The sequence below is a fragment of the Phyllostomus hastatus genome, unplaced genomic scaffold (assembly GCF_019186645.2).
Source record: "Phyllostomus hastatus isolate PE091 unplaced genomic scaffold, TTU_PhHast_1.1 phas_scaffold_317, whole genome shotgun sequence".
In the NCBI taxonomy this organism is placed as follows: Eukaryota; Metazoa; Chordata; class Mammalia; order Chiroptera; family Phyllostomidae; genus Phyllostomus; species Phyllostomus hastatus.
The window spans coordinates 3157538-3228926 of NW_025334023.1; the positions used below are offsets into that span (position 1 = coordinate 3157538).

Below are 71389 nucleotides of genomic sequence, written 5' to 3' on the forward strand. Positions count from 1 at the left end.
CGGGGGACTAAATGGTAATGGAAAAAATATAATAAAGATTAAATTAAAAAATAAAAGTAAAAATACTATTTATAAAAATGACTTAGAGGAGAGTAGTAAGGGCTTGCTTTTATAAGAGAAAACTAGAGAAGGGTTTAGTAAAGGGCAGGGGCAGTTCTCTCTTCTTTGCTTTGGTAACATTGGGGGTTCCTGTGTGGATGGAATGTATATACTCTCAGGTCTTTTAGGACCAGCTGACAGGGGGAACTGTTTTCCTTCCCGGACCATCTGCACCTCTATATAAAGATAGAACAGAGTCACATTTCAGTGCCCTGGACGTCTTGATCATGAAACCAGCTCTACTGTGGAGAAAGCCACGTTCCCACACTCTAGTGCCTATGCCGTGGTGTGCTGCGTTATAAGTTATCCCATGCACGTTACATTACATTATGTTATATTATTCCTGGGCTAACTGGACATGTTTTTCATCTCACACCCCCTCTCTGTCATGCCTCTCTGCAGGATCTAACAAGATTATTTTAAGGGAGCTGCTAGAATCTTAGGCTGTTTCAAATGGAATAACTTTAAAAAGTGTCTGTCCTAGCTCTACAGATTACAGCCAAGGCGCACAGGCCCAGAGGGGCACTGAGGGATGAAGGTCAGCCAGGGAGTTAGAGGCCAAGCTTAGGTATCACGCGCCTTGTTCTTTCCACCGCTGGCACTCTCTCTTTTGCCAGGTTTAGGTTGGGATGGGTTTTGGCAAGGTTCTGAAAACCCTGCTGTCTTGTCTCTCTAGCTACAAATCCTTCTTTCCCAGTTCCTTCACCCAGGTACAAATCCTTCTTCCCCAGTTCCTTCATCTTCCCTCCTTTCTCTCTCTCAAAATTTGACTCTGATCCAGGAGCCACAACAGGTGTTGGGCCTGCTTCTCAGCAAATTCTGGATTTTGGCTGGCAGGGTCCTGCGGGGTGGAGCATGCCCTTGTGCCATCCAGTTGGCTGGCAGATCAGTTTCAAGGTCTCTCTGGTTACCTCCAAGGCCAGTTCATCTAAAAGGTTCCTTCTTCCTTGTAACATCCAGTGATTGGCATGAAGAAAATCTTCAAAAGTCTCCTCTGATCTCTCCAACTAGAAAGGAATATTTTATTATGGACTCATCTTAAGCTCCCTAAGGATTGCTCTCTTTTGCACTAGGCTTGACACAGTATTAATACACAACAAAGGCTGTTAAAACATGCCTATTGTTGACACTAATGGTAATAAAAACTCACCTGATTATCTGAAACCTCAGACTCAGCCACTCCACTGAAGACCATAGAGCTGCTGTAGTGCCAAGTGCAATACCTTTTATAAGTTCCATAAATATGCAAAATAGGCCTCAATTTTAGCTTAAACTATGCCCACTTCTTGAATTCACACAGGTGTGGGCATACTCAGTGTGGCAGGCATGGGGAGTGCACTGCTCAGCTCTCCCACACAGACAGCCTGCTGGGAGGAGTGGAGCTAGCAGGCTGAAGCACCTTAGGAATCTGCTGCAGTGTTTACAGCACAGACATGCCCTCCCTGTCCTTCTCCCCGTCAATGACTGAGCACTGTAGACACGCCAGAGCCAAGTCATTTCTGCCCAGCGTTCTTCTAACAGGCAGTCTTTGCTCTGCTGCTCCCCGTTAGCCGGGTGAGACTTCCTCAGAGACTGCGCTGCTGTCGGAGGTTCCTCCTTCTGAATCCTCCTTCCTTCCCTCTCCTTTCACAGGTGTCAGAACTGCACTGCAGTCTGAGGCTCCCCCACCTTGTCTTGTTCCCACTTCCTTGTATCCTTCACTCTAAGGGAGTATTTCCTTCAATAACTCCCTTGCCTTTCTTAACTTTCTCTTGGCATCTGCTTCCTGGAAGACCCAAACAGACACTTCCAACCTAGTAGGCCCAACTCACCAAAATTCTGTTTATTTTTCATGAAGTCTTCAGGTCTCTCCTGAGGGGAAACTTATCCTAAAGAAAGTGAGAAAATAGGCAATGTAAAAGAATCTTCAAAATTAAAGAGGAGTGAATCTCAGTTCAACATTAGGTTTATCATGTAGATTTGTTTCCTGGCCTTGCTGCAGCCCTACCCATAACCCGCACCATGGGCTCATGCTTAGCAATTAATGGAAGTGGGGGGGGAGGTAAGGAGAAATCAGGAAAATATAGAAGAGCTGCTTTACTAACACTCCTGAGTCAAAAGGCATAAATAATAGCTACTGAAAGCCCACGTGAGAAAGTAAAACAGGATTGGGGAGAAAGTATCCTCCCCTTTGCATGATCCACATAATGGGCGTTGTGTACTGGGAACTCCAGCAAGGTGGGTGTTACTGGGCATCTCAACAACACAGCGTGAGAATCATTCTCTGAGCCTCTCAGAAATTAAGAAGAGCATTTCTCGAGGAGCTGGGGTCCTTTATTAACCTGGAGGCAGGAGCTTGCAAAACTAGATGGAAATCTGAATCACAGGCTATCAGAGCTGAAAGGAACTATAAAGATCAGCTAGTCTACTGGTTCTCAAGCTACGTTCCATAGAGATTCTCAAGGGTCTTGAGGGTGGAGAGCTGCAGATGAAACAGAAACATCTCATAGTTCAAATAGGGGAGAGGTTAATTTGATGCAAGAGGATTTTCAGTAAAAGTAAAGGGATGAGCAGGTGAATTAACCAGCCTAGGTTGAATGGCTAATAAGCAGAGGAGCTAAGATGAGAATCATGACTTGCTGGCTTCTTGTGTGCCTTCATACGTATGGGACTTTAGTTGCTACTTTGATAATGTGGTAGCTGGAAGCAAGTTACTCAGGATGGAAAGAATTTGGAGGTCATGGTTATATTCCTAGTCCTGGGAGACGGGCAGATAGTATCTGCCTTTTAGATGCAACTGGGTGACTCTAAACAAGTATGTTTTTCCTGTAGTCTGGTTTTTATTATTTTTCATCCTCAGGCTCACAAGTCAACCAGGGCAGAGATTCTGACCAAAAAAAAAAACAAAACAAAAAACCCCCCAAAAAACGCCTAATGGAAGGAATATGTTTCTAATTTAGAATAAGAACAACCACACCCCACAGATCAAAACCCATGGAAACTTCCACTGCCTTGCAGCTGTACAGAGCAGCATTTCTGAGCGAGTTCTCAGAGATACTTAATATGCTCCCAAGAAAGGATTCCATATTCCTACTCTGAGGGATGTTCCATATTATATCCTTGTCTTGGAAGTTCATGTTGCACATTGGAAAGTCTCTGAAGAGCTCTGCAAAAGATGTCTGTTTAATTTTAGTCCAATGTTTTGCAAACTTGCTTGTTTATGGAAACTTTTATTCATGGAATATCTGTTAGCATCCTACAGAAAACACTTGGGAAATGCTGAGGTAAAGACGTTAACTGGGAACAGAGGAGTCTGCGTTGTGGTCCTGGCTCTGCCGCTAACTTGCATTTTTCTCTCCCCGTTGGACCTTGTTTTTTGTTTTTAGTTTTTGTTTTTGTTTTTTTTTTTAATGCAAAAAGGGGTTGAAATCAGTGACCTAATGAGAAAAAAGGACTACCACTGACTGCGCACTGACTCTGCCAGGTGCTGGTATGCCATCAGCACCTCACATTTAAAAGGGCCCCATGCTTGGTTTAATCCTCTGCTGTCACCATCTTGAAATTTTAAATACTGTTTAAACAAGGACCCCTGGATTTTCATTTTGTACTGGAACCCGCAGATTATGTAGCTTATCTTGTGTAGATAGATAGATAAATGGTAGATAGATAGTGGATAGATATTACCTCTAACATTATGTATAATCTTCACATCAGTCTAATGGGAGTGTGTGCGCATCACTATTTGTGATACTCAATGTGGAAGCCGAGAATAAAAGAGGTTGTGTAAATTGCTCAAGGTCACACAGGCAGTGAACAACAGGGGCAGTATTCCAACCCAGTCCATTTGGCTCTAAAGCTTTTGCTCTCATTAGACCAGCTGCCAGTGCAAACATTCTATGATTCTAAGATTATTTGGTTCTTCAAACTACTACTAGATCTATCTCACAGTTCAAAAAATGTGTGGATCCCATTCACTGCCTGAGTATTTGCCTAATGAATTAGTGAGTGATGGACTAAATGCCAGTGAATGAATGGTTATAGAAGTTACACATGGAGTCCAACAAACCTGGTTCTCACATTTACTAGCCACGTGGCCTGAGGCAACCCAGTTGGCCTCTCTGTCTCTGTCTGCGTCATAGGTGTGTTGTGAGGATTACATGAAACAATATATTGCCTAATACATGATAATCCCTCAAAACATTATTACTCTTCTTTTAGTAATGTGCCCAGGTTAGATCTCCTATTGATATCAGAGCTTCAAGTGTTGGAACCATTGGATTTGTTCAACAAGTACCAGAATATCTTTACTATTTTTCTAAATCAAAGCAAGTTTAATTTAACTCTACTCCCACTTGCCAGGTTGCTGGGATATCCAATTTCAGAACGTTTGTAGGGATGCAAAAACTGCAAGGTGTACCTAATTTAGAAAATCTGGGGAACTGTCGTCAGTCCATGGTAGTTGTGGCTCATTGCCCAAGGAGGTGTGTTCCAGTCAGATGTGTGTGGCCCAGATACTTAAGGCATTTACTCCTTCCATTCTAAATCTGGCCACTAACAGTTACCATATAGCCCCCAAAGCCAAGGTGTCCTAGGTGTCTTTGTAGTTCATCACTGCTAGAGAGACTGAGAGAGAGATAAGTAGGATTCCAACCACCCTGCCATTCTCCTGGTTTTATGAGTTCAACTCTGCTCCCCTTTAGTCTTCAGTGCTTTACCCTCTCAAGTAATCCAGCTCTGTCCCATCAAGAATGTGTGTGTTAGATGCCCTGGCTGGTGTGGCTCAGTGGCTTGAGTGCCGGCCTGAGAACTGAAAGGTTGCCAGCTTGATTCCTAGTCAGGGCACATGTCTGGGCTGTGGGCTAAGTCCCCAGTTGGGGGAATGCAAGAGGCAACTGATCGATGTATCTCTCACACATCGATGTTTCTCTCCCTCTCTTTCTCCCTCCCTTCCCATCTCTCTAAAGGTAAATAAATAAAATCTTTTTGAAAAAATGTACATGTTGTAAATAGAGACCTCTAAATGTTTATCCCTTGAGGTAAAGAAAGCCTTCCAACCTACAAAAACTAGCTGTCCTTACAAAAGGGTACACCAAAAATTTTTATTTAAGTCTTTTTACCAAGTGTATAGCAGAGAAATCTTAATTGATTTAATTCATTCAATTATACAACATTCTGAAACTTTTCCATCTTCTGTGAAGACTCCCATGACACCTTGCTCCCTTGGCCACTATAGTTCCCATCTAAACCTGTGTGTCTTATCTTTAGTACAAACTAGGCAGCGAAGGGGCGTGGGCAAATTGACAGGACTAGACAGATTATATTACTGATTCTCTCCCTTTCAGGTGAGAATCATCACAACCAACTGTTTGGAATTCCACATTTCATCCCATTCCTCTGTCATCACTGACACCAACTAATGCAGACAGTTACTCCGGGTGTCTGCTGGGTGAAGGGCAAAATGAGAATTCTGCTGGGAAGTAGCAGCAGAGCTGTGGATCTGTAGCGCTGGGCCCTCTAGTGGCTGCTTCTCATTCAACGGCCAAAACGGGCTGTTTTCTGCATGGCCAGTCTCTGTTACTGCCACATGGTCTTCTTTTTGGCTTTGCTAAAACCACTAACTGCCTCCATCCATATTCTATCATCCCATTCCTCTATCATCACTGACACCAACTTTGAAACAGGCTCGGAGGTAGGGCACAATTCTTGAGCAATCGATTCCTTTGAAAACACTAAAAAGGAGAGTTGCATGCAAGTTTTGTGGGGGAGTGCGCTTGGGAAATACACCAGTTAGGAAGTGAGGAAGTAGAAGTGGGCTGAGGAAGAAGCTAACTCACAATACGGTTGTAACTGAAACCTTGGCTGATCCTATGGGGAGTTCTGGAGCTGAGATGGCCCTCGGAGTTTTCCCAACTTGAGGCTGTGCAACCAGACCTTTGTATCCCTGCTTCAGTCTGCCATTGTGAGCCGTTTTCTGGAGGGGGTGTAACGTTGGGCGAAGTAGTTCCCTGTGGCCCAGGGCAATACGCAATGAGGGATGCAACTGGAAGCTGCCAGCAGCTCAGGTTCTCCGCAGCCGGGTCATGGATGCAATAGGCCCAAGTGTCTGTGCAGAACACCACTATATCCACTCCTGGGAGTCTGTGATCACTTCGTGGACTCATAGAATGCTTTTTAATATCTATCTTTTGTTAGTTTTCCCTTGATGCAAGGAGGAAAGGTCCAGAAATGGATGTCAGGAGACATAGATTCTAGCGGACTGCTGCTGCATGGCATTAAGCATACATCACCTAAATTATCTGGGCCTCAGGTTTAACAAGAGAGTTCAATCACAATCCTTCACCATTTATATTTTACCAAATGCTCTCCCATCCACTTTTAACTGGACCAAACTCTCTAAATCAAATGAGATAATGAAGATGGAAATATTTTGAAGGGTTGAAAACACAACACATATATGAGAGATGATGGTGATTCATTCCACTGATACTATGTAATTAAGCATTCACTTTGGGCCAAGCCTTGTGCTACTGGATGGGGGCGTAGAGATACATTAGACATGGTCTGTGCCTGCACCCTCGCCCTGTTTCTAGGAAAGGTACAATATGATAAAAATTATCATAAAGAGTACAATGTGATAAAAATTATCATAAAATTATAAACAGGGCAGTAGGTTGAGTAAAAGAAGCCTCTTTCGCTTAGAGAGGGACTGAGGGGAAGTAGGTGGGGCAAAGTAAAATTTCATAGAAACTGAAGAAAAATTTTTAAGTTTTTTTCGTTCTTTCTCTATCTTTAGAGAGAGGGTAAGGGAGAGAGAAAGTGAGGGAGAGAAACATCAATGTGTGGTTGCCTCTTGTGTGCCCCACACTGGGGACCTGGCCCACAACCTGGGCATGTGCCCTGACTGGGAATAGAACTGGCGACTTTTTGCTTCACAAGCCTGTGCTCAATCCACCGAGCCACACCAGCCAGGGCAGAAGTTGAAAATTTTTGGAAGAAAAACTGAAAACGGTAAGGTAATTCTTGCCCCATGATGGTAGGGACTGTGCCCATTTTTTCTTCCATGTTCTTAGAGCCAAAGCCATTGCCTGACATCTAAGCATTTAATAAGTATCTGTTGAATGAATGAATGATAAATCGAAAGCAGAACTGTGAAGCCTGCAGCTATCCCACAGAGCTGTTTTGAGATGAATTTAAATCTTTTCCTTTCCCCAACTGCAGGAGATGCACCAATAAATAACTCACATTAGATCCCCTCTAGAGATTAAACCTCCCCATCTCCCAGTCAGTTCTGTGGCTGGTGTCTCTGTTGCCTTTGTTCCCAGTTTTGAGAGTCAGTGCTGAGGGAAATCAGGGACCCTCATGCAAGAGGTGTGCCAATTAGTTTTATTGTTCACTCCCATATTCTTTGCGATAATGCTCTTTTTTTTTTTTTCCCCAAAGGTACTTGGCTGGGGATCAAAGGAGCTAAGCAAGGATGAGATTCTGACTACCCTACTTGATCCCTGAAGGGGAACAGAGAGGCCAGCCACAAGGTCTGCTGGGAGAAAGGATCTGATGTGACTCAAAACTCTACTGCGGAACCCTGGCCAGCGTGGCTCAGTTGCTTGGAGCATCGTCTCACAAACTGAAAGTTCATGGATTTCATTCCTGGTCAGGCTGTGGGTACGGTAGGGCAACTAACTGATGTTTCTCTCTCACACTGATGTTTCTCTCCCCCTCTCTTTCCCTCGCTCTAAGATCAATATGCATGTCTTCAGATGAAGAAAAAAAAAAAGAAAAAGCTCTAGCTGGGAGAACATGGGCTTTCAATTAAGGCAAGTTTGTGTTAAAATCTAGACAACTCTGCATATTAAGTGAATGTTAAACAAGCTGTTTCACTCCTGAGCTTCTGTTTCTTCATCTATGAAACAAGGATCAAAAAAATTACCTCAAGAGTTTTTAAAAGGGTGAAATAAGGTAACATGCAAATTCTCAGCACAGTGCTTGGCAGAGATTAATTGCTCATCAAATATTAGTTCTTCATTTTTTTCTTTCCTGTTCGTTAATTTCTGATCTCCTGCTCCCAGGAGCTCATTCTCTGTCACAGTTTAACCACTGCCACAGGTGGGTTCTCTGATTTCAGGAAGGCAGATTACGTTCTTGGGTTTCTTAGTGGCACCTGCAAGAGGATTCTTCTTCCCATACAAGGTTGACTGAAAGCCTTGATTGGTTTATTTCCCCCAGGCCTAGACCCAAGGCTTAGACGATTACCATTCCAATGAGAGGAGAGACCAGTGCCAGAAAAAAAAGTAAAAGTCACACTCCCAGGACTGGTTTAGTTATACCCACAGGCTCCCACCCTAACCCCAGAAAACATGATCAAATGCCAGTAGCAGTGCTTCTTCCTTCTTGGCAAGGCTGTGCATTTCTTGATGATGGTAGGGACTTCCTTGGGGGAAGGGTGGGAAGGGTGGGCGAAGACTACTAGCTGTCCACCCAAATCCATGTGTTTCTGCCATAGTAATAGAGCCTCAGCTGGAACATGGCTGCCCGGATGGGACCTCACTTGCCAGGGCCCCTCGCAGTCAGCTGTGGCCTTGCCACTCCCATCCATGGATGAGAGCAGCGGGCTTGTATGCAGCTTTTGCCTTGCTTAAGAGTAAGTCTCTGGCCCAGGATTTCTGTTCTTTCTCTCTCCTCACTAATTAGAAATGCTTTCGCCATAGCAAACTTGGAAGCTACATGTTGAGGATGGTGATCATTGTCCTGGGTCCCTGGATGACTGAATAGGACAGAGCTACACAAGTATTCGTAACACCACCTCGGACCCCACTACACACATGTCGAGGATAGTAATTACTGTCCTGTACCGTGTGGCTCAGTTGTTCAGGAGTCATCCTATAGAGCAAAAGGTTGTGGGTTCCATTCCCAGTCAAGGCATGTATGAGAGGCAACCTGTCGATGTTTCTCTTCCTCTCTTTCTCCCTCCCATTCCCTCTCTAAAAATAAATAAAATCTTTTTTTTAAAGTGAGTTAATGTAAAATGCTTACACAGCTTCCTGATATGTAGAAAATGCTTTTAACTATTAAGGCAGAGGTTTCTTTTATCTTTTTTCTTTACTTACCTATTTTGTGCCTAAATGAGTGCTTGGCACACAGTGGGTATTCAATGAATACCTGGAATGAGTGAACACTGAAGTTTGGCTTTGAGGGCTCAAGGCCATATGCTGTATCCGGCCAGCAGAGGGCAGACCCAGTGCAGGCAAAAGAACCTGTGGCTGAGAGGTGGACAGCACTCCCAGACAATGGGGGTGGGGTAGGCAGGGGAGTACCTGTATCATAGAATATTAGAGTGTTTAAATTATACCACCTTAAAAGCCTAGAATTTTATTTAGTCCAACTCCACGTGTGTGAGATATACTGAGCCCCTACTCTGAATTCAGACAGGTAAGTAGTTCCAGGCCCCAAGATCCCGGGAGTTGTCCTGCTGTCTGCCACTCCTCTGGAGCTCATGACTACCCCATATTCCTCTCAACAAGTCTTCTTTCCTGCTCATGCTTCTGTGTGTGTGTGTGGGGGGGGGGCTGCATCTCACAAGCGAAACAAGTTGTAATGTTTTATTATTAACCCCTGGGAGTATGAGGGCTGTGTGAAGGGGTGCCTCCTCCCTGGATGGCACACTGAAATCCAGAGTGGCCACGCTGGGCCTGCCTTCTCTCTTCAGGATGGTGTTGCCTCATTTCTGTCTCCAAGCTCCCTGTGTCTTGTTCCCTTCACTCACTCTGCCCATTCAGATCTGCCCTTTCAAAGTCCAGTTCAAATGCTACCTCTCTCTGACTCCTAGATTTGCTCAATCTTGTTTCTCAAAACTCTTTAAGCGTCCATCACCTGCCCACTCATTCTTACATTTGACTTCATTCCATATTTTATTTGGGATTTGGGATTGGTGGCTTCTGAAGTCCCATCCAGCTGCAGATGCCTGATTCTGCTGTCTTCCCATGGGTCACATCTTAAGCAGGTCTCCACTTTCTCCCTCAAGGAGTGGTAAGGAAAGTCTTGAGCACACACAGGCTTTGCAGATTTGCAGGGGGTGAATGTAACTCCTCATGGGAGCACGTGTTCTGTGACCCTCCATTCAAGAAATACATGGACATTTATTTTTATTTTTTCAAAGTGGAAGTAGCTCTCTGCCCCTCTCTCCCATCCTGTATTATACAGGTAACATACTTATGGTCAAATAAACCAAAAAGTATATAAAAATTTAAAGTAGAAAGGGAACATCACCCGTAATCTTTCTCCTCAAAGATAACTGACATCAAAATATTTTTTCAGAGTTTTTGCTATACATAAAAATGTACGTTTTGATAGGGCCTTTTGGAGACCCCGCGGAGCTTTCTTAAATAGAAATCAAACCGAACAAGTGGGAGGCCCCAGCCTGGGATTTGAGCTAGTGAAGTATCCACCTGCCATGCTAGACTGCACAGACTAGACTGACCCATATCAAATACTGATATTCAGCTGTTTTTGACCCACAAACAGTAATTTTATATGGTTCAACCTACTGTACATGGAGCCTATAATGTCAGAACTGGTAGCACTCTTAGAGACTTTAAGTCTGACTATTTCACTCTGCTGTGGAGGGAGGAGATCAGAGAGGGGAGTGTTCAGCCAGTGTCACAGCTCACATCAGTGGTAGAATCAGGACTGGTTCCCTTTCCATGGAGCCAGGTACCTGCCTTGCACACTCAGCTTCTTTTCATATGGTAACCTTCCAGGTGTGATGATAATCTTACGGAAGCAGATTGAAACTTGGTATCAGAAAGTTTCTCCCAGAACTCAGTCAAAACAGAAGAGGCTATACATTTGAGGTAGTGAAGATCCCATGGCAGGGGTTGTGTCTGGGAAGGGCACTGTGACAACTGTGACCTGGCTGGAGGCACAGGAACCTTGGAGCTAAGGAGGCTTGGCATTCAGAGCCCTGCACAGGCACGACTCCTTCTTAAGGTTTTAGGAGAGGCCCCGGAAGTGTCAAATGGTAATATATTTTTGTAATAGGTACCTAAGTAGGAGTTTTTTGAAGGAGGGCTCCCAGAATTGTCTGCCTTTTAGGCCTGGGTTGACCCTGTGTGTCAGAGTCTTAAAAAGCACTGGGCACAGAGACTTCCAGTCATGGCACAGCTCTAGCCCAGGTGGGTGGAATGGCACTTGCCCTGCTTCCCTCCCGGGGGGAAATCATGAGAAACATCAAGTGTGAACAAATATAAATAAGTAACGCTATACCTCTCTGTCACATGGGATAATCATTGCTGCTTCTCACAGTCAGTGAAGATAACACACACACACACACACACACACACACACACGTGTCCTCCACACACCTTCTCGTCTAGTTTCCCTCTGCCACGACTTCCCTTTCTCCTTCCTCAAGTCCCTGGCCCATGATACTCCAGCCATTAGACCAGTCATTAGTTATTATCTTTTGCTACTTGTATGTATTTGTTCATAGTTCCCACTGTCTATCATGTATATCAAGTCTTTTGCTGGAAAAAAGTCCTTTTTTCCCCACAAGGCCTAGGTCTGCCCTTCTCTCCCCAGCCCAGTAATGACATCCCTTAGCACTGTGTCTCGTTGACCTTGTACATAGGAACACTGAGGCCTGACGGGAGCCATGGCTGAGTTCTGGAGGTCTCAGAAGTCAATCAACGCTCAGGTGTCTTGATCTTCAGCATCCTGGGTTTCTCGCATCAGATCATAGACACCCGGTTCTTGATGTACACGTGGTAGGGGTCACTGCGCTTGTCCACTTTGCGGGAGCGGGTGTATCCCAGGATGAGGCTGCCCACGGTGGCAGCAAATAGGAACATGACAAAGAGAATGTACATGTAGGAGTTGTCATCACGGCCGGGTAGGCTGGCCTGCCGCTCCTGAGTCAGGTTGTCTGGTCCTGGCCGGCAGAGCAAGTTGCTGTGAAGAGTGGCATTTAGAGCCTTCAGAACAGCATGCAGACTCTCATACCAGACTTCAGTCCCATTGGTGGTCTCCATAGCAACAGGGATTCAGGCAGGGAAGAATCGGAGGACACTCTGGTGGCAACAGAAAAGAGAAAGGGTGGCTTTCATGACCTGCAGCTTGAATGACCTCCTCACTCCTTCAGACCCCAGCTAAAACCCCAACATCACAGTTCATTCTGCTTTGTTTCCTTGTCTGTCTTCTCCATAAGACTGCAAGCGCCATGAAGGCAGGGACTATGTCTGTGTTACTCACTGCTATATACAACCACTCAAGGCAGCACTCAACAGATGCTCAGCAGGTACCTGTGGAATAAGCTTTCCTCGACCATTGTAATCCATGTTGATCTGTCCTTTCTTTGGATTCTGTAAATCATTGAGCTTTCAGTTACAAGGAACTTGGGGATTATTTAATCTAACTCCTTCTGTTTTACATACGGGGAAGCAGAGGCCCAGAGAGAACACATGGCTTAACCGTGATCCCAGAGAACATTTAGAGGTAGAGTTCAGACAGAGTCCAGCCTTTTGTTGGCCAGCTCAGAGTTCCTCAACTTTCATGCCAGCTCTTGGTAGGACTGTGTTGCATTATTGGAAGATACTCCTCAGAATTCTCCTTTAGCACAATTCCTTCTTATACTCCACATACACCATTTAGATGTTTGGGGATGGCTTAGATTTCACCCTAGCTGGAACCAGGGGTGGGGATCATTGACCTCTCAAGCATCCTATGTCCCAAGCACTCAATATTCCTAGTTATTTAGGATTTTTTTTGGAAGGATTCCATTGGGAATACTTCTGGAAAGGAGGTGGCTGGGGAGGCAGGGAGAGGCTGATAACCACTTCAGGCACTGGCAAAGAGGACAGGGTCGGGCCTGAGGGTGGGGAGCGACGGGGCACTCAGTCTGGTTTGGGGTTTCACCTTCCACAGAGAGACAAGACACAGCACCTCAACTATTCTGCTTTCTGACACAGTCACCATGTTACCTGGCAAATAATAGGTGATAATAAATATTCCTTTTCCTCCTCAGACATCCTTAGTCTATAATACAGAAAAACATCCAAAGACAGCCTTGCATCCTGGTCTCTAAAAAACCACATGCCATTCCCTTTAAACCAGGCTCCACATCCACTTCCTTCTGTAAACCTTCACTGAGTGCTCCCTACCCCTCGACCACACTCCACAAGGTTTATCATCTCAGCCTTCCCTTTGGCCCTGCACTTACATATAAGGCAATGTGTGGCTGTTGTCTTGTTACTGATAAGGGTATCAGCAGACCACGTGCTCATTGTCAGCAGAGCTGTGTCTGTCCCCCAAGCCTAGGGGGTCTATCCTGAGACTGACTGGGACTTCTCCTTCCCTGGAGGTCTACCCCGTCTCTGGCTGGGTGTTCTCCTTTCCTCAACAGTCTCCAGTAAAGGTGGCCACTTTAGGGACTTCTCCATGGTCCCAGAGCCCTGAGTTCACTGACTAGTTCCAAACCCTCCATTATCTAGGCAGAGCTGCCAGCCAACCAAAGTTAAGAATCCTGATTATTAACCATAAGGTCTCTTTCCCAGAAAAGATGACAGTTAGTTATGACCATGATAAATATTCATGAACAGCTCTAAGAATGCAGAAGCTGGGGGGGCGGGGGGAGAATCTAAACGATACAGCAATCACCTAGGACTGGCCCACATTTCCTGCAAGGCTTCTGGGGCCCCATGTTCTAGAGCACTTGGGCTACCTTATGTGAATGAAGGAGGGAAAGAGAATGAGCACTTGCTGAGTTAAGATCCAGGAGGCATAGGTCTCATCCACTACCCCACTTGTCAGGCATGAAATGTGTGCCTTCTTTTGTCGTTTTGTGGGCCAATGGAAAGCAGGAGCAGCACAATGAAATTATTGGTTCAGCTAATCATTCAGCCAGTCATGGTTTTTGGAGGCCTACTTTTGAGCGGACTCAGACCCAGTCCCCACCGCACTCAGGGGCACATTGCCAGCTCTTCCATAATTCAGGGGACATGCCAGAGTCTGCTGGGGCTTAAAGGAAGAAGGGATGAATTTTGATCAGGGCTCAGAGAGTGTTCACAGTGATGGAGGCATTTCAGTGGACCTTGGAGGGTTTTTAGGAAGCAGAAAAGGCAAGAAAAGGAAACAGATGAGCAAAGGCATGACAACTGGAAAGCGCATAAAATGTTCTGAAGAATGGAAAGTAGCATAAAGAGATTAGCATGTAGGATGCGTGAGAGGATGCCGCAGGATGTGGGGTGGAGATACGGGCCTGAACCAGATCACGCAGGGCTTTGAGTGCCACGGTGCAGAGCTGGAACTTTATCCTGCAGGTGGGGAAGTGTTATGAAACAGTATTTGAAAAGGGGACAGAAAGATCAGATCTGTGTTTGGATACGACACTGGCTGTTATGTGGACTCAACTGAGGGCAAGACTTGAGGCAGAAAGCCCAGTGACAAGGGTCTTGAAATAGTTCATCTGGAAGACACCGAGTCCTGAGCAGGGACCTAGGGAATGGCAAGGTGGGGGCAGGGACAGGCATGAGAGGCAGTTGCGGGAGGGAATGGCTAATGCAAGGGTTTGGGGAGGAAGGGGTCTCTGCCAGTTTTACAGGTCGACAGCAGACAGATGGTGTAAGCAGCTGGAGGAGCCTGCTTTGAGAGAAATAAATTTCTCACCCTCTTTGGGCTTCAGTTTCCTTATTTATCAAAAAAGATTAACATAAGGTGGTGTAGTTCAGTGGATAGAAAGTGTCAGTTTTGCAAGATGAAAAAGTTCTAGAAAACTATTGCACAACAGTGTAAATGTAGTTAACGCTACTGAGCTGTACACTTAAAACAGTTAACATGGTCAATTCTAAGCTATATGTCTTATTTTTTACCACAATTAAAAAAAAAAGATGATCACCCCTGCCTTGCCTCCCTCTGGGCTTTCTTGACCATATACTTTCACTGTGGTGAAGATTTTAAAAATGTATATTTGAATGTAAACATGATTTCCCATTAAAGTGGAAATCTGTATTTTATTTTTGAGTAGTAAATATGTATACACAGGACATACACAGTGCAGGTGAAGTCTCCCTGCTCCCAGCAGCCCAGGGCACTTCCCCAGGGCAGTCACTGCTACCAGTTTTTTTCTCTCTCTTACAGGGGGTAGCACTGACAGGGTAGAGGGAGGGCCACGCTGGTCTGGAAGACTCACCAAGTAGCAGGCAAATTCTCTGGCTCTGAGTTGGCTTTGGGAATCTCCTTCTGGGTGCCCCAAGGCTCCTTAGCTCCTCAACCTCTTCAGAATGTCTCTGGACACATCGGGGGTCTTAGTATTCACTTCAGCAGTGGGGAAGACCCAGAACTGGGAAGCAGGAGGGGGAGCAGAAAAGGAAGGAACCAGACACAGAACGAACTTCAAAACCAGGGCAGATCACCCAAGGCTGGGCTCCAAGGGTTGTGCAATAGCCTTGCTATTGGCTCTGACACCCTCCTGCTTCCCCTCCCCTTCCTGCAGCAGCTGGGCCAGGTCAGCCTGGGGTTAGAGTTACAGGAATTGTACAGTGGCCGAGGGACATCTGATTGCTGTCCCCTAACTCCAGGCCCACAGGGTCTCAATTGAGGAAGCTTCATGGAGGAAGCTCAGTGTAACACACGGACTCCTTCTCAGGGACCAGCTAATAGTGCAGCCTAAGGCATTCCCTTTCCCAACAGTGTTGGTGCCTTAGCAGGAAGGAGCCTCTGAAAGGCTGAAAGGGCCTGAGAGTCAAGTGAATGATGTAAATGGCAGAACGGCAGCTGGCAGTTGGGTCAATGCTTTACATAGGAACAGTGATATTCCCAATTAGCTATTTGGATAGACTAGGTATAATCGTGGTCATGGCATCAACACTACCTGTAGCATAGCTCGTTGTGAAAATTAGAGAAGAAAAATACGCAGTGCCTAGCACTAGACACCCCACAAACACAGCGGCGGTTTTCTTTTTGTAGAACAGAGGTTGGTGGGGCCTTCAGAGCCCGTCCAGTCTAACTGCCCTCATTTCACAGTGAAGCAAATGGAAACTCAAGGAGTGGTCTTGGTTCAGCTGTTACTTATGTGACTTTGGGCACGTGACTTCCCTTTGCTGGGCCCCAGCTCCTGTCTGCATCTGTGACAGAAGGGGGTTTGCTGTACGGTTTTAGTCAGCTCTAATGTCACATGAGGACATTAGAGGACATTGTGACATGAGTCACAAAACCACACTGAGAGATCAGAGCAGACTGGGTAGACTGTTGGGACAGGCATTCCAGGAACATTCTAGAGCCTCTCAAATCATGAGACAGGCTGCAGACTTTTTCCCTCACAAGTTAGGATTCTGAGCCCTGGAATGGAGCTACACTTAATATTCCAACCTAGATAATCTGAAAACTGAATTGCTTGAATTGTTATTTTTCCTCTTAACAGCTTACCTGGCATGGTGATCTAGCCTGGGGAGGAGACAGAATCTGTGCAGAAAGTGGGGGTATGGGGACAGTGTGGGGGGACCTTCAGACCCTCCTTCCAGGACCTCTCTGAGCAGGCCTGGATGCTTGTGGTCCGATGGGAGAAGGGAAGAAGCCATAGTTACTTATCTTTAGGGGCTGGGTTGGGGTGGGAGAGAGGCCGGGGGCAAGGGCGTCCTGTCCTGTTGGGTCAGGAGAGGCAGAGAGGTGATAAAGGGACAGGTTGGTTCTCTACAACCTGCCTCTGGGTCCCAAGTTGGGGACCTGGCAGTTGGAACATTGGAATTTTGTTCCTCTTTCTGTGCTCCTTGGCTTCCCCCTTCGAGATAGTCACTGATTATGAAGTTCATAATGACGAGGGAAACAGCTCTTGCCCTACACGCCCTTCACTTGAAACAGAAGAGACCAATTAGGAAGGATCTGGCCAAGCTGAAAGAGATTTTTAAAGCTCATTTAGCATCTGGATTCTAGGCCACCCCCCGTTCTGTAGATTGGAAAACTGAAGCTCAGAAGGCGAAGGCTACAAACAGCCGAGCGCAGACTACAACACAGGCCTGCGGGAGTGCTGCGCGGGAGCTCATTTCACTACTAATGGCGACACTCCTTAACATTTGAGCAGCATATCACACCAAACACAGCCTCCTTGTGTCCTGGGCATCATCCCCTCTAACTCCATGACGACGGTTTCTTCCTGCACTGCAGATCCTTACCAATCTTAATTGAGGATCCAGTAAGGGGTGAAGGAGGTAAGTTTTGGAGAAGGAATTAGTCTTCCTTTCGTCTCCTCTCCCATGGCCCTTTCTGTTCCAGACCTACCCTGGTGTGCTGGACAAGCCGGGCACACTCTTTTCCTCCACATTCTATTGCTACTATTCCCTCCACATTGACAGATTCTCCCTAAATGTTCTTGGCTTGAACTCACCTGACCTCTGACCTGGGGATAGAGGTGTACAACTGTGATCTGAAGACTGACCTGGATATCTTAGTGAGATATTATGTCAGGTTTCTCTGGGGAAAAGTGAAACACTGCCATTGGTTTTCTGGTTCACCCATTGCTCTGTTGCAGCTACTCTTACAAAGGAGTGTCGTAAGTGCCCAGAAATGTGGTAGAGAGAGGCAGGGTGCGCGGGGAGTCACAAAAAAAGCATGCAGGGAATACAAAGGTAACTCCTAAGATGCACAATTTTGCTGCTGGTCCCTCTGGAGGTCTTGTCACCACCATGGACTGGGAGGCCAAAGGATGGGAGAAGAGTTGCAGGAATGGACATTAACATATAGTTGGAAGGAGACACAGGAATAGAATCTGAGCTGATTACCCCTTAAATAATCATGTCATTGGTACAACCCCCTCATTCAGCCAGTGGGAAAAGAGAGGACCCCCCAGTGAGGAAATCACTTGCTCAAGGTCTCATAGCGAGGAGGGGTAAAGCTGGGATGACAGGCATCCAGTCCACAGATCCTTCCACTATAAGTTCTCCGTTGCCCGTAGGACAGTTTAACCTTCTGAATATCATTCAAAGTCCTTCGGATGTGACCCTGCCTCTAGTCCCATCTCACCACAGCGTTCTCCAGTGTCCTGTGCCCCATGACACTGAGCTACAGGCCATTCTCAAAACATTCCTTGCACTTGCACACCTCTTGCCTTTGCTCATACTGTTTTCTTGCGCAGGAACACCCTTCTTCTTTCCATCCGCACAGTGAACTCCTGCAGCCTTCAGGATGCAGCTCCGATGTCTCCTCTGTAGACCCTGTCCTGAGACACCACTTCCCCACTCACTAGCTAGTTAGTCCCTCCCTCTTGTCCATTCCTAAAGTGGTTTGCATAAACCCCTGTTAGAGCACCGTGCTGTAATGGAATTATATGTGCGTATCTATATAGAATCTCTCTATATAGTCAGGTGTGAGGGCAGGGACCTGCCATACCTTTCTTTATTCCCTGGGCCTGAGCACATAGCAGGCACTGAAGAATAAATCAATCAATTTCTCTACTTATTAGACCATTCCCCCTCAGCAACACATACACATTCATGAAAACAGCTTATATTACTTAAAAACAACTTCAAGGACAGGCCAAAACAGATTCCATTTGGTTTGGAAAAGAGGAGACTCAGAGAAAAGAAACTGCCTCAGCCAGGTGGGGAAGTAAGTCAGGGCAGGAAGAACTCTAAGCCTCCTTTGGAAACCCAGACATTCCCTAACCTGAACCCCATTCAATCAAAGGGCAAACATTCTTGGCCCCAAAATACTGGCAGTGGCTTTGCAACCTACTTCCCTGTGTACCGACCTAGGGTGTGGCCACACACACCCACCCACTGCACACACACAACTCCCAGTCACCCAGACTGTGATCTTGCCTTTCAAGTGTTCCTTTCATGGTTCTAATCTTGGCTGTGTGCTCGGCTATGTGACCTTGAGCACTGTACTAATGTTCTCTGCAACTCATCTATGAGATGGGATAATTACCCCTGATTACCTCACAGGGGACCTGGGGGAGACTCTAAGGGGAAGGTATTCTAGAAAGTGCGAAGTATTATATAAACATAAGAGATCATTATTGGGCAGCCTGGCCCCCTTGGTGTCCTCCCCACCCAGCCACCCCAGGGTTTCCAAGAACAGCCATCCCTATGTCCCCTCTCCCCACCCTTGGCACTGCTACCTTCAGAAGAAGCCAGTTTCATATTATCCTTCTTGATTCTTCAGAAGCCTTCCTTGTCTTCCATCCTGTCTGATCAGTTCTGTAGTCTCTTTCCATTCAGGGGTGCCCTTCCATAGTCCTGTTGTCACTGGAGAACACACCAGAGTGGTAATCAAGAGACCTGACCCTATTTTACCAATGTGTCTAGTCATGCATCTTGGTTAAGTTGCTTCTCCACTCTGGGCCTCTTTTTCCCCAACAGTAAGATGGGGTTTCTTGTCTCTTAGCAGGTGTTTTTCAGTTTGTGGATAGAAATGTGTTTGAGATGTGGGGAGTGAGTGAGGATGAAGGAGGCTGTTGATGTCTCGAGGAGTCAAGAAAAGGTGAAAGGTCTGGCACTGGGTCTCCTTCATTCGGAGGGACAGAGGGACAGAGCAGCTGGGTGCACGCTGGAGCTCTCGCGTGTACAACGCATCTCTGCAGGTGAAGTGCACAAAGTCCTGTTTAGGGGTGAGGAGACTTCGGCTCTTTTCCGTTCCCTAGTGTGATCTTGGGCAAGTCCTCTCCCGCTGGAGTAGGTTGGGAGAATAGGAGATACTCTACACAAGGCCTCAACACAAGGGTGAAAACAGATTCCCAGGTGTAGACCGCTTTTCCCTCCTGTCCCAGGGAGCGCACTGGCAACAGGCCCAGAGGCTCGTTTTATGCGCGGTGATTCAAGAAAAGCAGCACAAGGCACAAAGCGGGCGGGTGACCGGCACAGGTTTACAACCTTTAAACGAACTCATCTCCTGATTCCCAGCCTAGACCTATGTTATTAGCAGCAGGAGATGTTTTGGGGAGTCCTCAGGCTTTCCCCAGGGCTGAGGCGCATACAGGCAGTAGCCAATGGGCACATCGACTCTGCAGAGCAAGCGGCTCCCGTCAGGTATGAAAACCGGCTGAGTCCCGGAGAGCCTTTGTGCACTCCCTGCTCACCCACAGGTGCTCGCTTGCATATCTGTGGATATGCAAGAAGCTTTCGTGCCGCCCTCCAGAACTCCCACCGTCTCCAGGCAGGGCGGGCCTGGAGCCCAGCTCCGCACTCCTGCGAACGGCCCCAGGAACCCCGCTGCTCTGTCCTGGGGAGGATCAGCTTCGTATCTGAACGCCCCCTCCTCGGCTCTACGGTCTCAAGGGAGGCGACAATATACCTCATTTCTAACTCCCCGCAACAGCTCAGCTTTCCCAACCCTGCGGGTACGCTTTACCTGCCTCTCCGCAAGGCTCAGAGGGGCGCCTGCTCGTGGGGCATGGCGCCCTGTGCAGGAGGGTGCACTGCACTGCACCCTTCGATCCGTCGTCTCGGCTGCTGTCTCGGCTGTGAGCAGCCGGTGCCCAGCACTGCCCCGCGCCCCCTCGGTTCTGCCTACAGACCTTTGCTTTGCTCCCTTTTACTCTCCCTAGGGCGTCCCCTCCCCCGGCCCCGCCCGCCCCCCAGCACACCCGCTTCTCCTCTGGCTGCCTTCGGACGTCTCCGCCCAGCTGCACCGCCTCACCCCGCTGTGGGTTCTGACTCTTCCGTCCCCTGCAGCGTCTGCTTCCTGGACCTGATATCGCTTCGCATCAGCTTATCTAGCCTCCAGAAAGTGAGGCTGAACGTTGGTTGCTGGTGGAATCAGTCTTTGCTCCTTGTGGCTGCGTGGTGGTGAGCAAGTCACTGCTCCTCACTGGGTCTTGTCTTCCTTGCAATAAAATAGGTAGAATTCCTGCATACATCCCACACAGGATGATGGTTAGGGTCAGATAAGATCTCAGAATCCAAAGCATTAAAGCCGAGTGGTCCCTGGAGATATCGGATCCTAACACAGGCCCAGGTTGGGAAGGGAATTGACCAGGCTCACCAAGGACGTTAGTGGAAGAGCTTACGTCCCCTCCCTCCAAGTTTCCACGTTGTTGTTGTTGCTGTTGTTTTTTTTTTTTTAAATCCTCACCAAGGACATTTTTTTTTCATTGCTTTTAGAGCGAGGAAGGGAGAGAAAGAGAAACATTGATTGGTTGCCTCCCATATGCACCCTGACTGGTGATCGAACCAGCAACCCAGGCATGCGCCCTGACCAGGAATGGAACCTGAAACCTTTCAGTTAACAGACGAAGCTCCAGTCAGTGGAGCCACTTGGGCCAGGGCTCAATAGTTCTTTACATGCCTAAATACTAGGCGTCCAGCCTCACGCCTCACTGGTCCCTGTCCCAGAACACCCCTCACTTTCTGGCCACCAGGCTCACTCAAACTGCTGCTCCCTTGCTGGTGACTGCAGGCTCCAGAAAGAAGAAGCAAGCAGGGACAACTGGGAAATGGCCAGGAGGCTAAGGGCAGGGGAGTGGACATGTTACAGGGTGCAGCCAAGAGGGGGGACCCCAAATGGGCATTTGAAATGGGGTCCAGAACTTAAGGTGTCCAAGAGATTTTAAGATGTCTCCATACCCCCACCCAGGGTGTGGGTTGGGGGAAGGGACAAATGAGGCAAGGCCATTGAGAGCTGTTTTGCATAGCAACAGCCTTGCAGCTACCCTCTGGCGTGGTCATTTAACATATCTATAGCCTTTGGCTGGTCCTTAGATATGTTAAATAGCTGTGATCATCTCTGAGCCAGGGGAATGGAAGTAACTTCCCCACCAACATGTGACTGGGGGCAGATCCCCCAAGCTACAGCGCCTGCATGGGAGCTCGGAGAAGATTGGCTCCAGGACCTGGGGCCACACCTGCCCAGACTCAAGATGGCAGCCCAGTAAAGCTGGAAGGATACGAGTTCTGGCATGTGAAGCCGAGTGTGGGAGGAGTCGGAAATGAGGCTGCAGAGGAAGATTGGCCGTGGGGATTTAAAACCCAGACTTGGCGGCCATTGAGGAGAGAACCATGCGGCTTTGGCAGAGTGAGGACTCTCCCTTCCTGCAGCCCTGAAGGAGAACCATGCTGCTTTGAGAAGGAGAGCCATGCGCAGCCCTGAGGAGGTGAACCATGTGCAGCCCTGAGAGAAGAGAGAACCATGCGGCTTTAGCAGAATGGGGAGGACCTCGGCCATTGAGAGGAGAACCGTGCTGCTTTAGGAAGGAAAGCCATGCACAGCCCTGAGAAAGAGAGCCATGCACAGCCTTGAGGAGGAGAACCGTGCTGCTTTAGGAGAGAACCACGAGGCCTGGACAGAGCAGGGGACCCCCACAGCTTTAGAAGGGGAACCACCACCTGGTTTTAGCAGAGATCCCGGTGACTCAGCTGAGGGTGCCGGGAACCCAGGGAGGTCTCCCAGTTGAGATGGAGGACTAACTGGGAAGAACCAGAGGACTGCCTGAGCCATGGACTTCTATTTCCTTTCCTGAGATACGGTACTCTGGACTGGGCAAAGGGGGAAGGAAGGAAGGACTGTGTCTGTTTGTGGGTGTTTTAAGGGACTTTGGGATTTTGATGAAGACATTAGGTCACTACTTTAAGTCTGTATAGCATTAAATAAACATTTCCTTTCCTTTTCACAAATCTCTGGCATTGAGAGACGTCTTTCCTCTGGCGGCAGACATAACGGACCCGGGGCCTTCTTTCAATAATAGTATATCGTTCCAGGCCCCCCTTGTTCTCTTCTGTAACAGACAGAGGCTGGGAATGGCCTCTCAGGGACTCTGTGGGGAGTACTTCTCAGATCCCTCTTTACTAGCCTGTGGCCTTGCAATGACTAAGAACAAACAGGCCCGCTCCTGCTCCCTGGCAAACAAAGATCTGTTCCAGGACATCTGAGGCACGTACCCTCGATCACAGAATCTCAGATTACATCTAGACTTCCTTTTGGGCTATCATTTTGAAAAGACCTACAACATGGACAGAATGTTATATAAAATTGTTAATCTCCATCAAAACCTGTTATTTCTGTGGGTGTGTATTTTGACCCAGCTACTCCTTTTTCCAGCCTGGAAATCACCTCTCAAGGGAAGTCATCCTGAGCCCGCCACCCCCGCCTCCCCGCTCACATGGTCTCAAATTTCATTCTGCCTAAAACTCACCTTGGAGCTCAGTTTAGTAAAGTAGACTTTTAGGTTGCACTCTAGAGGTTCTGATTCAGGAGATTTGGAAGGGTAGCCCAGAAATTAGCATTAAAAAAAGAAAAAGATTCCCAAACTATTCTAATGCAGGTGATTCTTGACAGCCTTGAGGAAATAACCCTTGCTCAGTTTGGGTTCCTTCTCACAGTCTACTCAGGGCCTTGAATTTACTCTATAGGACTATTTATTACAGTTATCAAAAGTAACTATTGCCCTGGCCGGCGTGGCTCAGTTGGAGCATTCTCTCATAGACCAAAAAGTCACTGGTTCGATTCCCGGTCAGGGCATATAGCCAGGTTGCTGGCTCTATCGCTGGTTGGGGAGTGTACGAGATGGTGGTGGATCAACGTTTCTGTCTCACATTGATGTTTTTCTCTCTCTTCCTTTCTCTCTCAGCCAGTGAAAAAATGTCCTCAGGTAAGGATTAAAAAAATTCAAAAAAGAAAAGTAACTATTTGCCCACTTCATCTACTGGGTTGTGATTTCTTTAAAGATAAGGACTATCTCTTGTTCTAATAAAATTTTAAAATCATAGTCTTAGAATCACACATCTTAGAGTTCTAGAATCATTCAGTGGTAGAACCTAAGTTGAAAGGACTCTTAGAGTTAACTAGTTAAATACTTTCTTTAAGAATCTCCTATATTTCATCGTGACATGAAATTGCCCAGTGTCTTTCCCACACTTCTCGGTCACCTCTAGTGACCAGAACTCAGTGCCCCCGAGGCAGCCAAGGCTCTGATTGTTAGGGTGTTCTCACGTTTTGACAAAAACTGCTTCCTATTGACTTCTACCTTTGGTTCTTGTGTCTATTGGAGACATAAAGTATATGCTTAATCTTGATTCTCTTTTTCAGTTCTTCAGAAACTTAAGTTTTCCTCCACTTCCCCTTCTCTGCAGTGAGGATGTGGCAGACACCCTGTTAGGGAAGGCGGCTGGCCAAGGGGCCATTGTAAAGCAGCAGCTTCTGCTGTTATTCGACAAGAAAAAGAAGAATGAAACAGAAATCCTGTCCTGGGGACCGTAGTCTGAGAAGACCCTTCAGGGAACTCTAAGTTCAGGACAAGGGCCTGCCCTTAGGACTTGAAGGGTGGGCTAACAGAAGGGGTCAGGGAAAGATTTACCTGGAGATACAAGTCTTTGCTTTAGTGACACCTTCCTGTGTGGCCTTCCCGGACCATCCTATTTACGAACTCTGATCCCGCCCTTTTTCTGCCCTCCCTAACCTCCTTTCCTGCCTTGTGATTCAACAATACCTAACATCATTTTATATATGTAACTTACTCTTAAAAAATCTTTTGCCATTGCTGCTCTCGCTGTGTCCCTCAACTGAAGCTCACGGCTCCTATTGGGCCAACCTCAGTGCTCTGCCCTCTCCAGCTCTGGGTTCCTGCAGTCACTCCCTTTTCTCTCCCTTTGAGGCCCAGGGAGGCAATAATGCCCAAATGCTTCAAACCCCAGGGTACTTCACCACCCCTTCCAGTTGCCCTACCTCCTGCCCACCCCCTTTAAATAGAGCCTTGTCAAATTACTGACGTGAGATGACCATCTGCTTCCTGCTTGACCCAGGTGATACGGAGGCCCATTCTCCTATAGCCCCTTGCTTTTTCCTTGACCACAGCACTTACTGTTCTGTGTTATAACTGTCTTCTCTACTTGTTGACTCCACACCTACAACATAAGAGCCAACATGAGAGCCAACACTAAGCCAACACAGAGTTAACTTTCCCGAGACTTTACTGAGTGAATGAATGAATGTCATGAAAGGAAAGACCAGGAGGAATTACATTATCAGGGAAAGCTTCCAGGAAGAGGTAGACCTGAGAAAGCCTAACGAGATAATAGGAAGCTTTTTCAGCCTCTAGTCCAGACCTCTCTTCTGAGCACGAGACTCCTGTATCTAACTACCTACGTGACATCTCTGTTGGGGTAACACGCTGGGGCTGAAACTCTTGACTTCCTTCCCTGGCTTCCCTCAGTCTTCCCTCAGTAAATGGAACCATCATCCATCTAATTCTCTGTTTTCTTTATAGAACTCCACCCAGTCATCTACTGCTTTGGGGTCTGCCTTTCCCGTTAGACTGCAAGCACTATGAGAACAAAGACCAGGTGTGTCTTTTCCCCATAGAATAGCCAGGATGTAGCCCATGTCTATCTGGTAGGTGGGGGAGAAGGGTTGGGAGGTAGGATAAGTATGAATGGTGTCTGTCAACAGTCTCAGAGGCTTGGGTCCTCAGGGAAAATGCAGGGTGAATCAGAGCACGTTCAATGATCACATTAAGTTATTTTACTCCATTACTTTCAGGAGCCCAAGTCTGTGCCTCTGTGATCTCATCTCCTCTTGGCCCGTCAGCCATGACTCTCGGGACGCTTTTGTTGCGCGTGGGTCACCGGCCAGCAGTGACCACGGAACACTGTGGATGGCTCGACAATAAACATGCGAGAAAAAACAACACATGCACAGAGACAGACTAGTTTCTGTGGGGAAGTAGGGACAGAATGGCCACTCCCCCTAGTGGGGAGCGCGCTGATTTACCGTCCATACCTGCTTTTATTAGGCTCATGCTGCATAATAATTCAGGTAAAGTACAGTACTCATTAGGGGAAGTAAGGAACCATAGAAAACAAAGAACTCTGCCGGTCTATTGAGTTGGGGGTCAAAGAGCTGTAAGACTGAGGAACAAAATAACTTCCTCCTAAGACCCTTCTCATTCAACTGAGAGCATTCTAAACAAAGAAGGTTTCACAGTAATTTACATATTCTTTCTTAGGCCTGATCACCCTGGGGAATCCGCACTTCTCAGTACCGAGCTGCACCACCCTGTCATTGTTTCAGGCTTAGGTGGAGCAAGGGAACTAAGGCAACTGAGAGATAAGGAGATTTTCTTCCAGACGCTGAGAACTCAGACTTTGTCAAAGCCGAGGAGCGAGGGTCCATCACCCCCTTTTGCTGCAGCCCCTCAAGTCCTTCTTTTGGGGGGGCCTCCCAAAGTGATCGTGCCTGGCTTAGGTCGTTTCCCCGTGGGGAATCTTACCCGTCTTTGGCTAACCGACCAAGCTTTTGGGGGTTCAGTTATGAATAAAGCAGCAGAAGCAGCATTCCTGCCAGGAAGATAAGCTTTTATCTCCTTGCTGGCTCACGGTTCCAAGGGCGTTCCCTTAGCCTTAGCTAGGTGGGGGTTTCAGCTTCTGATACCAGTCAGGGTGGTTCCCAACACGCTTTGTCTTATTCTTCACTTCTCCCTCCTCCTGCCTTTGCAGGCAGCACAGAATAGTGAAGAGAGCACTGGACGAGGTGGAGCAAGGGCCGAATAGTGTGGCGTCAGGAGACAAGATCTTGGTGACCTCTCCTCCCCACCTTACCCTCACATATGCTGTGTCCCGGGAAGCAAGGTGACACAGTGGTCTAGAACTCGGCCTCCAGGGTCCCAGGGAGCTGTATTTGAATCCTAGCCCTGCCACTCACTGGCTGTGAGAGCTTAACCTCTCTGAGTCTTCGTTTCTTTATCAGGACAATGAGGATAAAAATACCTTCAATTTATGGTTGTGTAGATTACAGAAGGATATTGTATGTACTGTGCTTTACCTGGTAACTGGCACATGGTTAGTGCTCCATAAAGAATAACTATTAATGAGGGCATGTGTGTTCACGGTTGTGTAAATACAGACTTTGAATCTTATGGTTTGAACAATAAGAGCTATGGGAATGCAGGAGAAAGTGGGGTCAGCAAGAACTAGCGTTTGCAGAGGAGGTGGATGTTATTGGTCAGGAATCTTAGTTGCAACAGAGAGAAAACCCAACTCAAACTGACTTAAGTAGAAAAAAGAATTTACTGGCTCATGTAATTACAAACTCCAGAGGGACTGCTTCAGGCATGGCTGGACCCAGGAGCTCAGATGATGTCTTCAGTAGGCTGGGTTTTTTGCACCTTTGGGCTTCACTCTTCAGACTATTGCTCCATTCTCAGGCAGGATTGCACTTTGTGGTAACAGGATGGCTGAGTTCTATGTACACCCTCTATTCTGCCGGTATAACCAGTAGAGACAACTTCTTTCTTCCACAGCCCTGCCAGCAGAAGTCCTGGTCAGACTCTGGTCAGACTGTTATTGTCCTGAAACAGGCCCAGTGCCTGTCCTTGCACCAATCACAGAAGCCAGGGGAAAAGGGTGGCAGGGGCAACATATCTATGCAAACCACAGAAACTTGGGTCAGAGAAATGGGCCAAGGGGGTCAAACAGTATGAACTTCCAGTTAAAAACAAGTCATGGGGATATAATGTACAACATGGTGACCAGATGACTATAATTAATAATACTGTATTGTATAATATATTTACAAGTTGTTAAGAGAGATCTTAAAAATTCTCATCACAAGGAAAAAAAATTTGTAACTGTGTATGGCGACTGATGTTAATTAGACTTATTGTGGTGATCACTTTGCCATATACACAAATATCAAATCATTATATTGTACACCTGAATCTAATATAATGTTATATATCAAGTATACCTCAGTTAAAAAAAACATACAAACTTGAAAAGTTTCCCTAAGAAAAATTTGGATGCTATTGTCAAAAATAGGGTGAACAGCTGCACAGGCTGAAAAAAGTACCCTTTACAGCGAGCCTTGGAAAACATGTGATTTGGGCAGTCGGAGAGGAGAGATGATGACGCACCAGAGATTCACTGCCCAGCAAAAGTGAGAAGAAGGGAACAAAAATGCTGTAAGCACAGCTCACACCTTCGAGGTAGAGGCAGCTGGCTTATTTTGTGGAGTCCTGCGGAGAAGACCTGGCATTGGGTGGGTTGGGGATGGGGAAGTCACAGGACCCCGATCTCTGCTCACTGGGAGCATGGCATAGGCTGCCTCTGGCAGAAGTAGGCTTCTTCGTCAGACTGACTATCAGAGAAGCTTTCTAGATGGGCTCTGAGACCCCTTGCATTTCCGAAATCTGAAATTCTACAGGCAGGAAATCAGCTCTTGTCCCCCACCCCATCCTGATCCCTGCCCCTTCTCTCTCTTCTGAACTCCTCCCTGAGGGGAATGCTGCATCCTTCTCGCTCATGTGTTTGTGGGTGTCTGAGACATTCTGGATCCTAGTTCTGGCTCCTACAGTAAATGTGGGACCTGGGGGGAACCACTTACCTCTCTGAGTCTGTTTCCCCCTCAGCATAGGAGGGAGAGAGTCTGTCTGATATCTGGGGCCCCTGCCAGCTCTGTCAAAGACTCCTGAGGAGGGAGAGGATGCAACAAAGTTCTCAGGCTGACCAGCTGTGTTGGCTTTTCAGGGTCTCATTTGAGCCTTTCACTTGACCTGTGAGGAAAGCAGAGTGGGAGTCCCTTTAGTGCACAGCCTTTGTGGGGTGCTGGTTAATGCACAAGCTTTTAGAGTGCAGATTTGAATGCAGAACCATGGACCTGCCTCTAACTGCATGAACTTAGGCAAATCTTCACCTGAGCTGATTTCCTTCTTCTGAAAATATGGTTAGTAATTCAACCTTGTGGGTTTGTTATTTGCTGTGAAGATTAAATTATGTGTGGGAAGTGCTTAGAACAGCCCTGGGCTGGAGAGGGCTTCTGTGGTGGAGTTGAGTTGAGCTGGATAAGAATAGCCCCCAGCAAGCACCGAGCACGTCCCAGGGAACGGTGAAGCCCAAGCCAGCCTCTGACTGCCGACCAAGACCTTGTGTCAGCCAGGGTTCTGACCGGAAGCAGATGGTACCTTGAAACTAGGTAATCTGAAGAAAGTGTGAAGGAGGCTTTAGGAAACCAACCAGGAATACTGTAGGTACTGCTGGCTTGCATTGGTGGGGAGGGAAACTACTGCCAGGCTGAGAGAGCAATGGGAGGAAGGGGTCATACTGGACCCCAGAGGGGCAAGGACATTAGTAGGGCCAGATATCATCGGGGAAGGCTGCTCCCAGGGGACATTAATTCCCCAGCACACTCAGCCTGACAAATGGGTGAACAGCTCCCACCCTTTACCCTGACATAAAGTCCTCAGACAAAAGAGCAGACATTGGTAGTTGGAAGTAGGTTTATAGCCCTGAAATGGTGTGATGTTGTGGTTTATAATAAGAAATATGTATTTGTTCTTGTCCTGTTCCTGGCACAGAGCTCCTAAAAACTTTGGAATGTCCTAAGTGACAAAGGTGTCTTTTATTATCTTAAAGAGGCGGCTTTTGGAAAGCACTCGTGGTTGGGTCGCCAGGGGAGCAAACCTTTGTGGTTAGAGGGTTGGAACTTTCAATCCTCCATCCCTCTCCATCCCCCACCCCCCGCCTCCAGAAAATGTAGCTGAGTGGGAAATGTAGCTAGTTGACTCAATCGCCTTGGCAAATGACTTAGTCACATGTGCCTGTGTAATGAAACCTCCTTACAAACCCCAAAGGACGGAGTTGGAAGGCTTCTGGGTCGGTGGTCATGGAGAGGTCAGTGAAGGGTGGTGTGCTCAGAGAGAGCACGGGACCTCGGCGCCCCTTCCCACCCACCGTGCCCCAGCATCTCTTCCATCTGGCTGGCCCTGAGCTACATCCTTTTATAATAGCTGGTAATCTAGTAAGTAAGCCGGTTTTCTGAGTTCTATGAGCCATTCTAGCAAATTGAACCCAAATACAGGATCATGGGGACCTCTGATTTATAGCTGATTCGTCACAAGCACAAGCGACAGGCCAGACTTGTTATAGGTATCTGAAGTGGGGGCAGTCTTGTAGGACTGAGCCCTTAACTTGAGGGATCTGATGCTATTTCCAGGGAGACAGTGTCAGAACTGAGTTAAATTCTAGGATACCCATTATTGTCCTCAGAGAACTGGGGAATTCTTGTAATATAGGAAAAATACACATATTGGAGATACAAAGACCGGGGAAATATTTGGGGGAGACCTAAAGCCCCCGCTATAGTCTGGGGCAAGATAGGTACCTGAGTTCGATGAACAGCTTCACACTTCGGTGACTAGCATGCTTCTCCCTCTTCCCAGAATATGTCTGTCTATCCCCAGAATTCCTTGCTTATCACTTGAGCCTGCAGCATCTGATGCCTTGGTCTTCCCAGAATCCCTTCCTTTGGGAGCAGAACCTCATTTTTCCTTTTGGGGAAACAGCTCTTCCTCCACTGCTGTCAGCCCACATAGTGTAGGGACAGCTGAGCCCTGTCTGCTGGTTCCAAGATGGCTCCTGATTGGCTCAGAGTCCTTCCTGGGCCTGAGGCTGAATGTATATGGAAGTAGTGATGCCTAAAGCCGTAGAAGCTAAGCATGAATTACCAATAGCCATCTTTGGTACCATACAGGACAGAGTGAAACAAAGCCAAGATAAGCAGAGCGGAAGGATGGAGAAAGAAAAAAATCACGTCTTGATGCCATTGTATGAAGTCCTGGATCAATTTGTGCCTGAAGTCCATCTCCAGACTTTTTAGTCATGGGAGCTAAGATATACTCTTTTCATCTGAGGTAATCTGAGTTGGGTTTTCTCTTATTTACAACCTAGAATTCTAAATAATTCCATGTCACCTAAAACCTTTTCTGCCTCTCCTCCCCTTTAACACTTGCTACTTCTTCTTTTATGTTCCTGTTGTACCCTGTGCAAACTTCTCTCATGGCACTTGTAACAGTGTTTGCAAATATTGTTTACAGACATGTCTCCTCCACAAAGCTGTGAGCTCTTTGAAGGGAGGGATCAAGTCTAGCCCATCTCTGTTCCCAAGGCTGGCATAGAGATGGGTCACACTGGCTAGACTGTACCAGGCATGTTGTTGTCTTCAATTCCCAGAAAGAGAGATTGAGGGCACCTTAGCCACTTGGAGCCTGTTGAGATGAAGGCAGTGCTTTGTAGACTGGAAGTCATGTTCTGTGATAAACAGAAGAGGAATCAGGAAAGTTTAACTTGAAAAAGAGACCACTTCTGGGACAGCACTGATTCGCTGACACAGACTATTTCTGGGCATCTCTGTGCCAGGATGGCACAGGGTTCTGTGCCAGGCCCTGGTCTGGTGCTGAGCGGGCCACAGATGATGCAGCTACATCCTCCTGCCTGGAGAGCTCCCAGGCTGGACTGGGTCAGACATGGAAACAAGGACAATACAGTGGGGCCAGTGCCGCCTGGGGCGGGTGGGGGAGGGGGGATGTAGGTGGGGGGAGGGCCAGGAAAGACCTCTCAGAGGAGGCCTTGCAGGAAGGCAGACTTATGGTAATGTTGAGGACGGGTTTTACTTTAGGGCGAGGAGTAACTTTCTAACAGTCAGAATTGTGCAAGAACAGAGGGCTACCTGCTCCACATCTGGGATAGATTTTTCTTAACTTTGTAGGTATTATAATATGGTATGATAACACGTATGGTAAATTATAATTTGGTAAAGAGAAAAATCAGATTTAGAGCACAAAAAGCTAATTTCCTCAGGGCTTTGGAGAGAGGCTTTTTCCACGAAGCAAGGTGCACCTGGTCACACTGCCGGAGCTGGCTGTGTTGGGGGTCCTGCTAACCCTGCCAGAGGAGCAAGGCGCAGGACCAGTCATTGCACTTGGTCACGTCCTCACGCTCAGCACTCATTCGCTGGACCCTGGACCATCTGTTTGTTTGTGGAGAAAAGGGCCTGCACAAACAAGAAGGGGCTTTCTGGAGACGGGAAAGCCAGGGTGTTAAATATTCTCCTTCATATGCTGTGCTTCCTTCCTGGAGTAAGGGCCCCAGCAGGAAACCAGAGGTGGGCTCTGTTCAGGAAGGAAGGAGAGTCAGCCAACCTTTGTCCTTCAGCTCTGCATCCTCCCCAGCTCTGCCAACCCATGGTCCACCTGTTCTTGGAGGCATGTCCCTTCTGGGATGCCTGCCCCATTCACCCTCCAGAGGCAGCTGTGAAGAGGGGAGAGACCCAGACTGGGCATCAAGAGACTGACTCTGTCCCTAAGTGCATGACCTCATACAAGTCACTTAGCTTCCCTGAGCCTCAGTTTTCTCATTCACAGAATAATCCTACCTATCTTTTCATGCTGCCAGAGGAGTGAACGAGATTGCCATGTCTCATTCTTGGCCCCACACTACTTTTCTGCCTACTGCTTCTCAGTCTCCTTGGCTTGCTCCTCCGTGGCCTGTGCCTCACAGCTCTCAAGCCTCTGCCCTCCTCTTCTGCCTCCTTGGGCTCCCAGACCGAACCCGTCACTCATTGCACCTATTCTCCAGATCCACACGCCAACTAGCCCCCTCCACGCGTGCCTCCCACAAACATCTCAAACTTATCTGAACTTGAACTCGCCTTCCTCTCCAGACTTGGTCTTCATCCAGTGTTCTCCACCCCAGCAATACTTCTAGCATCCGGCCAATTGCTCAATTGCTGGGGATATCCTTTGTCTCTACTCCAACATTCAGGGTTGCAGCAGCAGCCATCTTCCACCATGTAGCCTAGGAAACATAAAATGCTGATGGAACCAAGAAAAAACGAAGCAAATGCACCAAGAAGCCTGGCAGAGAATAGGAGAGAAAAGACTATCAGGGTTTGTAGAAGTCTACATGGTCTGATTCTGTTCTTGAGCCTTTGCTTAAGTTGGTCTGAGTTGGGTTTCTACACTTGCAAATAAAAGAATCTCTACTAATGTAAACACTGTCAGTTAGAATAGGCTAGGTTATGTTGTGGTGATCAACAACCCCCACATTTTGGTGGCTTAATTCCACCACATGTCCATCAGCAGCAGGGCGCTCAGCTCACTGCAGTCTCTCAGAAAGTAGCCAGCATCTTAGCTGTTGTTGATCACTGTTTCACAGGGAAAGAGAAACTTGAAGGGATCTGTTTCACTGTTCCAGCTCAGAAATCACATGTCACCTCCATTCATAACTCATTGACCAGAATAAGTTACCTGGCCCCACCCAACCACAAGGGGGCCACAAAGTGCAATCATATCTTGTGCCTGAAATAGTTGGTGAATTAACCTTAATAACATACATTTCCTGCTGCCTATTCTGTGCCAAGCTCTGTGCTTAATGAAACCGAGGCTCAGGAAGGTCAGGTAACTCAGCCACCACACCATGCAGAATGATTCTCAGTGGTCCAGAAAGATGGGGCTGGCTGCTGAATGAGAGGATTATTTAAGAGGGGTAACACATTACCTGGTACTAAAAATATATGCTGAGTAATTTCTTTCTCCCATCTCTGGACAGCATTCACAAACATGCTGTGTGGTCACTTAGGGCTGCTGAGGAGGATAGTCAATTATCAGATGGGTAGCAGCACTGTGCACAGCCTTCCAACCATGAGAATCTAACTCCACTTTTCCTAGAATAATTATTTCCCTTCCTGGCAGTAATACTGCAAGATAATTGACTACTCCCTGCCTCCACACTCCTTCAATAGCACTGTTGGCTCCATGGGTAGGAAACTAAGGCCTAGAAAGGATATGGAGAAATTATGGGTGGACAAAACACTAATCAGCTAATACTGAGTGTCCATGACATGTAAAGTATACCATTCTGAGCCATTAAGACAGTGTTTATAGCAGGAAAGGAGCATGAGAAAGAGACTTATGAGGTCTGTCCAGAAAAAGTCCAGCCATGGTTAATGTAATGAGAGTGGTTTGTGCTACTTTGATGTAACCTGGCAGCCAAGAAGAGGGGACTGGAATGTTCATGCGTCAACAATGACATTTCACTGTACTAGTCAGTGGGTGTCTTAGACATTGTTGAGTGAGCATGTGTATTGTGTGTCTGTTGCATTCAAAATGGCTGAGTGAGTAGAACAATGAGTCTACATCAAATTTTGCGTTAAGCTTGAACATTCATCTGTGGAAACCATTGCAATGATTCAGAAGGCCGCAGCTATGGACAACTGGTGACTGGCGACTTTATCACAACAAAGTGCCTGCTCATGCATCATGTCTACTACAGAGATTTTTGGTGAAACATCACATCACCCAGGTAACAGCCTGACTACAGCCCAGATTTGGCATCCTGAGACTTCTGGTTCTCCCAAAACTAAAATCACCTTTGAAAGAAAAGAGATTTCAGACTGTTGATGAGATTAAGGAAAATACAATGGGACAGCTGATGGCGATTGGGAGAACTGTGTGAGGTCCCAAGGTGCCTACTTTGAAGGGGACTGAGGCATCATTGTCCGATGTACAATGTTTCTTGTATCTTCTCCATAAATGTCTATTTTTCATATTACATGGCTGGATATCATCTGGACAGACCTCATATACCTGGGAATTAGTCCTGGCTTTGTCATTAATTTACTGTGCAAGTTTCTGCCAAAGTCTTGGTTTCATCTTTATACAACGAGGAGACAGGAATATACCTCTAAAGTCCCTTTCATCTTGAATAACTGATATAAATTATGTGCAGAGCCAACAATCAACCCTCAGATGTGGGAGGACTCACCCTTCTTGGAAGACAGTGAGGCCACAGAACCCTGGGAAATTAAAAAGACTTCAGATGTGATATTGTCTAAAGATGCATTTTTCAACATTGTTGTCACTAGCCACACGTGGGCTCCCAAACATTTCAAGTGTGGCACACACTGAGGTATGCTATAAGTGTGAAATGCACAGATTATCTGGATTTAGTACACTTCTTGTAAAATATTTTTATACTGACAATATTTGGGGTCCACTGGGTTAATTAAAATGTTATTAAAATGAGTGTCAACTGTGCTTTACTTTTTTAATGCCCCTACTAGAAAATGTAAAACTATGAGGCTCACACTGTACTTTCATCATACAGTGCTTATGTCAGAGAAAACTGAAGCCCAGAGTGGGTACATGGCTTGCCCGTAGAACCAGGTCTGGAACTAGGGTTACCTGACTTTTCATTCAAGGCTCTTTCCGCCCTTCCTGCCTGTGGTAGCCAGTCTCCAAGATGGTCCCTAATGAGCCTCACATCCCGCCGTTCCCATGTAGTCCTTTCCACACTGAGTTAGGGCTCATTGATTAGGAGACTGCAGAAATGACTGAGTGATTTCCAATGCTGGGTCATAAAAGGCATTGTGGCTTCTACCTTGTCTCTCTGGCATTACTTGCTCTGGGGGAAGCAAGTTGTGGGGTCATGAAAACATTGAAGTAGCCCTTAAGGAGTGGGCCACATAGTGAGTAACTGAGGCTTCCTATCAACAACTGGCACCAACTAAGCATGGGAGTGAACCATCCTGGAAGCCGATCCTTTAGCCCCAGTCAATCCTTCAGATGACAGCTGCCCCAGCTGACATCTCAACTGCAACTCCTGAGAGATCTTGGCCCAGAACCACTCAGCTAAGTTCTCCCAAATTCCTGACCCACAGACTATATATGATATAAAAAATGTTTATTGTTGTAGGTTGTTTTGGGGTGATTTGTTATGCAGCAATAGATAACAGATATAAAGCCCTGTATCCTTAGAGATCTCATATAAGAAAAACTTCTATCTTTGGGAAATTTTCTTATCTTCTCCCAGCCTCTGGCCTGGTTTAGGTTACCTAATTAAAAGTAGCTATCAGACTTGGAGAAGTCAACCCAGAAAGACAGGATCCCATTCTATTCTTTAAAGAAAATTTCCCTTTATTGCAGAATGCAATCACATCACCTTTACCTGGGCCATCGTAGAGACACGATTCCTACGAAATCAAAGGAACTGGAACCCCAGAATTGCCCAATTAAATACGGCATTGAGGAAGTAATAAATAATCGAGAAATAACACCCTAAGCTTAGAAAATGACACCAATAGTAGTGCTAAAACATTATATTTAAATAGCATGTGTTACTTTTCATGTTATCACTTCTATGAGGTAGGTGGGGAAAGCATAAAAAAAACAGGTTACATATGAAACCAATGGCTAAGAGCTCCTGATTTGCTCATAGTCTCATGGTGAGTGAATGATAGGGCCAAGTCTAGAATTTGGGTTTCAGTGACTCCAAGTCAGGCTTGGTGCTTTCCAAGGCAGCACCTTCCCGCTGTGATAACATGAACATCCTTTAGCTGGAACTGTCCTCTGAGATCAAGGTGCACTTGTAGGTCTCCTTAAAAGCCTCAAGGAAGGGTGGTATAATTTCATCCACTGTGACATGCCTCTGGAGCTCCTTACTCAGGGAAGTGACGCCTGTCCCAACCAGCCCGCAGGGCACAATGTGCTCAAACCACGTGAGGTCTGTACAACAGTTCAGAGCCTGGCCGTGGGACGTGATGTGCCTTCCACAGCGGACTCCTGCAAGACAAGCCAAAGGGTGTTAGAATCGACACCGTCCCTCCCCAGGCTTCAGGATCCCCCTGTGTGTTGAGGGAACTGGACCAGGTCACTGATTTTCAAACTTTGTTTCTGGACTACCCAAGGGGTTATGCACAGATCGGAGAGGGGGACAAAGTGAGGGGAGTGGTGTGTGGCTCCACAATAATTGTGCTTATTATAAGGAATACAGAAAATGCCTTTAACACAGATAATCTGTTTCTTTAAAGAAGTGTGAAAACCAAGTGCTTTTATTGTTTTAACACTGTGAAGTAACCTGGCAATTCACTTCTCCTGTCTCTCCCTTTGGAAAGTTGTACAAGATGACTTCTGGGGCCCTTCTGGCTCTGAATATAATACTTCAGTGAAAGAGGCTTAAAAACTCTAAAGCCAACCGGGTAGTTTTGACTGAAAGCCCGCGCGGGATAAACCTCTATTGGCCCAGCCCCGCCAGGCCCATCCCCGCAAAGCTCACCAATAGCGCAGATCTTTTGCTCGCCCAGCCAGACGCCGGTGTAAGGCGGGGGCCTTGCGCGAGCGCCCTGCAAGCCCTGCAGCTCACAGAGACGCACGGCGCACGCCTCCAGCGCTGCCACGTGGGTGCGCAGGCGCAGGCCCAGGCGCCGCAGGTCAAGTACTGGATGGCAAAGGAGCTGGCCGGGACCGTGGAAGGTAGCCAGACCGCCGCGGCCTGTGGCGTGCACCTCGGCGCCCAAGGCCCGCAGCCGCGTCATCTCCTCCGGTGTCAGGCCGCCGCGGAGCCCGGCAGTGTACACGGGCCCCGCCGGCTCGCAGAGCAGGAGCGCGCCCGCCTCAGTCCTCGACAGGGCCTCCTTGGCCGGCTCTGCCTGCAGCAGCCGCAGCCAGTGCTCCTGCAGTGCCAGTAGCTCGGCATACGGCACCCGACCCAGCCGGACGAGCCTCACCACGGCGTGTTTCATCCCGCTAGCCCATGCGCCCGCGCGGCCCCGCCCCTGGCCTGGGCCCGGGGGCGTGCTAGGAGGGGCGGGGCTTAGGGGGAAAGTCCGGAGCCCTAGCTCTGAAGGGCTTGTTACAGGCTTTCATTCATTTCAGAAACCGGTACTTAGGGCCTGCGCGTGCCTCAGGCGCTTGATACGGTGGTGCACATATACCGGGAGAAATACGATCTGTCCTGGGAAGCTTATATTCTTACAGCAGGTAGTAAGCAAGCATTAAAGCATGAAATGAATAAGGTTCTTTCACATACTGATAACCACTAAGGAAAGAAAAATAAAATAGAATAATGTGACATTCTCTAGGAAGAGTCTCAAAAGGAGGTTAAAGTGCTGGAGGTTTATTGGGGTGGGGGCGAGGGTGGAAGGTGGGAGATACTTTCAAGACCACGCCTGTTAAGGGAGGGATAGAAGCAGGATTAGGCAGAGGGAGAAATGAATCTCAGCAGAGGCCTCTGCCAATCCCAAAGAATGATCTGAACCTGGGATAACCTTTCAGAATTGTTTCAAATTAAAGAAGGGTGGAAGAAGTTTATATTCTTGTATTGACCAGTGGTAGACAGAGACTATATCTGGAGAGGTGCAATAACTTGGCAAGGCTGCTTCCTTCAGTGGAGGACAGTTCCTAGAGAGGAATTATGAGCCATGAGCAACCACCTCCCAGAAACTGGGGGAATGACTGGCTAGGTCCTGAGGGTGGATCTGGATAACAATACTCATTATGTTGTATTGGAATGGTATTAAAAATGACAAATCCGAATTCATTCAATAAACTTACTGAATACCAACTATGTGTTAGGCCCTCCACTGGGTGAAGAGGGTGCACAAGGCCATGCCACCCTTGTAACCCTAATAGCGTACGGGATCCAGTTTTTATGTTCTCAGTGTATCTTCCAAATCTGTCTTCCAAGCTGCAACCACAGATCATTCAATGGAAAGAAAAAAGAATGGAAAGAAAAAAGAATGAAAAGAAGAAAACAGAAAAGTGTAGATGTAGAGAATGATGTAACAAATTACTGTTTGCCCACCATCCAGACTTGTCAAATTTTAGCTTTTAAAAATTTTACTCAGGTATTTTTAATTTTAGAAACTAATAACATTGACCACTCCTGTAGGTATCTAAAAGACATTTCATTAATATAAACATAAATATCATAAGCAAATATTAGCAGATTGAATCCAGCAATGTGTAAAAGGATTAATGCATCACGATGAAGTACTATTTATCCCAGGAATACGCTCTAAAATCAAACAATGTAATTCATCATAAAGGAGAAAAACTGTATGATTATTTTCCATAGATGCAGAAAAAGCAGTTGCCAAAAATCAACACCTACTCTTACTGAAACTCTCAGCAAACTAGGAAGAGAAATCCCCCAATCTGATGAAGCGTATTGGATCAAATCAGGGTACAGATGAGAGAGAAACTACACAGGTAATATTTTATTTCATTAAATTTTTTTAATTTGTTGATTTTAGAAGGGAGGGGAGAAAGAGAGACAGACAGACACTGATTTGTTGTTCCACTCATTTATGTACCCATTGGTTGATTCTTGTATGTGTTCTGCCTGGGGATTGAACCCACAACCTTGGCATATTGGAACAAAGCTCAGGCCAACTGAGCTACTCAGTCAGGGCACACACAGGTAATATTTTAATTAAATTCTTTATTTTGAGACCATCGTAGACTACTTTGCAATTGTAAGGAATAGTAGAGAGATGCCCAGATTCCCCAAAGGTAATGTCCTGCCAATGCAAAATTAGATCTTGATGTTGGTACAGTAAAGATACAGAACATTTACACCACCACAAGCCTCCCTCATGTTGTTCCTTTATATCTACTCTACTCCTTAAGTCCTGGCAAACAATCATCTGTGTTATATTAATGGAATGATACAGTATGTATACTTTTGGAATTGGAAATTTTTTACTCAGCGTAATTTTCTGGAGACTCATTCAGGTTGTTGCATGTATCATTAGTTAATTTCCTTTTATTGACGAGTAGTGTTCTATGGTATGGATGTGCCACAGTTTGTTTAAACATTCACTCATTGAAAATAATTAAGTTATTTCCAGTTTTCAAATGTTCTGAAAAAAGCAGCTACAAACATTCATGGACAGGCATTTTGTGTGAATATATGTTTCAATTTTCTGGAATAAATGCCCAGGAGTGTAATTGTGTGTTTAGTTTTTCAAGAAAATGCCAAACTGCTCTTCAGTATAGCTGTACCATTTTACATTCCCACCAGCAATATATATATAGATGCATATATATATACACACACACATATATGTACATATATGATCCAGTTTCTCTGCATTCTTGCCAGCATTTGGTATTGTCATTATTTTTTTAAATTTTAAACATTCTGATAGGCTTATAGTTGTATTTCATTGTGATTTTAATATGTATTTCCCTAGTGGCTACTGATGGTGAATATCTTTTCATGTGCTTATTTTCCATCTTTATATACTCTTCAGTGAAATATGTTTGTGCCTTTTGCCCATTTTCTAATTGTGTTTTTTTACTGTTGAGTATGGAGAGTTGTTTTCTAAATATTAGTCCTTTGTCAGATGTGGATTGTGAGTAGTTTCTCCCACTCAGTGGCTTGTATCTTTATCTTCTTAACATGGTCTTTGGCCAAGCAAAAGTTTGTAATTTTGATCAAGACCAGTTTATCCAATTTTCCTTTTATGTATCATGCTTTTAGTCTAAGAAGTCTTTGCTTAGCCCTAGATCCTGAAGACTTTCTTCTGTTTTTCCCTAAGTTTTGAAACTTTGGTCTTTTTTTTTTTTAATCTTCACTCAAGGACATTTTTTTCATTGGTTTTAGACAGGAAAGAAGAGGGGGAGAGAGAGAGACATCAATATCATGGAGAAACATCAATCAGTAGCCTCCCGCATGTGCCCTGACCAGGGGTCAAACCTGGGATCAAACCTACAACCAAGGTATGTGCCCTGACCAGGAATTGAACCTGCAGCCTTGTGGTGTATGTGACGATGTTCCAACCAACCGAACCACATTGGTCAGATTTTTTTTTTCTGTCGTGGTGTCCCTTTGCTCTAGTCCCTTTGCTCCAATTGTTTAAAAGGCCGTGTTTCCTCCATTTAATTGCTTAAAAAAAAAAGAGTTTATTTATTTATTTTTAGAGGGAGGGGAAGAGAGGGAGAAAGAGAGGGAAAAACACTGATTGGTTGCCTCTTGCACATCTCCAACCAGGGAACTCCCTTGCAACCCAAGCATGTGCCCTGACCAGAAATCAAGCCTTTTGGTTCACAAGTCCTGTGCACTCAATTCACTGAACCACACCAGTCAGAGCCTGGCCTTTTCTTTTTTTTCTTTTTCTTTTTTTCTTTTTCTTTTCTTTTCTATTCTCTTTTTCTTTCTTTCTTCTTTCTTTCTTTTTTTAAGCTTTTATAATTGCTTTTACATCTTTGTCAAAATTGGACATATTTGTGTAGGCCATTTTCACAGTTCTCTTTCACTGATCTGTGTGTCTTTCCCTCCATCAGTACCACCTATTCTGATTGCTGTAACTCCAGAATGTCTTAAAATTAGGTAGTCTGATTCCTCCCACTTCATTCTTCTTTTTTCCAAAAACTTTTTAGTTATTCTAAATTATTTTAATTATTTGCCTTTCCATATAAATTTTAGATCAAGTCTTATCTATATCTAAAAATCTTCATGGGATTTTGATAGGAATTGCATTAAACCTGTACATCAGTTTGTGGGGAATTGGCATAATTGCCACATTGGGTCTTTCAGTCCATGAATATGGTATATCTCACCATTTATTTAGATCATCATTGACTTCTTTCATTAGTGTTTTGTAGTTTTCAGCATACAAATCTATACATGTTTTGTTAGATTTATGAGATCTGTCCAGAAAAAGTCCAGCCATTGTTCATGTAATGAGAATAGTTTTCGCAGCATTGATGTAACCTGGCAGCCAAGGAATGTGGATTGCAATGCACATGTGTGAACAATGATGACTTCACTGTACTAGTCAGTAGGGGCGATAGGTGCTGTTGAGTGAACATGTGTACTGTGTAGCCCTCACATTTAACATGACTGAGCAAGTAAAGCCACTGAATCTGCATCAAATTTTGCATTAAGCTTGATCATTCCTCCACGGAAACTATTTAAATGATTTGGAGGACTGCAGTTATGGCCAACTGGTGATTGGCAGCTTCATCACAACAGTGTGCCCGCTTATGCATCACGGCTGGTACAGAGTTTTTTGGCAAAACATCAAATCATCCAGGTGACTGAACCCTGCTACAGCCCAGATTTGGTGTCCTGTGGCTTCTGGCTTTTCCCCAAACTAAAACGCCTTTGAAACAGAAGAGATTTCAGATTGTCAATGAGATTCAGGAAAATACAGTGGGGCAGCTGATGGTGATTGGGAGAACTGTGTGAGGTCTGAAGATGCCTTCTTTGAAGGGGACTGAGGTATCACTGTCCTATGTACAATATTTCTTGTATCTTGTGTCTTCTTCAATAAATGTCTCTATTTTTCATATTACATGGCTGGATACCTTCTGGATATACCTCATATATGTAAGTATTTCTCTCTCTTTTGGTGATTCTAAATGGTATTGCATTTTTAATTTCTGTGTCCATATGTCCATTGCAAATGTCTAGAACTACAACTGATATTTATATGTTCATCTTGCATCCTGCAGTATACCTTGCTTAACTCACTTATCAGTTCTAGGAGGTTTTTTGTATATTCCTTAGAATTTTCTACACAGGCAATCTTGTTGTCTGCAAATACAGTTCTCCTTTCTTTCTTTCCAATGGGTATGCCCTTATTTAATTCCCTTGTTTTGCTTCACTGCACTGGATAGAACTTCTAGCATTATGTTGAATACGCGTAGTAAGAGCAGACATTCTTGCCTTTTTCTAACCTTAGGAATAAAGCATTCAGTCTTTCACTGTTAAATGTACTGTTTGTTGTAGGTTCTTTGTAGTTGAGCTTTATCACGTTGGGGAATTTTCTCTCTATTCCTGTTTTCCTGAGAGTTTTGATCATGAAAGGTATTGAATCTTGTCAAAAGCGTTTTTTTTTTTTTTCAATGATTGGTATGGTCATGTGATTTTTCTTCTTTAGCCTGTTAATGTGGTAGGTTGCATTGATTTTTGAATGTTGAATGTTGACCAGCCTGGAGTAGTTGAAATGAATCCCACTTGTTTATGGTGTATAATTCTTTTTATATACTGTTGTATTTGGTTTGCTAATATGTTGTTGAGGATATTGCATCTAAGTTTAAGAGAGATATTCATCTATAGTTTTCTTTTTCTGCTTCTTTAGTTTTGATATAGGGTAATATTGGCTTTGTAAAATGAATTGGGAAGTATTTGTCCTTTTCCATTTTCTGGAAGAGACTGTGTAGATTATCTTCATTCTTTTTTAAACATTTGGTAGAATTCTCCATGAAACCATCTGGGACTGAAGATTTTCTTCTTGGGAGTTTCAAAATTACAAAATTTCTTAACAATTATAGGACTACTCAAATTATCTCATGATGGATGAATTTAGTAGTTGTGTTTTTCAAGGAATTGGCCCATTATGTCTAAGTTGTCAAGGTTATGGGTATAGAGTTGTTTGTAGTATTCATTACTATCTTGTTGATGTTTACATGGTCTGTAGTGATGTCCTTTTTGTCATTTCTTATGTTGATAATTGGTGTGTGTGTGTGTGTGTCCCCCTATCAGTCTTGTTACTGGCTTGTCAACTTTATTAATTTTCTTCAAAGAATCATTGTTCCTCTTGTTTTTATGTTTTCAGTTTCATTAATTTCTGCTCTTTATTATTTCCTTCCTTCTTCTTGCTTTGTGTTTATTTTCTTTTTTTTCCTCTATGTTTTCTAGATGGGAGCTTAGGTAATTGATTTGATATTTTCTTTTCTAGTGTATGTATTTAGTATTATAAAATTTCCCTCTCAGTGTGACTTTATCTGGATCCCACAACATTTGATAGGATCTATTTTTATTTAATTCAATATATTTTTATTTCTCTCCAGATTTCCTCTGACCTATGGGATATTTTTAAGTCTGTTGTATTTTTGTTATCTTTCTATTACTGATTTCTAGTTTGATTCCATTGTGGACAGAAAACACACTATGTACGATTCTGATTCTTTTAAATTTATTTTTTTAATGGCTCAGTGTATGGTTCATCTTGGTTCATGTTCTGTGAGCACTTTAAAAGAATGTGTATTCTGCTGTTTGGGACAGTGTTCTATAAATGTGAATTAGGATATGTTGGTCAGTTGGTGAGTTTTATATACTTACTGATTTTCTTTCTAGTTGTTCTACCAATTGCTCAGACAGGGGTGTTGAAGTCTCCACCATAATTCTGAATTTAGCTATTTCTCCTTCAAGTTCTATCAGTTTTTGCTTCACATATTTCGCAGCTCTGTTGTTTGGTGCATATCCATTAGCTCCCAATAAGACTGTCGTCACTTCAGATGCCATCTAAACTTTGTGGGTCCCCTGGCCACCTGAACTTCTTATCAACTGGCTACAAATCCTGAGGTTCCTACCTCAGGATTTGCATTCAATAATTTGCTAGGACAACTCACAGAACTCAGGAATGTGCTATATTTACAATTATAGCTTTATTGTAAGGGATGCAAATCAGGACCAATTGAGTGAAGAGACACATAGGGTCCATCTGGGACAGTCCTGAATGCAGAGTTGCCTTGACCTCTCCCCAAGGAGTCTGGTGCAGCACCCTCCTGGCACATCAGTGTGTTCACCCACCAGGAAGCTCTGCTGAACTTTGTGTCCAGAGTTTTTATTGGGGTTTTATCACACAGGCATGACTGATTGAATCGCTGGCCATGTGAGTGAACTCCATCCCAGTCTTCCTCCTCTCCCTGGAGATCAGGCTGGCTCACAGTCCCAGCCCTCTGATTGTGGGGTTGGTCCTTCCAGTGACCAGGCCATATCCCAAGTTCTCGAATCTCTTAGCAGAAATTCATGTTTATGGTCTAAATAGCACATGATAACAAAGACTCTCCTATTACTTGGGAAATTTCAAGGGTTTAAATCCACCATCCCAGAAATCAGGGACAAAGTCCAGTCAAATTCTCTATTACATAAGACATATGCATTATTATTGCCCTGTTTTGCAAGTAAGTAGATGCCTACAGAGGCTGCTCAAAGTCACGTAGCTTGTAGCCAGCAGAACGAGACTCAGACCTAGATATGTCTGATCATAATCTCAATACTCTTCTCCATTCTGTGTAGTCTGAAGTACTTGTTCACTATTTACAGGATGAATAAGTGACTAGGAAAACATCAGAGATGATTCTGAAATTTCCAGCTTGGGGGATTAAGAATGATCAAGGTCTTTCTAAGAATTTTTTTTTTAGATACATGTATTTTATAGATCATATCCAATATTAAAGTATTTCTGTATCCTGTATCAAATGTTATTTCTCTGCTAAAAATATTGGAGAGGATTTTTAAAATTTTACTTTGAACTCATTTGGCTTTATCTACTTAAATTATGGCAATATTTGATTTCTTGGCAATCACAGTCTGTACATATAATGTTTACAAAGTGAGACAAGCAAACTTGCAAGTGATTTTAAATTGTAATCAAGCAGTTATGAGTACCAGCTCCACCTCTTAAGGTATGCATCACAGCCAGGGGCAAGGCTACCACACTGCACAGTGGCTGGGAGCATCATTCACCTAGACCAGCATTTAAATGTGCCCCCTGGAGTCATCCAACGCAGTAACCCTACCCAGTGAGTTAGGGCAAAGATGAAGAAGAGTCCATGTTCCCTACACAACCAGGAGTAGTAGGTGTCACTCCTACTCACTTCCCGTGTCCATAACTTAGTCACATGATCACATCTAGCTTCAAGGGGGGTTGGGAAGTATCTTTTGTATAGTGTAGTCTGTGCCCAGTTAAAACCCAGGTGATCCATTAATAAAGGGAGAAGAGGATATATGGTACTCACTGTCACTATTTTATTGAATAACTAATAAAATTGCCATAAATTTACATTGGTAGACAGCTGGTTAGATATTTATTTAGATTCTATAGCTTTCTTTTTGTGGTTTGGATCCTGCAAAAAGAAAAAAAAAGAATGGGAGGATGGTATTCTTAAACATTTTTTAGGTCCTTGAAAAGCTAGTCACAAGCTCTAAGTGGGGCCTGTGCTGCTTAATGGATACAAGACCGGTGAGGATGATGAGGCCGTTAACTGAAAGGGAGCCCGGGGGTGTGTAATCTCTCTTGGCAGCCCCTCCTAGATAAGAAGGTAGTTGCTGAAAGACCAGATTCAGTATGAAAGTTGGGAGTTTAGACCCTCAAATATAAATATCAACTAGTCCTTATATAGTTGGGGAATGTCCAGGGGTTGGGAAGGAGGAAGGGGGTTTGTGGGGAGGAGACAGGGAATAACAGCTAGAATGAAATTCCAGCCAGGGAATGAAATTCTAACAGGGCCAGGAAATTGGGAAGGGGAACAAAATTACATGGACAGACACGTACAATGGTGGGTTTCAGAGCATATCACAAAAGTCCTTGTGAGTCATCAATGACAGTGCTGTTGTTTAAAAATAAATGTAGCATTTAGATAGCTCCAGGCCCTGAAGGAAAAACAGAGGTTGGATTACATAAAGCCCTGTCCCAGGTTACCTACAGTCTATAAATAAATATGTATGAGGTGGAGAATTTAATTCAAAGGACTTGGTTCCTGTAGAGGAGGAACTCAGTGCTCTAGCTGAAGAATGGTCCTGATGTGAATTGGAAGGAGCCCTAGGCCAGGAGAGTGGGGATCAGGGTTCAAGTTCTGTGTCTGTCTGTGTATTTGAGAATGTGAGCTCCTTTGGGATAGGTAACAAATAGTGTGATCTCTGGATCCCCATTTAGTCTTAGTGCCTGGCACACAGTAAGTTCTTAGTAAACATTCGCAGAACCAATGACTGATTTGTTTTGTTTTGTTTTGTTTTTTGTTTTTTTGTTTTTTTCCTGAACAGGTTTTATTGCTCAGAGGGCATGGGGTTCAGTATTTCTTGGCTGCTGCCTTCCTCAGGCTGCAAGGACGTTGCTTAGCTCCTCTCTCTTCCTCTTGGCACGGATGTGTGTCCCCACCCTTTTCTTGATGAACTTCAGGGCCCTCTTATCCTTAGAGACCTTGAGCAGCTCCATGGCATGCCTCTTATAGGGGACAAAGCCACACACCTCTCAGATCATGTCGCACACGAACTTGGTGTGCTTGGTGAGGTGCCCTCAGCAGTGGCTGTGTGTTGGCTTGCTCATGTTCTTTGTCACTTTGTGGCCCTTGTTGAGGCCCATGGCCATGGGGTAGCGGAGAGCCATGGCTGCTGTTCCTCAGTGGGGCCGAGGTGGAAGGGCTGATTTGTTAAATAAATAACTACCTGTGTGTCCTTGAACTGGGACCTTTCCTTGTGGATCTGGACCGTGAAAGGAAACAGTCAAGGTGGCCTTCAGCTACCTACTGACCCTAAATTTTCAGGACATGAGGACTGATATTTGGCTAACATCACCCTAAAAATTGTGTACCCCATAGCATGCTGAATCCAACCTAAACTCAACCCACAAAGCTCAGCTCAAAGACTGCCTCCTTTGTAATGCCTCCCCGACCCCTGACCTCAACAAATTGTAACTCTGCTAATACAGTCTGCTGGGCTATTGTGAAGTGGGTTTGTCACCCTCCCACCCCCCACTTGACCTGTGACCTGTGATCTGAGAATACAGAGTAAAGCTAACACTTATGTTGTATCTACAATGTTTTGGGCACCCTAAAAGCTTTCAAATCATCAATGTGTTTAGTATCTTAACAGCCCATGAAGTAGTTACTATGTTTTTCTCATTTCACAGATGAAGAAACTGAAGCACAGAGTGAGTAACTTGCTTCCCATTAGGCAGCAAGTAAATGGCAGGGACAGAATTCAAATATGGGTTGTCAGACTCCAGGATCCTTGCCCTTAACCAGGACTCTGTCCTATACCTCTTTAAATACCCCATAGCACACATCTCATAGTTAGGCAGATGGTAGTGCACAGAAAAAATGTTTACTGAATAAATAAACAAAAGCAGTAAGATGGGAAGCTGGTATTAGACGGGCACATGGTTCCTCTGAGCACTAATCAACCTATTGAGCCCCATCCTTTCCCCAATATGTGGGGTTAGGGTATTGTTCCATCCATCTATCCAGCCAGCCAGCCAGCCACCCACCCATCCATCCAGCCATCCATCCATCCACCCATCTATCCAATGAACAGTTACTGTACCCCACCCCACAATGTGTGCAGAATTGGCACAGACATGTCCACAGACAATGGCAGTATAATATGACATGAGCTACAAAATAGCGAGAGAGCCACTAACTGCACAGGCATACAATGATTCAATAAAATTTATTTAACTCTGGGCCTTACTGTGAATCAAAATTATCTGAAAATCTTGATTATTGCAATGTAATTAGTGATTTTGCTGGAATGAAGGCAAGAAAAAATTTATGAAATAATCATTTATGAATCTTATATTTCTTTTTTACTTGTAAAGGTTGGGCAAAAGTAGGTTTACAGTTGTTCATATGGAAGATAATAGAGTAATTAATACATAATAATACGAGAATTAACTCTGTTTCGCTTGCTCACAAGTAAAGTTACTTTTACCCGACCCTGTATAGTATTGTCCCTCAACAGAATGCCATTAAATTCCATAATCTTTGATATTTTGCCTACTTTCGATTAAAAAATCCATAGCTTTTGAGAGAAAGAAGCCAGACACAAAAGAGTGCATATTACATAATTCCACTCATATGAAGCCCTGAAACAGGCAAAACTAGCTCAGAGTGATAGAAATTACTGTAAGGTGCTTGTCTGGGGCAGAGGACAGGGGACATTGGCTGCGAACAGGCATAAGGAAACTTTTGGGGGTCATGGAAGTATTCTGTATTTATGATTGATTGGCGTGGTGATACACATGTGTACACATTTGTCAAAGGTCTTATACCTCAGAAAACTTAAGACTTAATCTTTTAATAAATAACTGATTTAATTCAATGTATAACATATAAGTATTTAGACTTAGGATATGTGAGCCCCACTGTATTCTTCCCTGGGCTCTAGGGATGATGACACAGTTTTCAAAGAGCACCTGGGCAGATGATGGCCCCATCCCTGAGGCGGGGAAAGCACAGGGTGGTTAGGTTTGGTGGGAGCAAGGCTCAAATATAGCCGGCACATTTCAGGACTGACTTACTGGCTGTGTCCATGGTGGAAACCACTGCTACTCTGAGTCCCCTTGCCCCTACCTCCACCAGTTGCCTGGACTTTCCCCTGGGACTCTCAGATCCTCCCACTCTCCACCAACTAAAGGGCTAATACCTGGCATAGTGATGGATGCTGATCCCAAACCCCGGGGACCTGTTTGTGCCTGTGCCCTAAATATTTTTAATTTACTGCTGGTGTGATTGGGCAAGAAGGCATGTAAGTCAGAGTTCATTTGGGGAAATACAAAGTTAGAGACGACTATAAAGCATCCAGTGGAAATGTCAGCATCATATTTTATATGATCTGGGTAGAAGTTGAGAGCAGAGGTCTGGGCTGGAGATGGAGATGGCGACTGTTGCTCCCCATTGCCTACGAATCAAGGCCAGACTTCCTTAGGTGGGCCGTGTGGGCCTTCCTGGTCCAGCTCCCAACCCGCCTTTTAGTTCCGTCTCCTGCCACCACCCTGCTAGGATCCCTGCCATCTCTCTGTGTTATAGACCATGCCGTTCCCTCTGCCTAGAATGCCCCACCATGTCTTCTCCACTGGTCACCACCCTCCTCCTCCTCCAGGGAGTCTGGAGGGGGCTCCCATGCCCCCTCTTCCCGAGGCCCTGCCTCCCAGGGCCCTACAAAAGGAGGAGGGCACCCTGCCGTGCGCCTCTGCTCAGACCCCCGCCTCCTACACTGGGCCTCACCTCCTCCAGATCAGGATGAGGTCAGGTAGCTCTGTGGGCCCAGCAGACGCCCTAATATGGAGCAGTTTTCCAGTAAATATTGAAGGAATGGGTGGTGATGCAGAGTCCTGACTGCATTTACCGCAGTCCCATCCTCACCCACAGCCTCTGTGCATGTGGAGTCACACATTCGGACGAACTAAACTTGGTCTTGAAGGAAACGGCTCTTTACAGGCGAAGACCACTCCTTCGAAATCACTTCTCACTGTCTCATAGCCGGGAAAGAGCACACAAATGAAAAGAGTCAATGAGCCAAGTCAGACAGAACTGACTCTCGGCCTGGCCTGAGCTGACTGATGTTTACAGAAGTGTTTGGTGGTTCCGGACACTGGGAGTAGGGAGTTGTTAATGGGTGCAGAGGTTCAGCTTGGGACGGATGATAAAGTTTTTGACATGAATAGTGGTGATGGTTGAGCAACAATTTACATTTACTTAATGCCACTGAACTGCACACTTAAAAATGGGTTAAGTGGTAAATTTTATGATACATATATATATATATATATATATATATATATATATATATATATATATATATAACCACAATAAAAAATAAGCAAATAGATAACCTGAGTAAAAGAAACCAACCCCCCCCCCCTCCCGCCACCATGCACACACAACAAGCCTGGTCCCAGGTCCACAGTGGGGGGTCCATGTGTCTGTGTTTCCTTTGTTCTGGGTTTCTCTTTACCTGGCTCCAGGGCCTCGTCCAAGAGGCAGGATGAGGGAGAACAGGATGGGTGTCAGAGAGAGGAAGTGACTAAATATTGAACGAGGATCTGGTGATTGTGGGGTCAAAACCAAGACGGCCCCCTGGGAAGGCCAGGCCCGAGGAGGTGGGCTGCCTCCCTGCCTGGGAGGAAGAAGGATGTCCGGGGATCGGAGATGACACCAGTGGTTTTGGCCATGGGAAAGAAGTGAGATATCTAAATTAAGGAGGAAGGCTGGTGGGAGTTGCAGGATGTCCATTCTGGCCCATGTTGCAAAAAAAGAAAGGCTTCTGGAAGTAAATCTATACATAAATAAATAAGTATAGGTTTTTTTTGAAAACCCTCAAATCCACTTTCTTGGTCTACTTTACCAAGGATGTGGATGGCATAATGAGCTGAGAAGGGAAACAAAGAGATTTGAATAGATTCTGGCTGCTGTGGAGAAATTACAAACGAGGTCTGACGCTATCTTTGTTTTCTTTTTCATTATGAAAAATACCTTGCCTGACATGGGCACCCTGCCACCATTGGGAGAGCCGTGAGAATCCAGCTTGTTCCCAAAACACTGCCATGGGGAGGCGAGGTCACAAGGGAACTTGCTTTCCCCCAGGGCAGCTCTGACCAAAAATAAATAAATGAATAAGTGATAAATAAGTAATGTCCTGGAAGCAACCCTGAAATAGGAATCGGAGCACTCGGCCTCGGTCTCGTGCTTTCACGTCCTGGTGGGGTGCCCGGGCAAGTCGTCCTCCACCTGTTAGTCGTAGCCCTCTTGCAGGGCTGTTCTATTGCTAGTGTTCTGTGAGTCTAGGGTATACTCTTTTAAAGCTCTTGTAGAGAACAACAGTAGGAGTGTGGAGAGCAGAAAGAAAATGCCGAGCTGGATGGTGAAGCTGAATGTCCCAGAGCTAGAAGAGAGGTCACTTAGCGCATTCATTCATTCATTCATTCATTCATTCATTCAATATCCCTCTCTGAGCAAATACCCTGCGCCTGGCCCTGTGTAGGAAAGTGAGGACCAGAAATGGATCAGATTCAGTCTCTACCTACCTGGAGCTCACAGTCTAATAGAGGGGATGATCTGGGCTTGAGGTAAGAGGGTAAATGAGTGAACTGCTCAGCTGGTGGAGGCCAGAAAAGGCTTCCAGAGGAAGAAATCACTCAGCGGACAAGCAGAAGGCACCGGGCAGAAAAGGGGGGAAGCAGAAGAACAGCATATACACAAATGTGTGACCCAGTGATTCTAATCCAAGGGGACGGAGTTTAAATGGGGTCTGTCAAAATGAAGATTTTGCAGGACTGTGACCAGAGAAACATGGCAGGGGCTGCCTGCTGCACGCAGAGCTACGGGCACACCAGACACGAAAGGACTGTGCCACAGTCAGGTTCAAATGTGATCTTTGTCATCTTAAATTGAGGTTCTATTTGAATGTATAGGTTTAGTAGTTTTGCTTATCTTCTGTTTGTCTTGGTTTAGAGTTGTAGAAGAACTGTAAGCACAGTAATATATATGCTGAGTATTGTGTTTATAAATATGTAAATTATATTAGAATTAAAATAATTTAAGTCCACTTCGGTGTGAGTCTGGGGGAATTTTAAACAGGGGCCCTTCTATTATGTGAGTTGGAAAAACATTCTGTTAGCTCCTTGGAACTGTGCTCACTGTTAAGGATTTCTTTTTTGAGTCGAAGGGGGTCTGTCCTGCTGCCACCCGAGATCAGACTGACCTCCAGAAAGACGAACCGTGACCTGTTATTAAGGAGTTCAGAAAACAGTGCACAGGGCTCTAGGAGGAGACTGCATCTTCAGGGTTAGGCATGTCTAATGTTTACCATTTTCGATGGTTTCTGCTGCAGCCATGCCACAGAGATCACACCGTAGCAGTAGGTGCTATGCAATTTGGGTAAAGTCCGTAGGTTCTCCAAAGTCCAAGTCCCTAGTCTGTAAAACATGAGTGCTAATGAAGCTACACAGTGGTCTCCTGTGAGGATTAATTGGATGAGTGCCTGGAATACAACAATAATAGTTGTAGTCATCATGAACACTAAACACATTTCTTGTTTTATCTCACCTAGTCTTCCCAACAAGTCTGCATGGAGGTAGTTCCTCTCACTTTTATAGCTCAAGAAACAAGCTCAGAAAAGTGAATGGAATTTACTCAAATGGCTAAACTGGGATTCAAACTTAACTCTCAGCCATGCAAGTGGCCTTTGCTCATGACAGTTACTCCAAATACTCACACCCCGACAGCCCCACCTATGGAAATCCTGCCTGCCGTTTAACAATTACGCTCTCCCCCTGTGTGCTTGGCCACCTTTGGTTGGTTGGCCTCACGGACTGCAGGAATTTAGTTTAGCTTTGTATCACACAAGGTCAGTTCAATCAGGACACACACCCACTAGGGTGGGGAATAGGGACAGATTATCTGGGGTCTGGGAACAATCAAATGTCCTCTGGCTTGAGCCCCCCCACCCAGTGAAGTCACCTCCATCCCAAGCCCCTTACTAGAAAACCCCACCACTCCTTTCCGTTGACCGGGTCCCCAGGGGTTCGCAGAGGTGTGTGTCGTAGCACTGAATGGGACTGAATGGAGTCAGGAGACATGGGTGCCAGCCTCTGCCCTGCCACTACAGCTTCTGATTTAGACAAGTCGTTGGAGCTGTCTGGTCCTCACACCCTGTGAAATGGGGTGCAGGTGTGAGTGGAATGGTGCATGGTGAAGTCCTACCTATCTCTAACCTCTTATGCTTCTCAAGTTGTAGCCAGGGTGCTGACATGAGACCTGTGGCCAGATTAAGCTTCTCGGAGGAGGGTATTTGCTGAGGGTACATTTATTGTAGTGGAACTTCATGAATTATAGCAAGGAAGGGAAAATGGACATTGAAGACAAAACTTACCATAGTCACGCTGGCCTTCCAGGGACTGCTGTATTCATCTGCAGAGACAAGAGTGTGTTCGCGTAGACAAAACCGTGGTCAGCCTTTCCGGGTGTGAAAGCTGGGCCTTTCCTCCTCACTCCCTGAGTGGGGTGTGATCTGGGTGGGGAGGGCAAAACGAAGAAAGGAACAAGTTGTACTGTGTAAGGAGTAATGAGAGTGTAGGGAGTGTTCATGGGCAGCTTGAGTAAGAAGCTGAAGAACAGAGAGGGGAGAGTGATGTGAACTCTAGAGAGGGGAACGGGGAAAGATGTAGCCAGTGGAGAAATCCTTCTGATGGGATGGCTAATAAACGTCTTTTTTTTTCATGCTATGCTCATATGGAATATTTCTTTTTAAGCTTTTAAAAATTTTACTGTATTTTTTCATTATTATTTATGCCTCCTATTCCCTCTTCCCACCCCTTGTGACGCTGCAGTCACCACACTGCTGTTTATGTCCATGTGTTCTTTCTCTTTTTTCCCTTTTTAGCTCGATCCTTCCACCCCCGACCTCCCCATAGTAAATATTTTTAGACATAACATTTGACATTCCATTTCTTTCTTGTCTGTGACGTAAATCACTCTCCATCACCTGTAACGCTCCAGTAATAGCCTTGTGCTAGTACCACTTTGGGAAGGAGGTGGAGGCGGGGGCTGGGCCTTGAGGAGGTGGGTGTGGCGTCGGGGAGGAGCGAAGTGGCTCAGAAACCCGCACAGCCAGGGGCGCAGGCGTCAGACACGGGGCCCACAGAGCTGCTGTCCAAGTCCGGTGCCGCGGTGCGGCGCACTGGCTAGAGGAGGTGTTGTGGAGGGCTCAGAACCGGTTCATTTACTTTCTTATTCCGTAACACTTTATTCAGGTGTAATTGTCATACAATAAACTGCACACACTTAAAATGCCCAGTTTGATAAGTTTTGACCTGTGAACACACCCGTGGAACCACCATTAATCATTATAACGAACCTTTCTATTAGCCCCGGAAGTTTCCTTGTGCCCTTTTGGAATCCCCTCCTCTGACCCCTTCAAGCGTTCCCAAGCAACCACTAATTTGCCTTCTGTTACTATAAATTAGTGTGCATTTTCAAGGATTGTATATAGATGGGTTCATATAGTATGTATGTTTTTTGTATGGCTTCTTTCACTCCACGTAATTATTTTGAGATCTATCCGTGTTGCAGCATGCACCAATAAAAAATTCAGTCCTTTGTCTTACTGGGTCATATTCCATTGCATGAATATATCAGTTTTTTTTTTAATCTGCTTACCTATGGATGGACATTTGGGGTCTTTCCAGTTCAGGAGTATAACAAACAGAGCTGCTATGAATATTTGTGTACAAGTTTTTGTATGGGCATTTGCTTCCATTTCTCTTAGGGAAATGTGTAGTAGTGAAATGGTTGGCTCATATAGTAGGAGTATGTCAAATTTTTAAGAAACTGCCTAGAATGCGCCCTGACTGGTGTGGTTCAGTGGACTGAACACTGTCCTGTGATCCAAAAGGTCACCAGTTCTATTCCCAGTCATGGCACATGCCTGAGTTGTGGCCGGGTCCCCAGTTAGGGGCATGTGAGAGGCAACCAATGTTTCTCTCACACATCAATCTGTCTCTCCCTCTCCCCTTCCCTTCCCCGTCTCTAAAAATAAATAAATAAAATCTTAAAAAAAAAGAAAGAAGAGAAACTGCCTAGAATGTTTTCCAGACTGGTTGCACCATTTTCTATTTCTAACAGCAGAGTGAGAGAGTTACAATTGTTCCACATCTTCACCAGCCATTGGTGTGGTCAGTCTTTTTATCTCAACCATTCTAACAGGTATGTCCTCGTATCTCACTATGGACTTTGTATTTCCCTAATGACTAATGATGTTGAACATCTTGTTTGCCATCTGAACTAATACAATATACATATAATATCATGTAGCATTTAACTTTTTGAACATATGGAGTACATTTATAACAATTATTTTAATGTCCTTACCTGTGAATTCTAACATCTATGTCAGTTCTGGGTCAATTTCAATGGGTTAATTATTATTCTCATTCTGAGTCATATTTTCCTGTCTCTTTGCACATCTCCTAATCTTTGATTAGATGTCAGACATTGTGATTTCTACCTTGTTGAATGCTGGATTCTTTTGTATTTCTGTGAATACTCTAGCTTTGTTCTGGGGTACAGTTAAGTTACTTAGAAACAGATCCTCTTGGGTCTTGCTGTAATGGACAGCTCCCACCAGGACTACAAGGTGGGCAGGCAAGGGAGGCGACCAAATAAAGCAGCGCAGGTGCGAGGAGTGCTGAGACAAAGGGAGCATCAGGGAGTTGTACAAGTTAGTGTAAAGGAGGCACTGAACCCAGCTGGGCTGTCAAAGCGTGACTTCCTTCAAAAGGGGTGATTACTGGACTGAGTCTTTAAAGACATGGAAAGTTGAGCAGTGTGAAAACTCTGGCCGCTAATGATCTTGGAGCTTCAAGTGCAAAGTAGTGGGACAGCCTGGGAAGGTATAAACTAAGAAAATTAAAATAATGTGGCCACACACATGTGCTCCAGTGTTGAAGTACTCTGTGATGCAGGCAGTAGTGAGCTGGCTGCCACAGCTGATTGAGTGGGTGTTAGTAGTTTGAAATTGGCCATCAAAGGGGCATTTACACCATTGAAATCAGCTAACATGCACATGAGGACTTTTTTTTCTTAAAGATTGGTTAAATTCTAACCAGCGCCACTGGCCCCAGCATACAAAGAACTGAAGATAACTATTATATCTTTTCCTGATGTTCTCTCATATAGGCTGAAGTCTTTCTATTTCAAAAGTTTCTCTTACCTGTTCTGCTTCTGACCTTGAGTTATTTTCCCTGCAAGTATCATGTGTTCATTCATTTCACAAACCTGCCTACACGCGACACGCTTGTGCTGAGTGCTCCAGGTGTGACGCCATCAGAAAGTCATGGCACCTGCTGTGACTTACTCCCAGGAATCCACGGCCGATGCCCTTTTTCCTGTGTGGATTTTGCAGACATTTTACTAGGAACTAAAGTAGGCAGATTGCCATTGGGAAAGAAATAATTCCTTAGCTTGTGGTATTGTTTTTTTTAAAAAAAACCCACTAACGTGGATGGAGTCATAGCTGGCTCCAGGGCACCTCCCGTCTGGCTCCCATGGGAGATTACAACAGGGATTGGCAGACCTTCCCAGGGACCCTACCGAGTCCGTGCGTGACCACTGCCTTACTCAGAAGTTTCTTTCCCTGCAGTAGTGTGTTCAGACTGTCTTCACTACCAACAATTATTTATTAAAATACCCTCTGGGCCATGCTGGGATGACTGGGACACACTTCCTGTCCTGAGGGGAGTCAGGACCCACTCATGAGGAAAAATTTTAAAAATAAGTAAGAATTGTGCCTAAATTAGAAAGTCATAAGAGTGGAAGAAACTGTTTGATGCTCCCATGCTGGGTGTTGTTTTCGCTTTCTTGATGGTGTGCTTTGAAGCACGGAGAAGTTTTTATTTTGATGCTGGCCAGCTTATTTTTTCTTTTGTTAGCTTTACATGTCATATCTTAGAAATATAAATATTGCTCAGTATAGTTACCTTTAAAATCAGTTGTAATTATAAGAGGTAACATCTGTCTTTACCAGGGCTCTCTGTTTTTTTTCGCCGATGGACTCGAATTATCATCTGGGTGCGCTGCTTTTAGGCTGAGGAACTTACTTGAGAATTTCCTGTAAGGTGGGTCTGCTAGCTGAAAATTCTCTCAGCTCTTATTTCTCTGAGAATGTTTTTTTTGTTTCACCTTCATTTATAAGAGGTAGTTTGGCTACACACAAGTTCTTGGCTGCCAGCTTTTACTTTCAGCACTGTGAACCTGTCGTCACTGGTTTCTGGCCTCCAGTGTTTCTTCTGAGGACACGACTGGTAATCTTCCCAGGGTCTCCTTGTCTTTGTCCTTCAGCATCTTCTTCTGTGATCACCCTGATGGGGGGTCTCTTTGTAGATGTCCTTCTTTGGACTCATGGAGCTGCTTGGATGTGTGGATAAATGTTTTTCTTCAAATGTGAGGTGTTTTCAGCCATTATTTCTTCAGAATTTTTTTGCTGTTTCCTCTCCTTCTGATACCCCGGTTACACAGGGGTTGATGTACGCAAAAGTGCCCCGCCTGTCCCCGAAGCTCTGTTCGTGTTCCTTACTCCTCTCCCTGTTCTTCAAATCGCACAATCCCTATCCATCTGTCTTCGAGTTCAACTCTTCTTCTGTCAGATCAAATCTACTGTTGAGCCGCTCTCATGAATTTTTAATTTCAGTTATTGTACTTTTCAACTTCAGAATTTCCATTTGGTTACTTCTTTATAATTTCTGTCTCTTTGTTAACATTTTCAATTTGATGAGACATCATCACTCTTCCTTTACTTCTTGAAGCATATCTTGTTTTCATTCTTTGAACCTTGAATGCTGAGCATTGAATCCATGAAACCTAATAGCTGCTTTGAAGCCTTTGTTATGTCTGATGGGTAGATCTTCTCATAGGCAGTTTCTGTTGCTGCTTTAAAAAAACAGGGTATAGACCACACTTTACTGTTTCTTTGCATGTGCCATAATTTTTTGTTGAAAACTGGACACTTTAGATAACACGTCACAGCCACTTTGGGTTATGAGTCCCTTCTCTCCTCTCCGAGGCTTGTTTTCTTTGTGTTGTTTGCTGGTTCATTTGTTCAATAATCTGGCTGGTCTATTTTAGTGCAGTATGTTTCCCCCACAGTGTGAAGCTCACTCCTTGGAGGATATAGCCTTAAGCTTGTACAGCTACCCTGGGAGAGCTGGTTTAGTCTTCGTTTCTTTCCCCCATCTCTCTGTTAAGCCATCTGCCTCCTTTGGTATCACACTCAGACATTAGGCTAGGCTCCAGAACTTCTGGCTGATTTCTCAATTGTTTACAGCAATGCCCTGGGGCATAAATCGCTCTGGAGCCTAATTTCACATCACTCCATCCCACTTCAAGGAGGACTTCTTGCCCTAATTGCTAGAAGTACTGCCAATAAACAACTTCTCATTGCCAGTTCCTTCAGGATTTGCCTCTACTATATAGAGAACTACTTTGCCCAAAGCCTTGCCCTTCCTGGGGTAGCCCATGTCAGGTGACTGAATGAGGCAAAGGTATAAAGTCTTGGGCCTTTGGTTCCACCATGGGATAATTCTGATAGGTTATAAACGTTCCAGAGGTCTCCCTGGGTTGTCTGAAGCTTTGGCAGACCTGCCCAACATTTGGGCTTTTCTCTCTGCCCAGTTTTTCTCTATTTTCCTTCCACAGATGTGGATCCCTGATAAATATTCCACAGGCCACATTCCTGCAGATATCAGCATGTGCGTTTGGAGAACCCAACCTGTAGGAATTGGTTCCAGGAGTGGCCCAAATGAGCAGGTGGTAAGATGGGATTTTAAACCTGTAACAGTTACTACCAGGCTCGCAGTAAGGACATCACCACTGGTGATAAGTGGAGCAGAAACAACACGTGGCACAAGGTGGCATGTGTTACTTTTCTTCCATCCAATGACCCTGATTTCTTCCCTGTGAGCAGTGCCAGCTCCAAGTGCCACCATTCAACAGAGAGGGTTGAAGGCTCAGTTAGTAGGTGTGGTTAAGTCTCAGTGGGGTTACATTAGTTTCCTGTTGCTGCTGTAACAAATGACTACAAACTCGGTGATTAGAATAACAGAAATATATTCTCTCATAGTTCTGGAGGCCAAAAGACCCAAATCAGTTTCATTGGTCAAAATCAAGTTGTTGGGGCTGGGTCACACGTCCCTCTGGAAGATCTAGAGAAGAATCTGTTCTTTGTCTCTTCTAGCTTCTGATGGCTGCCAGTGATACAGAGAGGTCTGATCAGACCCCAGGGTGTTGTGGGGGAGTGCAGAGGAGGTTGCTCTAGGCAACAGTAAATAGTCTAGGATGGGACTAGCTGAGAAGCTGAACACCCCTGGAGTACATGGAATTATGGGTCAGAAGATTTAAAATAAAAGTAGGGCAGAGACTGGTTCTCTGACTCTCTTCCTCCAGGATGCCTGGATGAGCTGCTGCAGCTGCCTGCTTTTCCCAAAGGACAGTATTTTGGATGGAAAGGAACTCCAGGTGCAGCCCAGGATCATGCAGGCCTGGCAGAGGGTGGCAGGGTTGTTCTTCTTCGGGTGTCCTAGAGGGGCTGGCTCTGAGGCAGAAGCCTGCCATTCTTCCAAAGTTGTGTAGCTTTGTAATTTATGTTGCTTTAATTTGTAAACTAATTTTATAGAAATAAGATAACTAAAAACTAACAAGGAGGAATGATAGGGGAACAAAGGAGTTCAAGAGTTTAGCTTTAATCAATAGGTTTAAGTGACTAATGCATGTAGAAAGCCATTATTTCAAACTTGTAAAGCTTTTGAATAAAGATTCCTTTCCTTTCTCACCAAACTTTGCCTCCAGAATTTTTCCTAGAGAGTGGCAGCGGGTAGCAGGATCCCATTTGCCGTTCTGTCCTGTAACACCAGCATTGCTGGTGGCCACATCACTCCAGACTGGGCCTACATGGTCATATTCCTCCTCTTCTGTGGGTCATCCACTCCCTGTGCCTCCTTCTTATAAGGATGCCTGTGGTTGCACTCCGTGCCTGCTCCAATCATCCAGGATAATCTCCCCACCTCAGGATCGTGTGTAATGTCTTTCATTTAAGGACACATGCAAATACCCTGTTTCCATATAAGGTAACATTCACAGGTTTCAAGGATGGGGAGCTGGTATCTCTAGCGGCTATTATTCAGCCTACTACAGGGTCAGATTTGAGTTTTACATCATTCCAACAGGGAAGAGTGGTCTTTGGAAAAAAGTAAGGAGGCAGAGATTTTGCATGGTAGCACAATAAAGTTATGTTTTAAAATTAATGAATAAATCACATGTTAATAATCTCCCCATTGCCCTGATTAGTGTGGCTCGGTGGGTTGGGCATCGTCCTGCACACTGAGGGGTTGCTGGTTCGATTCCCAGTCAGGGCAGATGCCTGGCTTGTTGGCCAGATCCCCTAGTTGGGGGCGTGTGAGAGGCAACTGATCAATGTTTCTCTCACACATCAATGTTTCTCTCCCTCTCTTTCTCCCTCCCTTCCCCTCTCTCTAAGAATAGACAAAATCTTAAAAAAAAATAATCTCCCCTTTCTTCTAATACCATCATCACTCTCTTACCACCAAACTCTGCCTCACCCCAGTCAGCCAGTGCTGTGTAACCCAGACACTGTGTTGTGTAACTTTCCACATCTTTTTTTTTTGCTGATACAAATATATAAGCATAAAAGAGGAGTTTTTTTTTCCTTAACAAAAATAGGAACATGTAATACACATTATTGTGCAACTTGCTTTTTCACTTAATATTTCATACTCATTCCTCCTGGTTGGTACATATGGATTTAACTCATTTTAAAAATATAGATCAGATGCCATAATGTAATTTAAGTGCACAAAAATGTATTCCCTCATTTCTCTATGTTGGACATTCAGGTTATTTACAGTTTTTGCCACTGTTATACTCACGATTCCCATAAATGTCATAAATATTCCCATAAATACTTTTATTTTTTATTTTATTTTATTTATTTATATATTTTTAGAGATGGGGAAAGGAGGGAAAAAGAGAGAGGGAAATATCGATGGGGTTGCCCCTCACACATCCCCAACTGAGGACCCAGCCTGCAGCCCAGGCAAGTGCCCTGCCTGGGAATTGAACCAGTGACTGTACTGTTCACAGGCCAGCGCTCAGTTCACTGAACCACACCAGCCAGGGCCCCATAAATATTTTTAGATACTGATTCTTTTACTCCAATATTATAGAGTCCTAAAAGAGAAATTACTGGATAAAAGGGTACATATATTTTAAGTTTTAATAGATTTTCCCAGATTCTAGTAAAATGTTATATCTCCACCAGCAATGTGTAATGATATCCATTTCCTTACTCGTTAACAAGGGCTGGATGTTCTCAAATGTTTATTTTTTTGCCAGAGATATCATTGACAACATGTATCTATTTTTTAAAATTTGCGTTTTCCTGACAAATAATGAGTTTGAGCATTTTTTCATGTTTATTGTTCATTTGCATTTCCTGTTCTATGAATAAGCTATTTATATTATGATCACTTGTCTATTTTCGTCTGTAGGTTATTTGTCTTGTATACACGCCACACTGCCACTGAAGTGGTCAATGAGAGAATCAGGACTGCAGCCCGATCTCGCACTTCCAGGCCGGGAACTTCTCCACTAGGGCCACTTCCTAAACTATTGTGCTTTGTTGTTGTGTTGTGGACTTGTTTTATTGTATCTGTACCTCCTCTGTTACAATGGAAGTGTAACTAGTTTGTTGAATAAGCTGGGCTCATACTGTTGCAGGTAGAGATCTTATTTTTCTTGCCAGTTTCTAAAATCCAAGCTACTGAATAGGACTTTCCTTGCCACTAAATGAAATCTTAGGCAGGTTCCCTAAGTCTTTGGTTTGTCTGTTTGTTTTGGTCCTCAGTAAATGAAACGTCTCCAGTTCCCTTAAAATATTAATAGGAAGATGAAATCCTAGAGAGGCACTCTGGCTGGAAGAAGGCAAACACCTGTGTTGGGAGCTGCATGGCCAGCTCAGCCTGCTGTGGAAAATACTGCCCACTGAGGGGCTCACACGACAGAATGTATTTCCTCACCGATTGGAGGCTGGCAGTCTCAGGTCAGGGTGTCAGCAGGGTCAGTGTGGGGTGAGACCTCTCTTCGTGGCCTTTTGATGGCTCTGTATGCTCATGGGGCACAGAGAGTGTGTTCTGACTTCTCTTAAGGACATTAATGCTGCTGGAGTAGGTCCCACCTTTATGACCTCACTTAACCTTAATTTTAACTTCCAAAGGACTCATTCCTAAATAATATTCACATTGGGGGTTAGGGCTTCAACATATGAATTTAAGGAGGATGGGACACAAACATTCAGTCCATAACAAGGGGTCACGTGGCAAAGTATTGGGAATGGCCTGTGGGAGCTGAGAGTGGTCCTTAGACAGTAGCCTGCAGGAATATAGGGGCCTCAGCCCTACAACCATAAGGAACTGAATTCTGCTAAAAACCAGTGAGCTTGAAAGAAGACCCTGAACCCTGGCATGAACCAACCCTTGTTCCCCCTAGTGAGACCCTTAGCAGAGACTGGAGCCACACCATGGCCAGACTGCTAGCATACAGAAAATGAGATCATGTATTTGTGTTCCTTTAAGTTGCTAAGTCTGTGGTAATTTGTTAGACATCAGTAGAAAACTAATACACTCTTTAAGAAAAAGAATAAAAATTTCAAAAATAAAATGTATGGGCCTAAAGGGGCCTAAGCAAGTGGGGGCCCTGAAACATAAGGTTTGTTTGTTTTGAGGTACATCCATCTCTACCTGCAAGGAAGAAATAAGATGAGAAACAATGGCCATGAACTGCAATATGACACCGCTGTTGGGGAGGGTTAGAAGTTCAAAATCAGCTATTTTCCTTTGAAAGGCCCCAGCAGGTTCTTTGGAGACCCTCCCCTGGAGCTTCCACTGCACTTGCCTCAATGAGGCAAGGCCTCTCCTCCAGGCCAGCTCCTGAGCTTCTAGCTGTCCCTCCTCTTCGCTGGGGTTGCGGTGCCCTCCGTGTGATTCCTTTTTTTTTAATATATTTTATTGATTATGCTATTACAGTTGTCCCATTTTCCCCCTTCACTCCCCTCCACCTTGTACACCCTCTCCCACCCATATCCCCCCTTTAGTCATGTCCATGTGTCATACTTATAAGTTCTTTAGCTTCTACATTTCTCATACTATTCTTACTCTCCCCCTATCTATTTTCAACCTACAATCTATGCTACGTATTCTCTGTACCTTTTCCCCCTCTGTCCTCCTCCCACTCCCCTTTGCTAACCCTCCATGTGATCTCCATTTCTGTGGTTCCGTTCCTGTTCTAGTTGTTTGCTTAGTTTCTTTTGGTTTTGCTTTAGGTGTGGTTGTTAATAATTGTGAGTTTGCTGTCCTTTTACTATACATGTCTTTTCTTTATCTTCTTTTCTTAGATAAGTCCCTTTAGCATTTCATAAAATAAGGGCTTGGTGATGATGAACTCCTTTAGCTTGACCTTATCTGAGAAGTGCTTTATCTGCCCTTCCATTCTAAATGACAGCTTTGTTGGATAGAGCAATCTGGAATGTAGGTCCTTGTCTTTCATGACTTGGAATACTTCTTTCCAGCCCCTTCTTGCCTGTATGATCTCTTTTGAGAAATCAGCTGACAGTCTGATGGGAACTGCTTTGTAGGTGACTGTCCCTTTATCTCTTGCTGCTTCTAGGATTCTCTCCTTCATTTTTACCTTGGCTAATGTAATTATGATGTGCCTTGGTGTGTTTCTTCTTGGGTCCAACTTCTTTGGGACTCTCTGAGCTTCCTGGACTTCCTGGAAGTCTATTTCCTTTGCCAGAATGGGGAAGTTCTCCTTTATTATTTGTTCAAATACATGCTCAATCTGTTGCTTTTCCTCTTCCCCTTCTGGTACCCCTATAATTAGGATGTTGGAATGTTTAAAGATGTCCTGGAGGTTCCTAAGCTTCTCCTTGTTTTTTTGAATTCTTATTTCTTCATCCTTTCCTGCTTGGTTGTTTTTTTCTTCCTTCTGGTCCACTCTATTGTTTTGATTCCCAGTTTCCTTCCCTTCACTATTGGTTCTCCGTGCATCTTCCTTCATCTCTTTTATGGTAACCTGCATTTTTTCATGTAATTTGTGCCCAAAATCAACCAATTCCATGAGCTTCCTGATCACCAGTGTTTTGAGCTGTGCATCTGATAGATTGGCTATCTCTTAGTCACTCAAAAGGATGAGTCCTGGGGGATTGAGCTGTTCTTCTGTTGGAGACATGTCTCTCTCTCTCCTTTTTTTTTTTCTGGTCTGGTCACTCTTGTTATGGTGAGGGGCGGAGCCTTAGGTGTTCACTGGGCTGGGCACCCCAGTCGCTAGATTGTGACATTGTATGTGGAGGCAGGGGTGGGGGCAGGAGGGAACAATGGCGGTAGCTCCGCTCTCCTGGGGCTTCAGTAACCCCCCTGGGATCCTGGGCTGTGTGCTCTGCCCTGGTCCACAATCGCCACCTCACTGGGTCTGGGTCCGCCAGCTGCCGCCCGCGTACTCAGGGTCCACTGCTGCACTGCAATCTTGCGTGTCCCTGAAGGCTTACTCGCTCGTTTGCCTTATGTGCCCAGTTCTCCTCGATCTCTGTGCGCCACAACCCCGCACCCGCTCCTCCTCTCTGCCCCTCCTACCATCTGGATGTACGGGTCTACTTCAACTTCTTCGCTGTCCCACTTCCATTCAGATAAATTCTCTGTCAGTTCTGGGTGTTATTCTGCCTCTAAATTGTTGTTGTTCTAATCTTGGTTGTGCGTGGAGGTACGGTGCGTCCACCTATGCCTCCATCTTGCTGGAAGTGCCATGTGATTCTTTGAGGGAAGACCACCTTTAAGAAAATCCAGGTCACCTTCCTTCTAGGTCCACACCTGTCCCTAGCACACGTTCGTGTTTTTCCCAGCGCCAGCGGGGGAGCAGCCAGCTCTCAGAATGGCCCTACAAGCCCCATCAGCCTGTCATCTTGAAGGTCCTCAGGCAGGTGTCACACTGTGTCTTACGATCCTCAGACCTCAGAGTCACGTGTCAAGCTCTCTGAGGGTTATCTAGAAGGCCCCTTATCTCCAGTGCCCGGTTGTCACCCAGGAGAAGGGACGTCGGTGTGGGACTCAGGAGCTCTCTGAGCTCTAGTCTGGGTGCTGACACAGTGTGTCCTCCGGAAGCTTTCTTTTCTACTCTGGGCCTTTCTTCCCCAGCTCAGTGTAGTGACAATACTGGACTAGATTCACTCATCTGTTCAGCAAATGTTTACTGAACATTATGTGTCAGGAACTGTTGTGGGTACTGGTAATCTGCAGGGAACAAACTAAAGGACCCCTGAGAGCCCTTCCAACCCTCACATTCTCTGATGCTTCTCCCCCACTCAGGTCCCATTTACCCCACCCACCCCTACTGCAGACAGTGAGTCCTGCCTCTCACAGAACCACCTGTGGGCCCTAGCAGTTTGCAGAGCCTCCTCTTGCTGGGACCTTTGATGGAACCAGGGGTGAGCTTCCTCCACAGGCAGTAGTGCTGTCTCTCTCTGTTATTGCCCATCACCCTGATCTGTCTGGCCTGGAAGCACTGTCTCACCAATGACAATGGAAAGGTTTATTTGTTGAGTCAGGAAGTCCCCCATGACCCCTCTCCATCCACCTCTGGGACAGGAAGCCCCAGGAGGAAAAAACAAAAGATGAAACGCTGGCTGACTTCCCAGCTTCCAAGTGTTCAGCAGTACCCTGGCCCGGAGGACTCCTTCTGCCCGGTGGACAGTGACCTCCCGCAGCAGCTCCTTCCTTGTCATTGGGCCCCAGGCCCTCAGTTCCTTCCCAGGGAATCTAGAAGGACTTAGGTGACGTAAAAGAGGTGAAAGAAATGAAGACCGACTCTCTGGGAAAGGATGCATGCTGTCTCATCCTAAGCTAAGCCTCTGTTTGGGAGGGAGGGAGGCTGAATTTGCGGAGTGGGAAAAATATTCTGTGGTTAGGGAAGCAAGTGACTCACCTGCTCTGACCTTCATCTGTGCCCCTCCTCCTTGGCCAGGATGATTTCAGGGAGGGGTGGTGAAGGAAGAGATTTTCAAGCTTTGGATTTTGCTTCCTGGGTTGTTTGGGCACTTTACCCGTAGCTCCCACCCCGACAGCTTAGCTCACTTGCCTGGAAGAAAGTTAACATCAAAAGGATGGGACCTGTGTGCATGCCCAGGGCCTTATGCTGAAAAGGTCTAATGCTTGGCTTAGTGCTCTGCTTTTGCCATCTTCAAATTCTTGATAATCCATTAACTAGAAGCCTACACTGTTGCTTTACACTAGGCCCTGTGAGCTTGCATAGCTGGTCCTGATTTAGAGTGTCCTGTGCGTTGGCTTCTAAGCCAGATACTTGACACACTTGTCTCATTCCAGCCTCTAACTGTGCTGAGCTAGGGACTGTTAGCTCCTTGTTATCATTGATGAAAGTTAGGTTTAGGTAAATAACTTGTTGAAGGTCACATACCAAGTACAGGGTGGAGCCAGGATTCAAGTCCAAGTCTAACTCTCAAGTTAGGGCTCATTCCAGTCCACAGCACTGTCTCACCAAAAGAAATGCTTATACTCCCCACCTTATGGGAGAGCTAAGTTTGAAAAAGCAATTCAGGGTGGAGTGAAGGGCTTTCATGAGAGCTGGAATTCCAAGCATGCCCTGAGTATAGACCTTTTTTGAGAACCACATATGTGTGCATTCACAGTCACACACGTGTACTTGCAGATATTCACACCCACTCACACACTCCACCTAGCCCAGAGGCAGCCTTCAGAAGCAGTTCAGTTATATATGTGAATCATTATAGGGTCCCAGACAGGGTGTTAACACCAGGGAGGCCACTAGGGAAGGACCTAATCTGATAATCTGATTCCTTTATTTGACAAATGAGAAAACCAAGGCTCAGAGAGGAAAGACTTGTGTAGGTCACACCTTTGTGAATGGCAAAGCAAGGGGCCAAATACCAGCCTCTGGACTCTCAATTCAACAGTACAACATCAGGGTGGATCAACAGGTAGGATGGGGCGATCACAGGTGTGTCTGACCTAGAAAGGAAGCTCAATCCTAAGGTTAACGAGACTTTCTTTCTCTCCTGGCTACTCTGCCTCTGCACCGCAGGCAAAGCTGAGCCAGCAGTGTCTGAGAAACACTCGGCTTCTGATGCTGGCTGGGCACAGAATGCCCCCACCTCTGTATAAATATTTATAGTAATGTTATTGTTCACGACCCAAAAACACCTGCTTTAGGGAGTCAAGCAATTTGGATTAGCAAGGTTGAATTGTTCTTTCATTTATAAGCAAAACAAAACACAAAGGCAAAATATAAACAGGATGAGGCAGGAGGGTTTAATTACCCTGTAGAAACAGGAGAGTTTCTGTGAAGTAAAACACAAAACACAGCACCATGATCTGCCAGGGATGGCTAGAGGAACAGGTCTTTGGGCCTCTCCGGTCAGCCCGCCAACGCCAGCCCCGGGGACCACGCTGGGCCTGAGATGGCGCCGTGCTGCTGAAAGAGCAGGTTGGATACTCTCCGTTTCACTTGGGAGACACTTCTCCCCACAAGTTTGCTCCTAGACAGGTCCAAGTTCAACTTTGGACTCTGTAAACTTATGAAATGTGATTTCGAGCATGTTGTATAATCTCTCTAAAGCTCAGTGTGCTCCTCTGTAAAATGGGTGTGATATTTAAACCTACGCTCAGGTCTCGGGGTTCCCAGGATGTGCGACTTTCAGTGCTGACCCCAGAAGCATCCTAGGCAAACTGGGAAAGTTGGTCACCTCAGGCTGTTAGGAAGATAATGGTGGTAAAGCATTTATCATGGTGCCAAAACTAATGATTGTTCTTTTCTTCTTACTTCAGACATTTAAAGAGCATCTCCCCTTTGCCACCTTTTGTGTTAGGCACCTCCTTCCTAGGTCATCTAACCTTGGCCAGCTCAACTGACTCACTCTGGGGTCCCTCAGGGGTCTGTGGTCAGCCGTCCGGTCAGGTGGTGGCGGATGGTCTAGCATGGCCTCACTCCCGTATTTAGTGATGCGCAGTCGCTGGCTGACTATTGTCCACAGCACCCCCATCCTCCTCCCTGTGGCCTCCTGTCCTCCAGCAGTCTCACTCAGGCTCAGGCGCAGCGTGGCCTCAGGAGTCCAAGCGCAACAAGGGAAGGCAGGCCCCACACTCAAGCGAGTTTCTTCTAGTCAAAGGCAAACCAGACTCAGTTTGGAAGGACACTTTCCAAAGGTGGAGACAGAAGGAAGGGGTAATTCCTGGCCATTTTTACAAGCTGCTGTAGCTGCCCCATCTATCTTGTGGAGTTGATCAAAGGCAAAAGGATGTGAATCAGCTTTGTAAACTTCTATAAAGCACTGTCCAGATCATGGGTGTTAATTATTAGCACTATTTCCCACTAGTACCTCAAACTCAATGTCAGATTATTATCTCCACTTTATGGATGTGGAAACTGAAGTCCAGGGGAGTTAGGTAGCTTCCCAAGGACATACAGCCCGAACTGAAACAGAGATCCATGTGTCCTGTGCTCTTCAACAATTTAATTCTTTGTTTCTTTTTTCTCTAATCAGTTTTTAGATCTCATTCTCCAACTTAACCAACAAGTCCTTGAATACTCGAGGTATACCTTTTCTTTCTTTTGTGGCCCCTGTAGTGTTAGCATCACACTGAACACATGGCAGGCACTTACGTCAGACTTATTAAATGACTGAGTCATTTGGTCATTCACTCTTTATGCAAACATTTACTGAGCACCAATTATGTGATAAGTAACACTGTTCCCTTTCTTAAGAACTCATTGCTTAATAAAAGAAACAAACTGATAATGTAATCTTGTTTGGTAGAGAGAAGCTCAAAGGGTTGTGGGAGTAAAGAGAAGAGGTCCTGAACTGTTCTTGGAGTCAGAGAAGACACCTGCCCTTTTAAGTACAAAAGAAACTGGGGGAGGTATTTCCGGGAGAGGGCGCAGCACATGCAAACAATCCTAGATGAGAAACAAGAGTATGTGCGCGGATGATCAGCAATCAGTGATGCTGGAGCACAGGTGGAAAGCATCAATGGGGAGAGGTAAAAGTGAAGAGCTATAAGAAGCTTAAACTTGATCTTGAAAGCACTGAGATGTACATGAAAGAAATGAAAATGGATGTTCACACAATCTGTGAAATTTTTAGCATGAGTTTCAGCACCAAAGCAGGGAACAATTCAAATGTCCATCCGCTGGTGAATAAATTGAACAAAAATGGTGTCTCATACAAATGTAATAAAGCAGGTCTATCAATCACGTTGTTTTATTATAAAGTTGACGAGATGACATAGGAACTTAACTCTTGTTTATAGCAGATAGCCTATGGTAACATTGGTCTCATTAAAGTCACAGAACCTATTGACAATGTTGAGTGAGGACTTAGTCTACTACTCAGGACTAAAAAGTAATGAAAGAACCCCAGAAAGGTCATGCTCCATGAAAGAAGCTGTATCTGTATTAGTTTGCTAGGACTGCCTTAGAAATATTGTTTCGGCTGCCAGCTGGGTGGCTGAAACAATAGAAACGTATTTTCTCACAATCCTGGGGGCTGGGAGTCTGAGATCAAGGCTTTGGCAGGGCTTGTTTCCTCTATGGCCCCTCTCGTTGGCTTGTGAACGGCCATCTTTACCCTCTGTCTTCCCATGGTCTTCCCTCTACATGTGTACACATCTCCCAATATGGACACCATATTGACCTAATGACCTAATTTTAACTTAATTACGTCTTTAAAGACCCTGTTTCCAAATACAACCTCATTCTGAGGAACAGGGGTCAGGACTTCAATGTGTGATTGGGGGCGTAGTTCAGCCCACAGCAGAAGCCACACACAAAAAAGTACATGTTATATGGTTTTATTTAGATGACATTTCTAGAAAAGACACAAGTATGGAGATCAGCGGGTTTCCTGGGGCCTGGGGTGGAAGCAGGGATTGAGTGTATCCATGGGGAATGAGGGCACGAGGACAGTTTTGGGGGGTGATGGGAGGGTTCTAACACTGGGTTGTGGTTTTAGGTGGAGGGTAACATCATCAGGTCTGTGACTCAGAAACGCAGTCCTGGAACTGGTGTTAAGGATGAACGGGTGGCAGTGTGGGGGGCGGGATGAGGGCAGTAGATCGTAGATTGGAACAGAGAAGATGAACAAGAACTTCCTTTGTAAGAAGATAAATGAGTTTTTTTTTTAAGATTTATTTATTTACTTCTTAGAGAGGGAGAGAAACATCAGTGTGTGAGAGATACATCAATTGGTTGCCTCTCCCACACCTCCAACTGGGGAACCTAGCCCACACAACCCAGGCATGTGTCCTCACTGGGAATCGAACCTGCAACTTTTTGGTTTGCAGGCTAGCATTCAATCCACTGAGCCACAGCAGCCAGGGCAAGGGTATTTTTTTGGTTTTGTTTTTTTTCCCTACAGACTGATGATAAGAGCACCTGAAATAGGGAGAGTGATCAGAGGTGTGATGGAGGCATCTCCTTGTGGGACCATGAAAAGGGAAATGAAAAGAATCAGTTTGGGGGAAGTCTACCATCTGATTTTGTTTCATACTCTAAAGCCTTGGAAGAAAATATTCGAAGTTAAGATACTTCAAATGATCCCACCCCAGATGCGTGGAGCGTGTTCCAGCTGCAGTACTGTGCATCACGGGAATATACATGGGGGCTCCTCAAACCCCGCTTTGGGGCCTGCAGCGGCAGCGCTCTCCGCCTCTCCCCAGCCTGCTTAGGACAGGGCTTGGTCCTAACTTTTCTCCCCAGAAGGTCACCCCTCTCCCCCCATTTTAATCACTGGGCCTTTGAAGGAAGCTGGATTTCCCCAGTTTAGCTTATCAATAATGCGTACCCTGATAACAGATTATGTAACAATTTTGGTGGTGTAAAGGTAGACAACACCTTCCGCAAACACTAGTCTGTAGATTTTTAAAAAAAGGGATTATAGAGCAGAATATTTAATTCAATTTCCTCCATCCATCCATCCATTCAGTTCATTCAGCCGTTCAGTTCTTCAGTCAACAAACACGTGCCAAGGGCCCACCCCATGCCAGCTATGGCCACACTGGGAGCTGGGAATCCTGAATGAAAAGACCTTCAAAGAATTTCCATCCCATGGGAACTGGGGATCTGCTGTGTACCCTCCTCCTGCAGCGTCGGCCTGTGGTTTCTGAGGCATACCCCACTGAGAACATTCTGGATGGAAAAGACCTCAGAATATCTCAAACTTTTTCTAAAACAAATGCCTATCATCACCTCCCACCCCTGTTACTCAGGCAGACAGGTCGTGAAGTTTGTGACCACCCTCACTCCCACCCGCTCCTCTATTTCCACATGGTTACATAATTGGCCGGAGTTGGCTCTACCCTCCATCTTCAGTTCCCCTCCTCACTTTTCCTCTCTCCCTAACTCACTGCAGTCTGGCTTGTGTGCCTCTCCCTCCTTGGGCCAGTGTCACCAGAGGCCTCCTCATTGCCGAATGCAATGCACTTCTCTCAATCCCTACCCAACACCATTTTGGGGAAGCATTTTACAGTGTCCATAACTCCTTCCTCGAAACTCACTTCTCCTTTTGTTTCTGCACCGAACCCTCCCAGTGCTGCTTCTCCCTCTCAGTTCCCTGTTCAGGCCTCTGCTTTTTGTCCTTAAGCTTCTGGTGCTCCCCCGGGTTCTGCCTTCAGCAGCTCTGCTCCTGAG

At 45.4% G+C, this 71389-nt stretch overlaps 2 protein-coding genes and 1 pseudogene across 3 annotated transcripts; all 3 read right to left on the reverse strand.

The window, feature by feature from the left end:
- Nucleotides 1-11526: 11526 nt before the first annotated feature.
- On the reverse strand, nt 11527-20628 carry KCNE3 (potassium voltage-gated channel subfamily E regulatory subunit 3). 2 transcript variants are annotated; one of them, XM_045818062.1, is made up of 4 exons: nt 20410-20628; nt 19181-19307; nt 15257-15406; nt 11527-12140 (listed from the first exon to the last, which is right to left on the reverse strand). In XM_045818062.1, the coding sequence occupies exon 4, from the start codon at nt 12099-12101 to the stop codon at nt 11802-11804; it is 300 nt and encodes a 99-aa protein (XP_045674018.1). In that variant the 5' UTR covers nt 12102-12140; nt 15257-15406; nt 19181-19307; nt 20410-20628; the 3' UTR covers nt 11527-11801. The 2 variants fall into 2 exon arrangements, with proteins under 2 accessions (XP_045674018.1, XP_045674019.1); XM_045818063.1 differs by lacking the exon at nt 15257-15406.
- A 15086-nt stretch (nt 20629-35714) lies between these two features.
- On the reverse strand, nt 35715-37361 carry LIPT2 (lipoyl(octanoyl) transferase 2). Its single transcript, XM_045818127.1, has 2 exons — nt 36876-37361; nt 35715-36382 (listed from the first exon to the last, which is right to left on the reverse strand). Exons 1-2 carry the CDS (start codon nt 37339-37341, stop codon nt 36153-36155), a joined length of 696 nt encoding a protein of 231 aa, XP_045674083.1. The 5' UTR covers nt 37342-37361; the 3' UTR covers nt 35715-36152.
- Nucleotides 37362-46405: 9044 nt separating this feature from the next.
- Nucleotides 46406-46727, reverse strand: LOC123805333 (annotated as a pseudogene).
- Between the last annotated feature and the right edge of the window lie 24662 nt (nt 46728-71389).

What these genes read in the sequence shown, in the direction of transcription:
- KCNE3 (XM_045818063.1), bottom strand. Translation starts at nt 12,101, where the DNA reads ATGGAGACCACCAATGGGACTGAAGTCTGGTATGAGAGTCTGCATGCT.
- LIPT2 (XM_045818127.1), bottom strand. Translation starts at nt 37,341, where the DNA reads ATGAAACACGCCGTGGTGAGGCTCGTCCGGCTGGGTCGGGTGCCGTAT. An exon ending in GCAAAAGATCTGCGCTATTG is followed by an intron (nt 36,383 to 36,875) that starts GTGAGCTTTGCG and finishes CTTGTCTTGCAG; the next exon opens with GAGTCCGCTGTGGAAGGCAC.